Here is a 72,089-nt window from a genome sequence, read left to right as displayed (position 1 = left end):
AAAAAAGAAAGAGAAATGATGCTTAAAAATATTCTTGAATATGTTTGTGTAAATATGGACATTATAGTGGTGGATGATTTTAATTGTAATTTAAGCAAAAATAAAATCAATTGTAATGTCAAAATGGTTAAAGAAATTATGTGAAGTGGAAAGTTATGTTTACGGAAAATAATCATTAGACTTACAAATGAAATGAAATCAGGATAGAAATTGATAATTTTTTAATATCTGATAGTTTAAAAGTAAAAAAAAGAATGGTGTCCCGGGCTGGTGTCCCGGGCTGCGTCCTACATGAACTCCAAGAAGAGCTAAACCCAAACATAAAACTACTGTTCAATCTCAGCCTTACTACAGGATATGTGCCCAAAGAGTGGCGATACAGCAACAGTGGTCCCTCTCCATAAAGGTGGTGCCTCAACGGAACCTGGAAACTATCGCCCCATAAGCCTGACTAGCTTGGTCTGCAAAGCTATGGAAAGAATCATCATGGACCTCATAAATAAAGATATTGGGGACCTACAGACACTGGATCCTACCCAGTTCAGCTTTGTTAAGGGCAGATCCTGCCTCTTAAACCTGGTTGATTTCTTTGAAACAGTCACCAAGGCGATTGACGAGGGGAAGGTGGTCCACACAGCCTACCTGGACTTCGCAAAAGCCTTCGATACAATTCCCCACTCGGGCATTATAGATAAGCTCACCAGCTTAAATATAAACCCCTATGTCACTAGATGGATTGCAAACTGGCTCAAGGACAAAACCCACATGGTTAGAATTGCTGGAACCATGTCAGACTCCAAACCAGTGGTGTCCCACAAGGCTCAGCCCTGAGACCTCTCTTGTTTGGTATATATTTCTCGGAGGTACAGGCCAACATGGAAGGACTGTGGCTGACCAAGTTCGCAGATGACTGCAAACTGGGCGCCATAATCGACTCTCCAACTGACACAAGCATCCTCCAAAAGGGCCTCATAGAAATAGACAACTGGTGCCAGAGCCATGGCCTCAAGCTAAATGCCAAAAAGTGTATAGTCATCCCCTTTGGCAAAAACAAAGTGCCCACAAATTACCACATAGGTGGTAATCCATTAAGTACAGAAGAAGTAATTAGGGACCTGGGGACCCAAGTTGATAGCAATCTCTCATTTGACAACCACGTGGCCAAAGTGGTTAGAAAAACATTTTATATAGCCCACCTAATCATGAAGGGATTCACATCTAGATCAGGGGAGGTCATCGTGCCTCTTTACTCATCCCTCATCAGGCCCATAATTGAGTACAATGCCCCTTTTGGGATGTACCTTACCAGACACCTGCAGCAACTGGAAAGACCCCAAAAGTACCTCACCAAGAGGATCAAAGGGCTCAAACAGATGCCATATGCTGCCCGTTTAAAGAAACTCCAGCTCTACTCAGTGGCATACCGCCTGTTCAGAGGCGATCTGTGCCTGACGTATAAAGCCATGTTCAACCCGGAATTAATGGACATGCTGCACCTCAGAAAATCCAAATCCCATCGAGCTATGCACTCGAGACTTGAACCTCAGCACTGAAATAAATAGGACATGCTGGAGGGACAGATTCATAACCCAGAGGCTCCCTTCACTCTGGAATAAAATCCCAGTCCAGGTTAGGCAGAGTCCCTCATTGACTCTCTTCAAGAGGAATCTTGATGAGTGGATGGGAGATCGTAGGTTTACCCCGGGTATCACTTCTGTGTCACTGTTAGACAGAGGCACAGTATACTAACCTCGAAAAAGGGCATAGCAAAATAAATTTAAAATGGGTGGCGAAAGCCAAACACATTCTGGCTAGGCTTGTAAATGCCCTAGGGCAGATAGCCTAGTATGAACCTATGAACCTATGAACCTATAAGTATGTTGGATTTTCAAATCACGTGGAGTAAAAAAAAGAATTAAGTATGTTGGATTTTCAAATCACGTGGATATGTGGGTTAAAGTGCGAAAAATAGGACATTCATGGATGGACTGTAAAGTTACAGAAAATTATACATGGGAAACAAAGTTAGACAAAGATAAGGAGAGTGTTTTCATAGATAAAGCAGAGGAAACACAAAAAGAAAAACTAAATGTGAAAGATATAAAAATGGAAGTAAATTAATGTACGAGGAAAACAGAAGGAAAAGAAGGAGAGATAAAGGAAGAAGTAAGTAATTCAAGTGATAAAGTGGATGATAAATGTATAAGAGTTAAAAGTAAAAGAAGTTTTACTGGGAAAAGAGTGAAAGACCAAAATGCATATTTAAAAATACAGGTGTAGGAGGAAATAACAAAGGAAAAGGGTAAAAGCAACAGAAACCTTTCTACAAAGTGACAATCCCAGACATCAATGTGAATAGAATAAAGAGTGTTCAACAAAGGATGGGAGTGTTGGAAAGGTGTAGAATGTTAGATATGGACATTATAGTATTAAATTAAGATTAACAACAGAAGAAGAAAGAATACAAATTAACGGGTTATAGGAAGGCAAGATTATATGGAACTTAGGAGATGAAACATACTCAGGCATAGCAATTTTATGTAAAGAATATATAGAAATTCTAGATTATACATTAGCAGTATTAGGAAGAATAGTAAAATTAGATATAAGATGAAAGAACCAAATATATAGCGTGATTGTATGCTACGCATATACTTTACAAAAACAAAGATTATGTTTAGGAAAATACTTGATTATGTGAGTATAAATATGCAAGTGATAGTACTGGGAGACTTCAATGGTGATTTAAGACTCAGGCAAAAAGAAGGTACCAATGTAAAAGTTATTTCAGATATGATCAAAAGTGGTAAAATGTACTTATGGAAAAGCAAACACTGGACATACAAAAGGAGTAACCTGAGAACTGATATCAGATAGTCTAAGTATATTACATCAAGCAGTTAACATTGCAGAATTTTCAGACCATGTAGCAATCTGGATAGATGTTCAAAAAAAAGGTTGTATGAAAATAGGTAGAGGGATAAAAAGAATCAATGCATCAGAGTTAAATGAGTATGTAAAGCAAATAATACATCAGTTATGGCTGGATCATATAAACATGAGAGGATTTTATAAAGATTGGACAAGTTGGTGGATTGGTTTAAAAGAAAAATATAGAAAAGAAGTACTGGAATGGCAAAGGACAAAAAGAATACAAGATAGTGGCAATTATAAGGAAATCAGTAACCAAGTCTTTAAAAACATAATAGACAATAAAGGATAGTTTCTAGAAAAAAAGAGAATGATATATGAAATGAACCAAGAGAAAATTAAAAAAAAATGTTATTCAAAGATAATTTTTACAAGGTAGAAAAGAAGTAGCACCATGTCTAAGTAAAATGGTTAAAAAATAAGAATAATAAGAGAGTTAAGGAATGAGGATGGATGAATAGTGAATACACAAAAAGAAATTATACAGACAGTAAAAGGACTTATTCTGAAAAAAATTTGCCATATGTGACACTATAAGAAACAATAGGTGGAACTTAAAAAGATTAACTGAATAAGATGATAAGAGTATGGAAGAAAAGATTACAGTGATATAATTTAAAAATGTGTTGAAAAAAGTAAATGTAGAAGCAGCTACAGGTTTAGATGGACATGAATATCTGATGTATAAGGACATGTGAGAATGGCAAAAATAATATTTTTAGAGGTGTTGAATTCCTTCCAGTGGTTTGAAAAATGTGAAAATGATGAAAAAATATGTATGTGCACAATAACATTTATATGGAAAAAGAGAGAAAGAACAGGCATAACAAATGGAGACCACTAGTTTTAAACAATGTTGATTATAAGATTTTTATGAAAATAGTATTGCTAATAAGTTACTGACTGAACATTTTTGTAATAAAAAAAAGCAAGTCAAGAACTTTTAATGTTAATAAGAGAGTTGGTTGATGATGTAATAAATCATGAAACAGAATTGAAAATACTAGTAGGAGATGTAAGTAAAGCATTTGACAAGACCCAGCATGAGGCTTTGTGGGAAATCTTGAAAGAATATAATATAAGTGAGACTAGTGCTTAATGGTTGGTTAAGTGAGACAATAGAAATAAAAAGTGGTATCAAGCAAGGATGTCTAGCAAGTAGTACTCTATTTGCATGAATTATGAATGCAGTATTTAACAACATAAATTTGGCATTGAAGGAATCTAAATAGTGTTCACCAGAAGGAATTCAAATTCCAGTGATGTTCTCCTATGATGACAATTTAGTATTAGTAGTTAAAAATAAAGAATAGATGAGTATAGCGATTAAGACATTTGACAAAGAACTAAAGTTTTTAGGTTTAAGTGTTAAGAGGAAAAGAGTAAAGGACTGGGATTGTCTGGAAAAAATAAAAAATATCCAGTTTAATAAAGGATAAATAGAATTTTGGAAATAAGGTTTGGTACTGAGCAACAGAGAGTAACACAATGGAAGGATATGATACTTAAAATAAGGAGTATTTGCATATTCTGGAGAACATTTAAACTTACATATAGAAATAAAGCATGTTGAATTCATTCAGTAATATTAGGTAAGATGGCACATCTAGCAAGTGTATTTATGATATCACCAGAATGTGAAAAAGAACTATTGAATGTGTTATTTACATTTATTTGGAGATCTAGCTTGAACCCTATTAAAAGAGGAATTCTTTATGTTACCAAAAAGGAAGGAGGTTTGGATAAACCCATTTGTATATCATTAAATTTATTTAAAATACTCACAGGAATACAGGGAAAAAGAAAATTATTAATTAGAATTATAGAGGAAAAATATAGATCAATATGTGAAACGCTTAAATGTTTTAAAAGAAGTAAAGGCATCACTAGTATGGAAATGTAACTATATCAACAGAAAATATTATTTTGGAAGATTGATTTAAGAAACATAAAAAAGAACAGGAAAACATGGTATGAAATATAATGGGAGAATTTATTATATTTACCCTTGGAAGTATGTAGGAGATAAAAAAAGTGAAAGCTGTAAACGCAAGAATGAGGTGATACGACAAATATGTAGATTGTACAGATTTTTTTGTGGAGGTTGTCTATAAATAGGCTTCCAGTCATGGCAAATATGCCATATAAAACTATAAAAGATAGAGGGAGGATTCAATAAAGTCTACATGGTAGTTTTTGACCATGTGCATGTTGCAGCGTAATGCACACATGGCTGCAAATAGTTTTAGATTCAGTGCACTCCAAGTAGTGGTGCGGACTCACTTGCAAACAGAAAAACATCTGTGGCATGCAGACTACAGCATAAGTAGCTGAAATGTATGCTAATGAAGCAAATCAACAGAATGGAGCAATTCAACAAGCTATAAAACAGCTGTGTAGACTCCATGTTTGTGTTGCCCACGTATTCAAAGTTTTTTCAAATATAGCCACAGAAAGGAGTTTACACAGAAACAAGACCAAGTAAAAGTCGATAGATGTGTACAGAATTGACCATAACATGTAATCTCATACACATTACAACATTATCAGAAATGATGGATGCTAGAAAATTAGATTTACAATAGCAACAATTCCATTTTAAGTCCCATGACATAAATGCAGCTTTAGTCCCCATCCCCAAATAAAAAATGCACTTGTAGCTGACGTAGATAGCTAAAAGTGTAACCCCATGAAACATACTATTCATACTGACATGTAAGCATATGCAGTATGTATCTGATGGAATACAGTCAAATTGTTTTAAAACCTGCATTCCTATGTGCAGAGATATACCAAAATAATACTCCCTTGAGAGGACAACATTGGGCTCCCATTCAGTTTCCCTGCCTACATGGTTATCAATCATGTAGATTCCGAGCTGTCAGCACAACAAAGATGCAAATGAGGTCAAAACTCATTAGAATTGCTGAATCCTGAAAACTTGTAACTATGTAATGATGTTCACTTTGTGTAGGCACTCCACTGAGCTCATGTTCAATGCATGGCAACAGTGAATGATGACATCAGGGGTGGGTGTCAAGTTACACTTACAGAGGTATACATGTAGGTGTGTGAAGTGTAAAAGTGCATGTATGCAATGCACAATTCACATGTTCTGTTTCAACCTCTTTATTGTTTGTTAAAATGTATTGTCTCTGTCTGCTTTAAGTTAAAATTTCTTTTTTAATTTTTGTCATTGTTTGCATGATGTGGCACTTAGCACAACCATGGGAAATGGAGGAATGAATAGCAGGTTTCTTGGTGCTTGTCACATAACTATTCCTGTAGCAGAATGGGTATGTATAGGGTGAGATTATAGAAGGTTCTGGGCTCTAGTACAGGGTGTGCAACCTATCCTTTACTTTTTGAGATGCATGTTTGTGTGATATCATAGGAAGAGGGAAAAGTCATAACAAGATCACCTGTGTTTACCTTATTTCAGTGTTGGTGCATCTTTGAGCACCAACGGAGTTGATATATTCAGTAAAGCAGCAGATGTTTTTCATAAGTGCTAATTACAGCATAATCAGGTAATTTTTAGTATGATGGACCAATTCAACAAGCTATAAAGCATCCATGTAGCCTATATTCTGTTTTTTTTTCCTGAATAATTCAATACCATGGGAGTAGGGACAAGAAAATTTTAGGCCTGAAATAAAATTGTGTCATCTGCTGCATTTGCAAGGTAAGTCCTGAACCTAGAATGTATTCTTTAATAATATTATGGCACATTCTTGTATTTCTTAACTTGGTGCAGTGATGAAGTAAATAATGGTGGATTTGTGCATACAGTACCTTAACATGTGACAACAGACACTTATTTTACTTATATGTGTCCATTACTAAGTTCTTTTCTTATTCTTCTCATTTTAATTGCACTTTTTGTGTGATGCACTGCATAGCACAAAGAGTGGAAATGGGAAATGGCTATGTTCATCTGGTTTGCTTAAAGTATGGCGGACCACCTAGGAAGCAGACCGTCAAAAATAGAAAATGGATATATTCAATTAATGCCCTTGGCCATCATGAAAACCTGGCTTAGAGTACGGAAGGTACTGGATTCTAGTATAGAGTATACAGCAATGAAGTGCAACATCAATAACTATTTTATCAACATTCTTGTGGAAAAAGGTTTAAGTATAGGACTGCCATACACATGGTCCTGGGTTTGAATGCAGCAGATTCCATATAGTATTACTTTTGCTGATAGAGTAATCTATGTATTATTACATTTATGATCAAATGTATGACTGCACGTAGTCCTCTAAATTTATCCCTGCTGTCTTGACCAGCATGGCTTTAACCTTTGTGAAAAACACATAAACATCTGTCTATACATGACATTACTTGCCATTGTTATATTCTGCTTGACAGACTTAGCAATGTGGCTTGCATTTGCACAGTGCTTACCTACATGCAAACAGGTGTAACTTGCATATGTGTACACTTTGTTAGCCATCACACAATATGCTGCTCACTGTGCTATGTAACTGTATATATGAAACTTTCTTATTGATGTTTATTGTCCATTTCCTTTGTATGACATAAATGTACATGTGGAAACATTGCAAATTGAGGACACATTCTAAATATACATCATATATTCACAATACATACGTGTGTTGTCCCCCACCCCACCCCCCTCCAAGTAGAACAACACTGGAGTCTCAGTATATTTTACACACATATATCAGTCACGCTACAAAATTTAATATAAACTGCTGTGTGCTCCCACATGGACAAGGAAGTCAGTGGTGATGACTACCTTGCTGTGCTAAACTCAAGCATTTCGCTATACTCAATATGGGTACCTGTGTTTTTATACAGATAGGCTTCTACACACCCTAGTGCTGTTAGGCAGGCCTCTCAACCTTTTGTTCCCCATATGACCTGATGATGTAATCTACTATAAGTTCACATGCAACCACATAAAAGACAGACTTGTGCTGTGGTGCATGTATAAACTACTGAGTTCTGTATCCTATGTACTTATATAGGTAAAGGTTCTGTTCTCACTACATGCAACTATGTGTGTGTGTGTGTGTGTGTGTGTGTGTGTGTGTGTGTGTGTGTGTGTGTGTGTGTGTGTGTGTGAGTGTGTGTGTGTGCATGTATCTCTACTCAGTAGAGTACATGTGCTATCCTACAGTTACTTCTCCGATGGCATGGCTTGCTAGTATTTTGATACTTCCACCTGCATGCATATCCATTTCATGCAGGCTTCCCACATTCTTCTCTCCAACATGCACTGCTGATGTCATACACTATAAGTTGATCTGTATCCATTTAAATGTCAAACTTGTGCCGTAGTGTTTACATAGAGTACTGTATTCTGTATTCTATGTACTTAGATTGGTTTGGCTTTCTGTTCTCATTGCAGCCAACTGTGTGTGTGTGTGTGTGTGTGTGTGTGTGTGTGTGTGTGTGTGTGTGTGTGTGTGTGTGTGTGTGTGTGTGTGTGTGTGTGTGTCTAGCCAGAAGAGCGAGTATCCTGTAGTTACCAAACCAATTTCATAAATCAGCCGTATTTTGATACTTGCATCAGCCTACACATCCATTTCAGGCAGCCTCCCGACTTCTTCTCTCCATGCACTGCTGATGTAATCTAATATAAGTTGACCTGCAGCCACGTAAAATTCAGACTTGTGCCATGGTGCTTGCATGGAGTAGTATGGTCTGTAGTATGTGCACTTAAATAAGTAGGGATTCTGTTCTCACTGCAGTTATCGTGATGTGTGTGTGTGTGTGTGTGTGTGTGTGTGTGTGTGTGTGTGTGTGTGTGTGTGTGTGTGTGTGTGTGTGTGTGTGTGGGTGTGTATCTATACTCAGCACAATAGACATGCTATCCTTCAGTTTCTTCCTACCTTCTCCAATGGCATTACTTACCAGTATTTGAATACTTGCACAAACCCACACATCCATTTCATGCCTCTCTCCCAATCTCTTGTCTCCCACATGGTCTGCTGATGTAATCCACTATAAGTTGACCTGCAGTCATATAAAAATCAGACTTGTGCAGTGGCACTTGCGTAAAGTACTGTGCTTTGTAGTCTGCATATTTAGATAGTTAGGGGTTCTATTCTCACTGCAGTCAACTGAGTGTGCATGAGCTGTTACTTTAAATTACAAAGCATTTTTCACCAGCATATGGGACACGGTTATTACCATATGCTCAACAGACAATGCTGATGTCATCAGCTATATTGGATTATTACATATGCAGTCATCCCACCAGGGCATGATCATAAACTGGACTGGAGCCCAGGCAGATATCACCTCAGGTTCATAGGATGTTACTAGGCCATTTGCCCTAGGGCCTTTATAAGCCTTACCATGGTATACCCTTGTTCTCTTATTGACCAAGTTATATGATCTATATTTGCAGCATATGTCTATGATCTGCACCAACTACCCTTATCCAAGAGGGACGTAGGTGAACCCCCAGGGTAAATATATGGTCTCCCATCCAATTGTCTAAGTTACGGTTAAATAGGGTCATTAAGGAGCTCTGCTTTATGTGAATTGTGAGTTTGTTTCAGAGGAGTGGCAATCTCTGTGAAACATATCTGTCTCTCCAGCAAGTCCTGTTAATGTCACAGGATAGGTTAATGTGACCTGCAGATGTGCAACATTTCCATTAGGGCAGGGTCTGAATCTGCTCTGTAAGCCAGGCACAAGTCACCTCTCAGCAGCCTATAAGATGCAGATCACAGTGACAGAACCTTCAGTATGTCCATGTAGGTCATGTGTTGAAGGCCCTAAATTTTCTTGGTAAGAATTCTCTGAGGTCTATCCAGCTGCTGCAGGTATCTGGTGAGATACTGTACATACAGAAGGGAGCATTGTACTTTAGTAATGGTCTGATGAGGGATGAGTAGAGGGGAGTTATAACATCCATAGCTCTGGATGTGATGCCCTATGTATGAGATGTGCAACATAGAAGGCCTTCCCTATCATTGTGGACACATGGTGATCAAGGTTAAGGATGCTGTCTACCTGTGTTCCCAAATCTCTCATCACAGGGGTTGAGCTAGGGGTACTGTTAATATTGTAATTTTCTGGGACTTCCCCTTTGCTGAAAGGGATTATTTTGACTTTTTTGTGTTTAGTTTAAGTTTGTGACTTTGGCACCAGTCATTTGTCTGTATACGCCCTTTTTGTTGAATATCAACATCATTGGGGGACTCAATGATTGCACCCAGTTTGCATTCATCTTTTAACTTGGTAAGCCACAGGCCGTCTGTTTTTGCCTGTACTTCTTAGAAATAGATTTCAAGCAGTAGGGGGTCCAGCACAGCTCCTTTGTGGTACATCACTGGTAACTGGTCTGCTGATAGAGATGAAGGTAGAATCACCAACTTTGACTATATGCATTCTGTTGGTGAGCCAGTTGGCTACTCATCTAGTGACATATGGGTTAATTCCCAGTTGGATGAGTTTCTCAGTGATGACTGAGTGAAGAATTGTGTCAAAAGCCTTGGCTAAGTCAAGATAGGCAGTATGTACAGTTTTGCCTTCATCCAGGGCTTTGGTGACATTCCTGAAGTGCACCAGGTTTAATAAGCATGATCTACCCTTAATAAAGCCAATTTGGGTTGGGCCAGGAGTTTGAAGGTTACTTATGTCTTTATTGATAAGCTCCATAATGATTCTCTCCATGGGCTTGCAGATAAGGCTGGTTAGGATTATGGGTGTATAGTTCCCAGGGTTAGTTGATGGACCCACTTTGTGCAAGGAAATTACTGTTGCTGTTTTCCACTCTGCTGAGACAAAGCATGTACTTAGACTGTGGTTGAAGATAGTGCAAAGTGGTTCCACTAGGTCCCATTTTTGACCATTTAGTAGGCAGCATGGGATGTTATCCTGTCCCATAGAGACTGTGCTTTTGGTCATGAAGAATGTGGCTATGACCTGCTCTTTGGAGACACTAGGTAGAGTACTGGTGATAGGTATGCTTTGAGGTATGTTTGGTGGGGACAGGGGGATGATATTTGCACCATATCTGTCTTTTAGCAAGCTGGAGATGTCCTCAGGGATGTATGAGTGGTATCATCCACTACTAGTTTGGCACAAAGCTGAGCCTTCCCTTTTATATTTCTGACATAGCTAAAGAATGCCTTGTGATTATCTTTAGCTAAGGATGTTAGTTAGCTTTGTAATTGGCTTTAGAGGACTTTACAAGATATCTAATTTGTGTGTTCAAGCTGTGGAGGGTGTCCTTCCTCTGCTGAGTCAGTTCCCTCTTGTTCTTAGCCAATAGTTTCTTCCTCGTGTTGTATAATCAGTTTATGCTTGATGCCCTCTACGGTGGCTTGTTTTTTTTTTTTTTTTTTTTTTTTGTGACGACCTTGTTTTCATGTGTTCAGGTACAGCCGAGTCTATGCATTTGTACAGGTGTTTATACAGGGCATTTGTATGCACCTCTGTATAGCAGTCATTGTTGACAGTGATACAAGGGGGTGTGAAACTATTTATGCCATCATTTTGTAGTCTATAGTTTGCTTTGGAGCAGTTTTCATCCTTTTTGCTCTTTGGGGAAGGTCAGGTATGATCATTAATTCAAAAGAGACTGAATTATGATCAGACCTTACCAGGTAGAGCAGCACACATGGGGTAGTGCAGAGACCCCCTATGTTGGTGAGTACTAGGTCTAGGACATTTGACCCCCTTGTATGGGTGCAGACTATCTGTTCAAGAGCATTTGTATTAACAAAGGCCAGGAACCCTAGGACAAGTGCATTTGTGCTCATATATGACTCCTATTCAATGGAAGGATAGTTGAAATTACCCATGACCAAGGTGTTTGGCTGTATAGTGAGTGACTCAAGTAGGTCCAGGAAGGCAGAGTGGTTCTCTTGGTTAATGGTAGGGGATCTATAGCTAGCAATGATATGGAAAGGGATTTTACCCACAGTTAGCTGGACTTGGAGAAGCTTTAGGGAGGTATACTGTTTGACCAGTTTTGAGGTGTATTTGTGTTTAATAAGATGGATGCACCTCCAACTTTGGTCCTTTCATGTTCATTTTGCGGTCTGAATGTGTGAAGGTATTGTAGCCTTACATGGCTGGGGAAGCTCTCTGCAGCCTTCAACCATGTCTCTATGACTGCACAGAAATCAGTATCTTACAAGGTAAGGAGTGCTTCCCATGAGTGCAGTTTCTGATTTAGAATCCTTGCATTAAGCAGCATAAACTTGAGTTTGTCTCTAATGATTTTTTTATATCAGGAATTTTCTGGTTAACACATTGCCTATAAAAGTACTATGTGGGAGGCAAGTACCTTTGTCAGTGATGGAAAGCCAAGAGGTGACAGGTGACGACCATCTCTGGCAAAGCAGCATGGCATGTTGACCATATCTTCTCCGGCTGATGGATACTGGATCCCCTTAGACTGAAACCAGAAGCTAAGCCAATTGTTGAAGTCAATAATTTTTTGTTTATATTGAGACATCATTCTGGGTGAAGGTAGAATACTACTTAAGGCTAGGGCCATACCTGCTTGGGACATATAATCTGAGAGCTCTATCATGTCCCTCTTCATATAGTCCAGTGAGGTATGTCTCAAGTCATTCACTCCACTACAACATGGACTATGACAGAGTCATAACAGTACTTATTGAGAGACTTGAGTGCTTGTGTGATCTGACAGATCATGGCACCTGAAAGGCAGCTCACCGTGACCTACTCCTTATCCAGCCTGGTGAGGGGCACATTTGTGTGTCTCACTATGGAGTCATCTATGATCAAGATATTTGGTTTTGAAGTGTTTTCCCTTAGGGGTTTATTGGCTGAGACACTGTTGTGTGTATTATTATGTGCAGTGGATACTGTTGGGTCTGTAGTGTGTGCAGTAAGTTTACGCTTGGAAGGTCTCTGATCTTTAGATAGGCTTCTAGAGAGTACATCCTGATTGATATCTGGTTTGTTGTTATGTGAGAGAATTTATTCCAAATTCATAGTATAGATACAGATCTCACATGTTGTACTTGTTTGTTTTAGAGCTAACTGATTGTCAGTATATATGAGACAGTTGCTACATTACCTCAGGATACCCATGTCAATAAGGCTGGCTGGAAAAATGGTGGGAAACTGTCCATCCATTTTGGTAGGTATATACTGTAGTAACTAGTAAGGAGTGGGCTAGCTGGACCATGTTTTTCTGTAAGACTAACAAAAAGTGGCTGCTCTATGGAGGGCTAAAGGTAGAAAACTGAGTCAATGTTTAACAATGCATAACTGAGTTGCTCGCAGAGCAGCAGAACAGCGGCAGTAAACTGAGCGCAAACCCGCCCAAACATGACTGTGAAATACAAGCAAAGTTAAATGATTTTAAAAAAGTAAACAAAGGGAAAGCCCAAGACTGAGCCTTTTTCCATCAATCTCCAACTCAGATGGGTTGTTGGCTGCACACTTCTTCCATGTGGGTGCAGGGGGCCTTCTTAATGTAAGATGGCTGGTTTTAGTGCTTTTTAGTGCTCAAATGTTACCAGTCTAGATTCAGCAAGCCTGAATCTAGCCTCTGCTATAAAATGTTGAAGTACTAAGAATTCAAAGTGCTAAAAATCCCTATCACAACAGCAAACAAAAAAAAAAGTTTAAATAATGCATCAATTCAGTAGAATACTCCCATAGGAGTGTAGACCACAAATTTTACTAGTGTGAAGTAACTAGTCTGGAGCCAAGTGCTTAAACCAGAACAAAGACACTTAGAATAATAGGCACAATAAGGCTTCACCAGCAATTCCCAGCTTAGAAGGGTGTAGGCTGCATTCTAATGCCACAAGAGTCTAGACCACAAACCTTGCTAATGTAAAATACCTGGTTTGGAGTCCAAGCGTTTAAATCAGAACTAAGGCACTGTAAGTATAACAAACACAATAAGTGTCCCACCAGCAATGCCCAGCTTAGAGGGGTGTAGGCTATCCTCCCTTCTCCTACCACAAGAGTTTAGACCACAAATCTTCCCAATGTAAAATAACTGGTTTGGAACCAAAATGCTTAAACCAGAACAAAACACTTAGAACAACAAGTACAATATTCCTTCAACCAATAATTCCCAGCTCAGAAGGGCAGATGTTAACATATCCCACAAGAGTGCAGACTACAAACCTTCTTACTGAAAAACAATGGTCCTGAAGCACAAATGCTTAAACCAAAACTGAGAGGCTTAGAATAGCAGTTACAATGGAATCTGATACTACACAGATTGCAGTGACATGTCTTTTAATGTATCTGTGATGCCCCTGCACTGGCCCCATAATCAAGGAGCCTCAATCCTCACCACTGCCAGCAGTGAGGGATGTACACAATGGGAGGATGACAAGTACACACACAGTAAAGTTACATTTCTCTTAAGAGCACACAGAGATCACAGTCAGTCTGGGGGTGGTTTCTCTGTCTCTCTCCAGATCCCCAATAAGCAGAGCTATAGGGTTAAGATCTCAGCTGAGGGGTCAAGCCAAGACCTCCAGAACCCTCTCTGTCCAACCAGTGCTTCATGTCTTTGAAATTTGATTTATTTACAAACACACACACACACACACACACACACACACACACACACACACACACACACACACACACACACACACCTAGAGAAGGCTGGCACAGGTTTACTAACTATACCCCCATCTACCCAGACTATAAGGTAGTTGTCACTGCTGCCAACCTCTTCTTTTCAGCTACTGGAAGGTCCTTACAAAGGGTGACCAATCTTACTGTGTAATCTTACTATTATACAAATGGCAAGTGTAACCAATACTTGAAAGTCTATTTAGGAGTGGCCTGTACAGTGTCACCAAATACATGTACAAGTACTCCAAGAACTTAAATATGTCTCACAAATATCAACCACAAAGATAGGTTTAAATATATGTAATAATAAATAATAAAAGAACAAGACAATACTCAATCAACACAGTAACTACAGAGCTCAGAATCACAGGAAATGTTTTAAAACAACATTGCAGGACAGTTTCAAATAAATACAGAAAACATCAAACTAATCTTTACTATATTCCTGTCTATATCTAAGAGAGATACTATGCCCTAAGTCTTACTTACAGACAACATGCAGGCAGAAGAGCTGATGACAGACACCCCTTGGTGCATCACAGACAGCCTTCATTCCAATGTGTCAATCATCTGATCCAGTGAATCGGCAACATGGTGGAGGCAGTCACACATGTTAGCCTGTGCCACATCTACAACTCTGAACATTTGTCTGGAGTGCCTTTCTTAACATGCCTGTGCCTCCATGATGGCCCTAAACATATGTTGAATGATGGCATGGGAAGATACACCTGCACCAGGTGGAAGAGGGAGAGCAAGCTTCCTCCGAGCACCCCTATCAACCCTCTTGCATGGCACCTCACCCACACTTTGGCTATGACCATAATCAATAGGCAATGAAGCCACAATAGCCACCTTCCCTGATCAATGTCCTCATCCTCCACCTGTCCAATATTTGTGGGCTTAGTGGACTGGGTAGGTATCGGCCTACTGGCTCTGTCCGGGGAAAATGAAGGGGGTGGCTAGATGTCAACCTCTGTGTCAGATTCAACCTTTGCACCCCCTGACCGTGCCTCATGTTTGCCACCATCATCATCAGTGTCTGATGAGGCACTGACATCAGATGGCACAGGGCCTACACTCCCACTGTTGTGATCGCCTGTGATAAAAAGGAGGGAACACAGGCATACATTAATACCTGCACTACAATGGTACAGTATATGCTAAACAACTAACAGTGCTGCCACTATTACAGACAGTACAGCAATCCACACAGTAGATTTAAAATGACACATTATGATATTTCTTTAAATTGATCTGCAGTACTGACCTACATTTATTTGGCTTATCATCTGCAGGAGGCATACGTTTCTGGATTCCTGAATGCCCTGAAATATGTTAGGCAAGAGGTAAGGGCAACATCATCACATTTAACAGTAAGATGGGGGTACTACATGTACTCCTCTATATCTGCATTAACTGTACATTCAACATGTATGTAACTGACAACTCCAAACTCAACTTATCACTGTACCAGTCTTCAATCACCAACACCATAAAAAGACATGTGACACAGAAGTAACTTTTATTTTATTTTTATTTATTTATTTTATTTTACATTTATTGACCGGGCTAGTCTAGCTGGATAGATTTCCATTTTCAGTAGAGGCCCGGGGAGAAAAGCTCCACACAGATATACAAAGTATAAAATATTGTTGCATGGTGAAAAAAAGGATTAAAAATCAAAAAATAAAAACAGGTAGTTAATACATTCTTGAGATAAAAATACTGGAGAAATGTTAAAGTAAAACAGAGTAAAGTTTAAGAGAGCTAGAACAGATATAATACAGTAAGAGTTATGTACAATAGATAAAAACACTTGAGAAACAGTACAGAGAGCAGAAAACAGCTTAAGACAGCTCAAAAACAGAATAGTAAGAGTTATATACAATAGATCATATGAGATAGAATTATTTAAACACTAAGTTGATTAGAGTTTAGAAAGAGTCAGTCTTATTTACAAGTCAAAAGCATGTAGAAGTTTGGAAGTATGGAAAGAAGAGGAAGAAAGAGGGATGAAGAGGATGGTTAGTCAGGGTTACTACAAGGGCATAGCCAGTGCATTTGGAGGTGTTTTCTAAGTTTTTGTTTAAAGAGTGGCAAGGATGTAGTTAGAGTTAGTTCAGTGGGTAGTAGGTTCCAGAGTTTTCCTGTTGTGTTGGTAAAACAGAGAGTCACCAGCTGCATTATTAGACTTTGTTAAGCTGGCAAGAAGTTTGCTAGAAAAACGTAGGGAGTTCAGATTATTATATGGGACTATGAGTTTTGAGAGTATAGGGGTATTATTGGGTTGGTAAAATATCTTGTGGGCAATTGTGAGTTGGGGGATAATCAGATGGTTTTGGAATTCAAGCCAATTTAGTTGTTTAAGATTTGAACAGTGATGGGTTCTGAAGGGATTGCCAGTAGCAAATCTAGCAATGTTATTTTAGGAGGTTACTAATTTGTTAAGGTTGGTTTTCTTAAGGTTGGTAAATATAGGTGAAGCATATAGGAGGGTTGAGATGAGATGGGAATGAGCAATCTTGGCTCTGGCTGCCGAAGTTAAGAAGGGTTTTATTCTGCCTATTTTTCTGTTTACTGTTTTAATGGTATTGTTTATATGGTAATCAAATGAGAGATTATTATCAATGGTTATTCCTAGAAGTTTAGTGGTAGTGTCAGGGAGAATAACAGTACCATTATTTGAAGAGATAGAGAAGTCTAAGGGGGAAGACCTAGTAGTGGGTGTAAAGAGAAGGAGTTTTGTTTTTTTAGCATTAAGAAGGAGACAGTGTTTGGAAAACCATGTTTCTACAGTGTTGAAAACATCTTGAGTAAGAGAATATAGTTCAGATGGAGAGGTTGATGAGCATATTAGTGTGGAGTCATCTGCATATTGAATACAAGTGGCTTGTGGAATTGTTACATGGAGATCATTAATAAATAAGGAGAAGAGAAGTGGTCCAAGAATAGAGCCCTGAGGGACCCCAATAGTAACAGGTAAAAAGGATGAGACTTGATTTTCCCAGAGGACTGCTTGTTGTCTATTGCTGAGGTATGATGTGAACCATTTTAAGGCTAGAGAATCAAAGGATAGAGATTCCAGAATATTGATTAAGAGGGTATGGTTAACCATGTCGAAAGCTTTAGAGAGGTCAATGAAGAGTGCAGATGAGAGAAGGTTTTTGTTACGATTTCTATTGATGGTATTTGTGAAGGATAGAAGGGCAACTTTTATTTCAATTGTTTTACTATACAGCATTATTCAACTGGCCATATAACAAAGCCTACCTGTAAGATCCTCTTGGGACTCAAAATGAGTGGTGCCCACATCAAGGACATGTTCTGGTCCACTCTGCTGTGAGCTTTCATGTTGGAGGATATTCACCAGGAACTCTTCATTGGGGTGAGAGATGATTCTGTAAAAGGCACTCCCCTGGTTACCCTTTGGTCTTGGGAAACAGCAACTGCTTGCCTCTGTGCAGAGGTAATCATGTCAATGGCCATGTGGTGTACCTGTTCATACATCCAGCTGTGGCTGCCCACAGAATTGATATTGGCAAAAATCTGCTGCCATACTGATAGCCTTCCTTGCATATTGGGACAACCCATTTCCAACAGAAATGCCCCATGTTGATGGAGACTGTCAACAATGATATTCTCCACTTCACTGAAGGTGGGTCTCTGCCTCACTGAAATTTTGTGTCCTAAAAGACAACAGAGTGATAATAGACACAAGTATCACATAACTACAAAGTAACTGTTTCCACATAAAACAGTAAAGGTAGGCAGTCAGTAGTATCCACTAGAAAAATATAAAACAGTCTACAGATATTAAATACTAGCAACAGGCAGGATGCAAAACAAGGACAGTAGCAAGAGCAACCTATCCTTGTATGTGACTAGCAACAGGCAGGATGCAAAACAAGGACAGTAGCAAGAGCAACCTATCCTTGTATGTGCCATAGCAGTAACTCAACTGTGCTCCCCGCAAACGTACAGTCCATTCTAGTTTGTCACATAGCAATAACTTTTTTTTGCTACCCCCACACACAAAAGAACAGGCACAGGAGCCATTTTGCTAATAGAACATCTTTGAAATGCTAAAAGTGCTTTCAAAGGACCTGCCCCTGAAACATTTGTACATATGTATCACACAGTTTTTTTTTTCATGTATTGTCATTCGTGTATACCTGTGAAATGGCTTAACAAATATGGTCATGCCATCAGTACACTTCTAACTAATGCATATAGATAAAAGTGTAAAATCCTTTGCTTCAAAATATTCATTAATATATTACAGCATATGCATTATGTAGGTATCAAAATGGGAGCATACCTCCTGGAGTTCAATATTCCTCTTTAAAGATATTTTTGGAACAAATTTGCTTTTGTGAAGTCCTGCAAGCATGTAACAAGTGTCCTCACCATCAGTTTTTCTAGCTACATATTTGCCTTTTTATAATGGAGCACATTATTAATGGATTGCATTTGTCTTAGCCTGTGTTTCAGAGATGCTAATTACAGCATAAGCAGCTGAACTGTATGCTAATCAACAAATCTGGTGGAGCTATTCAACAAGTTATAAAGCAACCATGTAGACTCCATGCAGTTTTTTCCTGTGGATTTCAAAAGTAGTGGAGTACAGAGACAGGGAGTTGCTGTTGCTGCTTAACTCCATGTATGTGCTACAGGTTGCAGGCAATGCTGCTGCCAATAGACCTAGGCCAAGACAGAAAAGAGTTTGTTTTCAGGCCATATTTAATGTATTACAATATACACAACATGGACATTGTAGCATGCTACAGGGTAGACAGAGACACAATACAGGAACTCTACAACCTCCTGTGGCCTCAACTCAGAGCCAGAGCCTTTACCTCCCCAAGTATTGATTGTGTGCTGCTTGCATCACAGTCAGCCCTGAACTAACACTGTGGCAACTGCTGCATTTACAAGGTAAGTCCTGATTGTGTACTGTATTGTATATAATATTATGGCATGTCCTTGTATTTCATCACTTGGTACAGTAAACAAGTACAAAGTAGAAGATTTGTGCACAAATGAATGTAACATGTGACAGTAGAGAGTTAGTTGACTTGTATGTCTCCATTAGCAAGTAGTAGGCCTCAGGCATCAAAGATTCATGCTGTCATACCTCTCCAGAGTACTGATGATCAATATATGCCCTCAGTTTAGCACCATACATTTGTAAGGGCAAATAATAACAAAGAAAAGTTAGAAAGTAATGAGACACATTGCACAGGCAGGATGCAAAACAAGGAGAGTAACAAGAGCAACATATCCTTGTTTGTACTATAACAGTAGCTCAGCCTAGGGACACCCCCCCAAAAAATAACAATGTACCCCTGCATGTGCCATAACAAGAACTCACCTTTGCCCTACCAAAAAGAGCAACCTATGCTTATTTGCACCATCCAACCTGCCCTTCATTTGATGGCAACTGCAGATCACAGTATTCCCAGTTAATATCCTCACACATTTTAAGGTAAATGTTATACACTGGCTTACACACTGCATGTCACTGAGTACTGGTCAGATAACTGATGAATGACCAAGAAACACAGAAAGGTAAAACAAAGCTGTATATTTGCAAGGAATAATCACGACAGGTTGTGTGATCACCAAGTGCATTACATTCAAATATATTAAATATAATAACTTTACAAATAGCAGGTTATGCTTTGATATCAGTTGCACTTAGTTGTGTGAGGAATTACTGCATTTATTTACTGAAAGGCTGCTTATGTGGCAAAGTTGGATAAAGCACCCATCCTGTTTTCTGAAGGTGCATTGGAGTGAGAAATGGGATCCAGAAATATGTAGACGTATCTCATGTGCACTAACATTTTCTGCTGTGTATGGCATAGATTGATTTTCCTCATTTTGACTCTTTCACATGTTTTATTTTTTGGTGGTGCACTGTTTGTCTGATGTGCTGCTCAGCACACATGTGTTTGGCTTTTCTCATCTGGTTTGCACACAGAGCAGTAGTGCACAAACCAGTTGAATGGCTCACCAGGTAGCAGACCGGACTCTGACAGTCACAAACATAAACCAGATGCATTTAATTAAGACTGCTGGACATTGTGCAAACACATTGCCCAGCAGTGCTCACCCTCACCTACCATGTTTGCATGATGGTAAGTGATGTGAAATACTTTCAAATGTTGCAAAACCAAAATGTGTGCACTCTCAGTAACCACAATACCTGTAGTTGGTAGGAAAACATAATTCTACATTGGAAAACAAAAAAAAAAGAACTTCAGAAAACAAAAAAAAGATGATGATAGTTCCAACAAACACAATTTATTGTTAGTGCTTTCATCTACTACAATCAGTAAACTTCTTGAGGCATCTACCATTCATTCACACAAGTTTAAATAACATATGTAACCATGACGTCACTTCCTGACATTCTTAAAGCTGCATTCCACATAAAATTCACTTGGCAATGCAAATGTTATAAATGCATTTAAAATATGAGATAAAAAATTCAGTGTTCAGTGTGAATTTAAAAATATACATACAGTCACACACAAGACATTTATTATCTGTCTAGTGATTTTAACTTTAGTACACATTTCAAGGAACTGTATTCATTTAGACCCAGGGAAGCATGGGCATTCAATCTAAGTTGCCACAATAATTATCTCTCCATTGTTGGACTCCTAGTGAATGGACATGGGCCCAGGCTTTTGAAAAGGGACTATTGTGGCTCAGATTACAAGTCAGAGGCATGGAATAATCTTTCCTGGGCTTTGACCACTGCTACCAGTATCCTCTGCACTGATGAACAAAGAATCACTACAGGGACCTCCAGATGAAGAATAGGGATTTCCTTGACCATTGGATCAAGGAATGTAGGACTGGGTTCATCCCACAGATGTGTAAGTATCACTTACAGAGACTACTTGTAAGAGTTAAAAGCTGGATATAGTCAGGATTGATATTCATAATTGTATTCTGTTCTGTTTTATTTTTTCTTCAGCTTCCACAGACTGAGAACTGAATGCTTGAACCCATGTCACTAGACTGGCATGGATGGGAGAAGCATGTGGTATGTATGCATCCAAACAGTACTGTTATTTTAGCATTAAAAGTAAAGTCACCTTTATTGGTTTATAATACAGTTGTATCAAATTGAGCATTCATCTCTCAACTGCAACAGGAAAGTATGCATGCTTTAGTCTGGAGCCAAAACAACAGTTCAGTATTAGAAAGTAGTCAGAGGTTGTGGGTACAAAAAACACACTTCCCAAAGATACAATACCATTAAGTTTTCATTGATATTGCAATGTAATGTCAGAGCTCTAAAGCAGTGGCACCAATGCTCTGCTGTAAACTGTAAACAGCAAAATTGGAACACGCATATGTGCAATATATGCAGGCATCAAGGATTGCGTACTGCAATCTGTATTATAATGTGCAACTGTTATGAGCTGGGTAGTCTTAACAGTAAAAAATGTATGTGTTAGGAGTCGGTAGTCTTAAAAGAAAAGGTAACAGAAAAGAGTCAAATAATTGTATCAATACATGGTATGCCACATATGAAGTTGCTAATGTTCTCCTTGTTTTTCTGTCACCCCCAACCCTTATCTTCTCTCTTTTGTTTTTGTTCAATTTTTTTATTTTGTATTTTTTCCCATAGCACACTGGGGTAGGCCTGCTCCACAGGATGCACCTGCTCCCACTCCACTGGCTACATACCTCTCAACCTCTTACTGCAAAAAATCTGGACAAAACCTGACAAAATGGGGGGACAAAGGTCCAAAAACAGGGACACATTTTAAATATTTCTTATAAACTTAGAAAGTTGCTAGAATAACGTGATTGGTGTTACCATACATTTTCTGAAGGATATGAACTCTGAAACTCAAATGATTGTCATTATTTACTAACTTTAATCCTTAAATCATCCCAGCAATCTGTCAAAAAAACACAATTTTTAGGAGAAACAGACCAAAAATATGAGGCAAAAATCTGGACATTCTGCAAAAATCTGTACAGTTGAGAGGTATGACCAGCTATAGCATCAAGGCCCAGCATGTCTGAAAAGCAACCTGCTAGCACCCCTTCTGTTGCCCAAATGCTACTTGGCCCCTAAGGTAGTTCTGCCCCACAGAATAGGCCAGTGGTTCTCTTCAGAAGCAGTGACAGAGGAGGTGATTTTATCACCAGCAATGAACTGCAAGGGTTGGTATATAGGATTGTGTGCTATACAGCTAGTGCACGCCTACACCAGATAGACACACTGCACTCCATCATTGTACTAAATAACATGAGGAGATGCAGACATCAGACACTGCAGCCATCTGTGCAGTGAGGTGACAGTGATAACAGACCAGTGGGTGATGTCTCATTTCTCACTGTCACCCAGCTTGACATCCATGGGTTTGTGATGTCCCCACCCACACTCCAACCATGGTGTTCACCCACCTCTTGTATCTTTCACTGTCCCTGTGTCTTGTCTTGTATGTCCTGTCTGTCAGTGATTGCTACTCACCTACTGATGCTACCTGACCTAGACATACCTACATCCTTCCGCAACATTCCTCTCTCTATCAAAAAAAAAAAAAAAAAAACTGCACCTTTCCCAAAAACAAATGTTGCCCCATATGTAGATCTCTGTTTCGCACATATGTCATCTTGACACACTTGACTCGGTCCAGTTAGTGTTGTGGTCACCCCCTCTTTGGGGGTTGACAGTGCAAATTCAGCTAATGTTCTGCACATCTGAACATTTTTTTTACTGTAGAAGAAATGAATAGCTATGGTTGTGTCTTACTTCCCTCCTTTTACTCTGTTCTTCTCCCTACTTGCTACCCATTTCCCCACTTTCCTACCTTTCTTCCTATGCCCCTAGGCAAGGCAGGTATGGAGCTTGAGGTTGGCTGGCAGAAAACAAGCTTTTTACATCAGTAAATTATGGGCAGTAGCTGAGTCACAAAGGTTCCACTGTTTGAATGAAGCCACTAAGTCTTTAGGCAAGTCATGTATGGAGCTTGAGGATGGGTGGCAGAAAACAGGCTTATAACCTGTAAACAATGCAAATGTCCATTAAGGCAAAAATATATCTTAATCAGCTCTTGCACATCACCAGACATGTACTGGAGATCCTAGCTTAGGCAGAAAATAAAATATCAATATTTGGGATAATAAACATTGGATGGCATTGAATATCATATGTATAATAATATGGAAGAATGACAAAACTTATATTTTATGAAGGTGTTAAATGAATGGTTAGAGACAGGATTGGTAGATAAAGAAATATGTGCAGGAATTATGAAATTTATATTTAAAAAATAGAGAAAAAGATGATATAAAAAATTGGAGACCAATAGTGTTGAATAATACAGATTATAAGATATTTATGAGAATAATAGGTAAAAGATTAGTAAATAAAGTGGATAAATTACTTGAATACACAATATTTGGTAAAAAAGGAAAGGAAGTCGGGATTTATTATGGATAATAGAAGAAGTGATAGATGACATTATAAATACAAATGTGGAAACTAAAGTTATGATGGGATATTTGAGCAAATCATTTGACAGAATACAATATGAATGTTTATGGGATATATTAAGGGATGATAATATAAGTGAAAAGATGATAAAAATAATTATGTCAGTATATGAGAAAAATAATGCGTGAATACTATTAAATGGTTAAGTGAAGAAATAGAAATAGGATGTGGGATAAGGCAAGGATGTCCTGCAAGTAGCATCTTATTTGATTTAGCTATGAATGTATATAGCTGTCAATAAAATGAATAGAGTGTTAAACACTGTAGGTTATAAAATAGAAGAAATATGAATGCCAATAATATTTACATATGCAGATGATATAGTCTTAGTTATTAAAAATAAGAAAGGGATTGAAGAATGAATTTGAAAGTTAAATAATTAGTTTAAGTATAAATAAAGGGGAATTTAATAAAGCCTACATGTTTTTTTTCTGTGTAGGCATTGCACCAGGCTGCTGACATGGCCGTGAACATTTTTAGAATAAGTAAGTGCTGCTGAGCGGTGTACATGAGTGCACCAACATGGAAAATTCCATGACATGCAAATCACCTCATAAACAGCCAATATGTGTTTACCTTGGAGTGTCCTGTATGCAGTGAGTGGAAGTGGTGCTAGCCTGAATGTGGTCATATTTGTATGTGAGGCTGTTACAGCAGTATACATCATGTAATGGAGCCATAGGACATGTGAAATTAACTAGCATAATGGCCATACAGCCCTCACAATCAGTGACATCTGTATACCCCTTGTTACAGGACCAGCACATATTACCCAAGTCCAAGAGGGACTCAGAAAGATGATGTGTGTTGAGATGATGGCCGCCCAGCAAATCAAACAAATAGCACATGCTGACATGCACTGAGGTGCTCTGTGTACCATTAGGCAGAGTCTGTTTCAAGTGTGTGTTTATGTCTGCTAGACAAATGTCTCCCACAAGCATGTAGTACAAACATCACATAGTAGGTTAATGTCCTGACAGTGAGTTATCCATCTACTATACTCCCTACAGATAGGCAGCTTATGCTCTCTGGCAATGTCATACCTTGCCTTGTAGTAGACCTTATCACAAATTATGAAGGCATGAGTACGCTGACACCGCCATTGTCCTTGGTAGACTGTCATACAGATGTGAACCAATAAAGCCATGCATGTATACTGCTGTACCTTGCTGAAGTCATAGTTCTGCTTTGCTGCCATGCCATGCTGTGCTGCTTCACTGCCACCTTGTGTTCTTAGTTTATCCCCAGACTCCTGGAACAGAAATGTTCACAGGTCCATGAGACACCTGTCATTGTGTAACAATACCACCAGTACAACATCATACAACAGAAGGTCCACAAAAGTATGTTGTGTACACATGTCACATGCCAGCATACTGTGTATGTTGGTGACCACTACAAGTGGCAAAACAATACTGCATTACACAAGTTCACATCAAGTAATATAGTCATCCTGTGCATCATACACATAACTTCATTCCTCTGCATTAATAGGAAGGATGACAGGTATGTGTCACAGGTATCATCACTTGCACAGGATGATGTGTGTGGGAGATGGAGATTGCATGTGTGCAAGACAGGAAGGGGAGTGGGTTAGATGGAGCATGGAAAGGTGCTGTGTGTGTCTGTAGGTGACCCACATGTGACAGTGTTGTGTGAGTATGTGCATGTACACAGTCAAGCTCAGTGGTAGCCCTACATGAGTGTATGTTGGACAGCTGTGGACCATGCATGGTAGAGTTGACAACTTACCATCTGAGCATGGGAACTGGCTCTGGCAGTTGTTGCACTGGCACCACCATGCCCAAGGTCAGACACTGTGCTTGTACCTGATGGTGAGTGCTATCTGCTGGGACCGTGTCCCCCATGGGACTGCCCAGGACCACATGTCCATGGCCTGTCACATTATGTTGTGGAGAGCACACTCCCCTCTGTAGTGTCGGATGCACTGCTACTGCAGAAGCGTAACTGTGCATGGCCGCATGGACTCTCAGCAGATGTTGTTGCTGACCTACATACAGGAGTCTGACGCCCAACTCCAACCACACATGCCAGCAGAGACAATATGTGATCCAAGACAGACACTGTCTCAGTCCACCATCTGTCCACTGCATCAGTGTATGAATACAGGGTGTCCCTAATGTGGTAGAGGCAGTCATGGATGTCAGACTGTGCTGCTTCCATAATCTTAAGCATACATCTGGTGTTCCATTCAGAACATGCCTGTACCTCCATGATGGGCCAAAACATGTGCTAAGTGACCCATGATGTGATACTTGCAACAGGTGGCGGATGGACAGCAGTCCTTCTATAAGCACCACTGTCAAACTGTCTGTGTGGGACCTTGCCAGGTCTCTGGCTATGACCAATGTCTACACTCACTAAAGCCATAGTTGCCACACTGGCCTGTTCAATGTTTCCACCCTCTAGCTGTCCAGTATCTGAGGTCTGTGGGGACTGGGTATGTATGGGCATAGTGACTACTTGCCGTACAATGGAAGCAGAAGAGAGATGTCACCTCTGGGACAGATTCAGCCCCCAACAACCCCTCCTGTGCCTCACTGTGGCCACCATCATCATCATAGTCTGAAGAGACACTGTCATCAGGTTGTGTGGTGGAGAGTCCCCAACCCCCCCTGGTCACCTGCAGAAACCAAGACAAAAGCAGTACATTACTACCTGCACTATTATGTATGGAAAATCCACAATGAGGATCCACAACTGCATTGCCAGTCTCATATCTTCTCATCTCTGCTTTCATGCACAACAAACTTCCTCATAAGAAAATACACATTTGACTTAAGGCCTTTATAACATGCACATCAGGTCCATCACTTGACACTTAACCAGTACAATGCACCTTTAAGGTATGCAGTATGACACTATACCTAATAAAACAACACACAAAACCCAGTACACCTTGTGAAGACTGGTAGAGATGGGTGAAGGCTGCCAGCCTAACCAGATAGAATTTTATACATAATTCTATAATTTGTAAATATGAATGTGAATCACAGGCTTGTTGTCTTAAATGAAAAAAAATGCTGTTACAAAAATGTGGCAACAGTGCTCTCTACTGACTCAGTAAAAATATGTTGTGACCCTTTGATCTAAAGTCGGCTCCAGTCTGGCTTGATGAAGGCTCCCTGCCTATTGTTTTAAGACTAAAGTTAATGACAATAATTTACATGTGGAATGTCCTTTATTGCTCTAAGTGTAAAATAATGTAAATGCAGTTTCTGTGTGGCATAGGAACCAAGAAAGTGTGAAATGATGTAATGTTTTATCAGAACTGCAGTTTCAATTTAAACAGAGAAAATCAGAAGATATTAAGCAATTTTGTCTTGAACATCCAACTCAGCACTGCCTCATGCTCTCTCTATGTAAGTTATTTTAGAAGTGTGTTTTCTTGTAGAAATAGCTAGAAATTAGAAAAGATTGGACTGTGTTTTTCTGTGATGTCAGAACTGTAATACTGATTTTATTTTTATTTTTTATTTTTATTTTTTTAATTTCTTTGGAGCTTATCTCCCCAGGCCTCTACTGAAAATGGACATGTATCCAGTTAGATTAGCCCGGTTAACAAATGTAAAATAAAAATTGTAAAATAAAAATGGAAATTTGAACATCTGTGTTTTGACTTTTCCATCTGCTGGCATCTCAACTTGAGATTCTGACATTAAACCTTGCATCATAATAAAACGTAATAATAATCAACCACATTTTCCAAAATATAGTTGCTATAACAAAATATGTTATTATTAAATCATAATACAACATAACAATAATCCACCACATTTTTCCAAAATATAGTTAGTTTAACAAAATATATTAATATTAAATCATAATAATAAATAACAGTAATAAATAAATGAAAATAAGGGGTGGAGACAGAGAGGAAAACATTTCATTACTGACATTGCAGATTATATCCCGGAAAAGACTGATAAGAAATACTCTACAGGTGTCTAGCAGGTTTGAGTACAGTGACTAAAATTCTCCTATAACTGATTTAGCACATACATACCTCTCAAGCTGTTAGGATGGGTCAGTATGGGGCAAGTGATAACAAATGCAAGTACACCACTACACAGAACAGTTCACATAATGTGGACTTATAAATGGATTTGGTAATACATTGCATTCCAGGTAATAATTTATCTGCTAATCATGTGACAGACAGATTAGGCAGTTTTAATTACATTATGTGAAATTGTGACACTTGAGAAACATGTTTGTGTACAGTAAGTAAACTATACATTGTCATGCCGTAGCTGTCAGGCATGGGAGTAGAACCCAATAGCTGTGACTAAAGGGGACATCTGCAAATAATGTAATAATTGACTGCAGCAACTTAGCATAGACATGCAAGGGATACAGCCAAACTGGGATTACACAGCTTTTTATATGAATCAACAATGCTGATGAACACATTCTTGGTATTGATGTGAACATTTTATGAAATCTAAACACAATATCTGCTCATAATATTGGCTACCTCACCGTATATATGTTGTGTTCTTTTTGAGAGAGAAAATGTGAGTATTAAATGACTGATACTGAACATTTACTGTGACATACCACTGGATTTGAACCCAGGACTGTGTGTGGCAAAATGTACTGCATACAAAGCATTTAACAGAGTCACTGCTGACTATTGATGACTGACACTTGCTTGGAGATCACTCGGAACTACACTATGATTTGAGCAATGCCAGTTACAGGACATTCCTCTGGCATTCTAGTACTATTACAGTGTTATACAAGACTGCAGTAACAATAGAACAAACATGCATGGAATCATAGCTCTCAACTTTCCATCTCTAAAATGAGGAACACTAACAGTCATAAAGTGGAACAAATGTAATGGCTTACTAACAACTTCAACTAGGAAGGTCATAGGAAGGTTAAAATATGATGGTTTTACTTATAAAGAATATCTTTTAATGAAATAATATGATTAATTTCTATTTACAATGGATTTCATTAAAAAAAAATCCTAACACTGAATGTGTGACAGTCTTTCAATGTGAAACTTTGAGGAACTTTGAGGAACGTGAACTTTTTAAGACCCCAAATGAGGTACATTCCTTGTAATGAGGTACACTTGAGAGGTATGCATGGAATACAACCATACTGCATATATATAAAAAAAAGCTGTAGTTTAGAATCAACAATGCTAATGAACGCATTTTATTGTTATTGGTTTAAAATATCTGTGAAATCCACACACAATATCTGCACATGGACTGGGCTACCTCACTCATACCTTTATTACCTGATGTCTGAGGAAGAGAGAGCATTATGTGACTGATACTGGCCTGGAGACAGCCTTGGACAGTACGGTGAGTTAAGAAATACTGTTTTCAGGCCATTAGATTTGCTGGCTACAGCTATTACAGTGTTACACTTGACTGCAGCAAACTTACCATAGACAATCAATGCATGCAGCTCTACTGTAATGGTTTTGCCAACACAATCCTGCTGAACAACATTTTGCTTACTGTTATCGGTATTGTTATTTCTTTATTGAAATACAGTTCTTATTGTTCATTTATTGCACTACAGATCTATAGCTCTAATTGTCCATTTATTGAACTACAGTTTTACATGCCCATTTATTACACTACAGGTGTTTTGCGTATACTTTATTGCAGTAAATGATTTACTCTTTCTTGCTTATTGCACTACAGTTGGCATACTAAATCTGTAATTACCATGCTCATGGTGCAACTTGGTTGGGTGCCCGGGACGGGACTTGACATTGTGAACTCTCTCAGCTGCAGCTGTTGGGAGAAAAGCATACCATTATGCATACCAGTTTTGCAGACATTCAGCTTGCATTTTGGTTAGACAGAGGAAGACATACTTACATACTTATGGGGCATTCCCATCTCAAGCATTCTGCACCCAGGTGTCCAGGGTTCCCCTCTTTCTCCTTTTCAGGTCATCAAAATGGTGATGACACTGCTCACCTGTGCAGGGGAATACCAGTACCACTGGTGAATTCTCTGGCCAAATCATTCCAGGCCTCTGCCTTGCACTCTGAGCCCTGGAATCTGCCCTACATCAGCCAGGGTTCATGTTTTTTAACAAGGAGCTCAACCATGACACTGGATTCTTGAATGCCCCATCTCTGTGCCCAAAAGCACACACTTTTGCCAACACTGCCAGCCATACCAACAGTTGACTGAACTCCGATGACTGTTGCAGAATTCACACCTATTGGGCTTAATAAAGGCCACATCACTTAGCAGCTCGCAAGCAAACTAAGTGAAGCCAAGCAGTGAGAAAACTCATATATCCATGGTTTTAATGTGGCTTAGCATCTTGCAAACATTGGTAGCCATTAGCATGTTTATGTACTGCTTACCGTGAATGAGCAGTGCTTAGCAGAGTGCAGCAGTGCCAAAATTCACAATAGTTTCATAAAATTAAAAATATATATATTACATTAATTTACAGTCATATTCTGCCTGTTATGGACTTGAACCCAGGACCTACTACACATAAGAACGTAACTCTGCCCATGTAGCTGGTTGCATGTTATAAAAACGACTATACCTTCACACAAATTACTAGGATGCCTGTTAGCATTGATGAGCACAGCACCATGCCATGCAAACACACTTAAACACACCTATAAATAAATAATTAATTGCATCTGGTCTCTATTTTTAGATGTCTGGCAAGTGTCGGTCATGTATGTATGAGCTCTGCTCTGCTACAATATGTGCTGCACAAATGTAAATTTAAAAAAAATAATAATTATGATAATTAATCACATCTGGTTTCTATTTTTAGATGCCTGCCAGGTGTTAGCTGCCTATAAGTGAGCACAGCTTGGTATTGCTGCACTCTATGCCACACTGCACAAACATGCAGTTAAAAAAATTTTAAAAAAACTCCATAAAACAGCATAAAAGTGACATATTATATGTTTAACACAATTCACAACATTACAACAGTGGTGGGGAACATTGAAAGGAGCCTCGCACTCATCATGGGTAGCCGCTACACTTCTACCTACATTGATTCAAAATCCATATTCCTCAGCTCTCCCTTGGCAGCATGCCATCATTAATATGCATGGCACTCTGCCAACAGGAAACTGTGGCCGTGCACATGGATACATTTTGTGTAGGCTCTACACTGTGCCTACATGGATTTTATTAAATCCTGGGGAAAGACAAAAGTAAAGGGTTTAGATTTGCAGGCAGTATAGAAGGTATTTGGTTTAACAATGAGATTATAGATATATTTGGAATATTATCTAGGTTGAGTGATCATAGAGAAAAACAGTGGGGGGAAATTGTTCAGGAATTAAGAGATATGTGTATATTCTGGAAATCTTATAAATTACTGCATAAGAAAAAAGTGTATTTAATAAATTCAATTTTTTTAGGTAAATTGGCATATTTAGGAAGTGTATACATATTCCCATCTAGGTATGAAAAAGTGATAATGTCCACTGTATTTTCTTTTATATGAGGATCAAGGTTAAATCTAGTTAAATCTAGTGTATGTTAAGGAAGAGGAAGGGGATTAGTGTTAATTAATACAATTATTCATGCATCCCCTTTGGATCTTTATAGAGTGTTGGTAGGTTTAAAAAAGAGAATAGAATTGTAATTGCAGATATATTGTATGTAAAATATACACTGTGTTGGGAAAATACAGATTTATGGAAAATATGGAAAAGTTATGTGAATGAAGATATAAAAGAGTACTAAAATATTTTTTATGGAAATTGGATATAAATAATGCTGAAACTATAGGAAAGAATGATATTTGAATATTAGGAGAGAACATCGGTACATTTGTTAATGGAAGCATTTAGAAAAAGAAAACAAATTGCTATTAGATTAAGATTTGCATGGTGTAAGAAAATATATGAATGTAAAGATTTTTTGTGGAGACTGATGATAGGTAAATTGCCTGCTAAAGCTAATATGCCTTACAAAAGAATACAAGAAAGAGTGAGTAATCATTGTGGGGAGGTTGAAACAATGGAACATGTGTTTTTGAAATGTTCTAGAGTAAGGAAGTTAAAGGAAGAAATATGTAAAAGCAATGATCAAATGTTTTAAAAAGTTGAAGAATTAAATTTGAATATGTTTGAATATAGGTATTATGGTAATAAAAAACAAAAAGAGGTTAAGAAAATTGATAAAAAAATATTTGATATTTTATGGACAATATGGAGACTTAATGAAGTGAAGTTTTATAGAAAATGGATATTATCAGAGATTTTGAATAAGATACATTTTTGGTTATGGATAAAAGGGTAGAGGGAATGATTAAAGCATGTGAGACTGTATTGTGTAATACATAAAAGTGTAAATAATTATAAATAATGTAAACTGAATAACTATTTCAAATAATGTAAAGAAGTTGAGAAAATCAGTAAAGAACCCTTTCCTCTTTCATCTTGCTGCTTTGCATCACAATCAATAGGAGGTGCCAGAGGATGTTGCTGACTTGGTTAAGAGAAATCCAAGATGGTGGATGCCATGAGAGCTAGATCAGTGTGTGTTTTTGAAGAAGCAAACCAACAGGTTTCTGAAATGACTGGAACTGAAGACATTATTATAATAGAATTAGAAAAAAGCAGATTACTAACACAGGATGTATTGAATTTTATGGAGCTAAGTAAACCAGGAAATGGAGTTGAAGCAAGCCGGAGTGAAGTCGCTGTTCACATTATGGAGGCAGAAGAAATGACAGTTTCAACAAGAAAAGCAGTGGGTTTTTGAAATAAAGGGGAGCCAAAAAGCAAAGGTGTGTGTTTGGCTAGTGGTGACTAGTTGTAAAGGCACACATCAGCAAGAGGGTATGAGGTTATAAAATGTTATGTTGATGCTGTAAGAATGGGAAGACAAATAGCTTTGACAATAGAAAAAAGCAGTAAGTAAGCAACTCAGGACTAAGAAGTATGTGATAAGAATTAAAACAAAAACTGACTTTTGTTTAAACAAATATGATGTCTTGGACAATATAATTTTTCCTTTAGGCTTTAGTATAAAAGGCATAAAAGCATTAATACATTTGGGCACTGAGGACATCTGTGATGTGACTTTTGAAACATCTGATTCATGTCCGATGTAGGAAGACAAGAGTCTGCACCATGGAAGGACTACACACACACACACACACACACACACACACACACACACACACACACACACACACACACACACACACACATATACATATTGAATTTTGGACAGCAACTTAAGAAGAAACTGCACGTACTATTCAGAACTGCTGATACTGAAATTATTGAAAGTATTTTTTCTTCTCTGTTTGTAATGAAGTACATGCCATAAAATGTATTTGATGAGAAAATGAGTGGACTTGGGGGTGGCAAGTGTTAGTAACATTAAATATGATAGAAGAAAGGACACAGCATGTTGAAAATGTAGTAAATATTAATGGAAAGACAGGGACTGTGAAATACTGGGGCCAGTCAAAGCTTTATTTTTTGTACAGATAAAAGGAATTTAGTACAGGACTGTGTCAAAGGAAGATGCAGGCAATACAGACAGAAGGAACATATGGATAAAAATTGTGAACCAAAGTGTAGTAAATGTAATGTCCAGGGGCATTTTTGGTTTGATTGTCCTATGTTACAAGACAGAGGAATAACTGAAGAAAATACTAAAAATAATAACAAATAAGATGAGGGAGAGAATTTTGTGGAAGAAAATAAAAAAGAAGGACATATAATAAATTCAGAAGGAATGTTAAATATTGGGGGGGAAAGATGTGTTTATTCAGGAATCGAAGAGGTATGAACTACTAAGAGGTGAAGGAGGATAGGAGGGGGATTTTGACTCAGAAGAGCAACAACAAAATAATTAAAATTTTATAGGGAGAAGGGTACAAAGAAGGAAAAAAGAATAAAAAAAGGAAAGGGATGATGAAAATATATTAAGTATTAGTGTGAACAGCATTAGAAATTATATTGGGGTTAAAACTAATGGGATGGTTTATGAAGGTAAACACAGAAATTATATATTTCTTAGGTACAAGCTGTGCTAAAAAAAAGAGAAAAGGGACAAAGCTGAAACCTTGTGGGGAAATAAGTTTATAGGGTCTGCAGGAAATTAAAAAAGTGCTTAGGTATAGGGATTTTGATAAGAAATGAATAAATTAAATACCAGGTAGGATGGTGATGCATGATATAAGAAAATGAGAACAATGTGTAAGATTATTTGCAATTATGCATACACAAATGTGATAGACAGGAAAATATGTCTAAGATGTCAAAAATATTTTTTGGTTAATATGTTTGTTATCATAGTAGGAGACTTTAATTATATTTTAAAGAAAAATACATTTGCTACTGTTATATTAAAAAATACACTTTATGCATCACTGCTTAGCTAGGGTTAAACTATTCCTGGCGCCATAAAGTCTGCTGTTCAAATTTTCCCTTAGAACTAGCCTTTTTTTTAATTTAGCACCCAAATCTGTTTCTTTGAGCTCAGCACTTGTTCAGAACTCATTGTAAGCACTAAATAAGCTACAAATTAGTACAACACACAATTTTCCTCACTTGTCTAGAGGTAAACAGCTTTTAGTACTTAATAAGCAAGCACCTATCCAGGCATGTCTAAGGGTCAGCTCCCGGTGTTTTCTCCTGTCTACCTGATGAATCTGGGCATCTTGGGGCAATGCAGCAATTGCCTCATGTACACAGACAACCCTCTCCTCCTAGCACCCAACACTACAACCTGTGAGAGATGCAGTTTTATAGCCAAATTGGAAGCAAAGCTTTCTTCACCCAAGACTGGACTAGACACTCAAGAGGAGAAGGTAAACACTTGCACCACACCACACTTATCACATAGTGCCTCAAAACCTATACCATCAAAACATACACATAGCAACACAAAAAACACACCTATATTCGAGGAGGCTCTCAATAAAAATATGCTCAAGCAACAGATACCTCCAAAGCAAAAACGCATGCAACCTCCACCCCACAACACAATCCAAATGACACATAGCCCACAAACTCAGTGTGCCACTCAACCACAGACCATAAGGCATAACAACGTACCCAACACTCTAGTAATAGGTGACTCTATAGTCAGGCACACTGATGTTCCACTCACCAGGCTAAACAAGGAGAAAGTTGCTGTCAGCTGCCTGTCAGGTGCCAGGATCCGCCACATAATGCATGCACTACGTTCACTCCACAACAAGTACAAAGATGATTCTGTCATTGTCCATGTTGGTGTGAATGACTTGAGACATACCTCCCTGGCTACATAAAAAGAGACATGGAGAAGCTCTCCGATCTTGAAGCCCAGGCAGGTATGACCCTAGCCCTGAGTAGCATCCTGCCATCACCCAGAATGATACCAGGACAAAATGATTGACTTCAACAATTGGCTAAGCTTCTGGTGTCATTCTAAGGGGATCCAGTATCTGTCTGCCTGGGATGACATAATGAACAGAGCACTATGCTTTGCCAGAAATGACCTGCTCCTGTCACCCTTGGGATTCTGGATACTGGCTAAGGCTCTTGCCACCCCTATAGTGCCTTTCATAGGCAAGGTTTAAATGACAAATTCACCACAGTAACAGGTACAAGCAAGCAAAATCTGAGGGTAATGCTACTCAGTGCTAGAAGTCTAAATCTCAAAATGCATTCACTCGTGGCACTCCTTAAAATGGAGAACATCAACATCTGTGCAGTGACAGAGGCCTGGCTCAAGGCTCTATAGAGCACCCTTGCATTACCAGGCTATAATTCATACCACACCTTTCGGACACCTAATCTGGACCAAAACACTAAAGGTGTAGGTGTGTCCATATTCATTAAGGATATCCACACCTCCAGGCTAGTTGCTCAGCATAATGCATTCGAGATTATCCAAGTGCAACTAACTCTGGGAAAGACTACAATCCAAATTGTAACTTGCTAAAGATCTCCCACTGTGCCCCAGGATTCCCACTCCTCATTTCTTGATACACTGGAAAATATTAGGGTGCAACCCAACACCCTAATAATGGTTGATTTCAACTACCCCACCATTAACTGGGAAAATTACTCATGTACCGACTCTTTTGCTCAATGTTTTCTGGAATTCATAAATTCCAACGCCTTGGATCAACTTATCCACACCCCCACCAAAAGCAACAATATTCTAGACCTGGTTATTACTAACATGGGCGACTGGTGTTCCAAACCAGAAGTCAATTCCTTGTTGGTCAGATCCAACCACAAGCTAATCAGCCTAGAAATCCACATCCCACCCCCACTCCCCATTAGGGAAACCACAGTAAAAAAAAATTCTCCCAAGCCAACTTCATGCTTCTTAAGACAGAAATGTCAAACTTCATGACACCCATGCAGAAGGACAATAGATGTACAACTGCTGAATCCTACACAAATGCACTTTATAAGCACTAACACAAGTGCATGAATTGTGCTATCCCTAACAGAACCAAGATGCTATCCTCCAAAAAAGGAAGCCGATCTAGTGGTCCCCTGCCATAAACAAACTCTACAACAGAAGAAAGAAACTTGCAAAAAAGTAAAATCCCATGACTGGAAGAACTCCCTGGTCAGCCTCAGTAAGAAGCTGAGATCCCTCATAAAATCATCCAAAGCTAGTTATGAAAACAAAATCACCACTGATTCTAAAGACAACCACAAAGCATTCTATAACTATGTCAAGAATTTCAAAGGCAACACTCAGATCTGCTCTGAGTTACAACACAATGGCAATAAATATACAGAACAAACTGATATTGCCAACATCCTGGAAGATAGGTTCAGTGCTAACTTTCCCCCCCTCTCACCCCCCTAAAGGGCCCATCTCTATACTGCAAGAATGCAAAGTTCCTGTAATCACGACTGCACAGGTAAAATAACATACTCTCCAAAGCCAAGAACACAGCATTCATGGGACTTGACAACATCCCAGGCTACTTTCTACATAAACTACACAATGAACTGGCACCCCAGTTAAGCACCATGTTCAATCATAGCCTCACCTCAGGCTTTTTGCCCAGTAAATGGCCCACAGCAATGGTTATCCCACTCCACAAAGGGAGAGCCACCACAGACCCTGGGAACTACCTAACGAGCCTGGTCTGCAAGGCCATGGAACGTATCATCATAGAACTTATAAACAAAGACATTGGTAATCTCCAAACTCTGGACCCCACCCAGTTCAGGTTTGTAAAAAACAGATCATGTCTCCTAAACCTTACTGACTTCTTTGAAGCAGTCACCAAGCCGTAGATGAGGGTAAGGTGGTTCACACAGCATATCTAGATCTCAACAAGGCTTTTGACATCATCCCTAACTCTGGAATTATAGATAAACTCACTAAACTAGGTATAAATCCCTATGTCACAAGATGGGTTGCCAACTGGCTCACTGATAGAACCCATACTGTGAAAGTAGCAGACTCCAAATCCGACTTCAGACCAGTGACAAGTGGAGTACCACAGGGTTCAGTCCTGGGTCCTCTCCTGTTTGGTATCTACTTTTCTGAAGTACAGGCTAACAAAGTTTGCAGATGACTGCAAACTAGGGCCATAATTGAAACTCCTAATGATGTGGACATCCTACAAAAGGGTCTCACTGAGACATATGGCTGATGTCAAAGCCATGGCCTCAAGCTCAGTGCCAAAAAGTGCATTGTCATCCCCTTTGGTAAAAACTCTGTACCCATGAGCTGCCATATATGTGGTAGTTTACTTAACACAGAAAGTATGATATGAGACCTTGGGACACAGGTGGACAGTAGTCTCTCCTTTGATAATCACATCACCACAGTAGTCAGGAAATCCTTCTACATGGCACACCTCATCAGAAAAGGTTTCTTTTCCAGGAAAAAAGAGGTCATTGTTCCCCTCTACTCATCACACATTAGACCCATTATAGAGTACAATGCCCCTTTTGGTATGTACTTCACAAGACATCTACAACAACTGGAAATGCCGCAGAAATACCTCACAAAGAGGATTACCGGCCTCAAACAAATACCCTATGCAGACTGTCTCAAATAACTCCAGCTTTACTCTGTTGCATATCGCCTACTCAGAGGCGATCTCTGCCTAACATACAAAGCTATGTCAAACCCAGAGCTGTTGGACATGCTACACTTAAAGAAATCCCAATCCCTCTGAGCTACACGCTCTAGGGACCTAAAACTTGTCACCACAATAAATAAAATATGCTGGAAGGATAGATTCCTGTCCCAGACACTTCCCACACTCTGGAACAAACTACCTATCTATATCAAACAAAGCTCATCATTAGCACTCTTCAAGAAAAATCTTGATTGGATGGGAATTAGGAAATTCACCCCGGGGATCACCTCTGTGGCTCTGTTCAACAGGGGCACAGGAAAATAATTTTCTTGGGTGGCGAAAGCCAGGGTATTTTTTTGGCTAGGCTTGTATAGGCCCTACCTATGAACATATGAAATAGAAGGGGCAGGTATTGCAAGTTATGAACATATTGAAGGAAGTTATAAAATGTAGAGGACTAAATATAAGAGAAAAAGAGGATGGGCTTATCAAAGAGAGATATTAAAAACAGAGATAGATTATATAATATATTCTAATGGAATGGAATAAATAGAAGGAGGTGTAGAAATTCCTGAGTTTTCTAACCACAGAGCTGCATGGACAAGAACAGGTAAAAATGAAGATATAATAAAGGAAGGAAGTGGAATAAAACTGTAAAGTTGCAAAGTTAATAAAACAAAAGCAATGAAGCTGGAGAGTAAGAAATTATGGGAAGAAAATATGACAGTGAGGGAAACAGGAATAGTGTGTTAAAAATTATTTGAAGGTATTAAGGTACAACTGGAAATGGAGATTACAGTGGAAGACATGGGAGTTATTCAATGAGTGAGATTAGACTAAGTTATGAGTTTTACAAGCAAATAGAGATGGAAGAAAATGTGGTTTTCTGTAAAGTATTTAATAAATGGTTAGATAAAGGGGTAGTGCAGAAAGAAATATGCAGTGGGTTGATAAAATATATGTATAAAAAAGCTGAAAGGAAGAATATAAGAAACTGGAATTCTAATACTGATTATAAAAGTGTATGAGAATGATTCAGAAAGGGTGCAGAAAGTATTGACTGAAATAATAGGAAATGGTGTGTTTGGTGTAAAAGGTAGAGAAGTTAAAGAAATAGTAAGTATGATGTTGGCAGAAAAAATAGGTAAGATTGGTTCCTTGTGATGTAGAGAAGGCATTTGATAAGATAATTCATGAGATGGTCATTACAAATTTGGAGGCATATGGAAAAGTAAAAATGGTGGAAGTTATAAAAAATTATTATGAAAAATCATTGGTGTAAGCAAATGGATTTATGGAAAAAGAGATTAAGGTAAGAAAGGGAGTTAAGCAGTGAGTTCCTTTAATTATGTGCATTTTTGTTCTAGAAATGAATACAATTATTCAAACATTTATGTCAGAAATGGATTACATTTGTTGAAAGATAGGTAAGGAATATGATATACCACCATATATATCTTCTACAAATGATTTGGCTATTGCAGCAAACAACAGAGGATAGATGAATGAAAATGCTATATGTATTGAAAAGTTGCTTAAAATGCAGGTTAAGATTAAACAAAGAAAAAGTAAGGGGATTGGTAAAATAAAGACGATTAATGGAATTTATTATAATGGGTAGGAAATTAATATGCTATGGGAATAAAAATAACTTGTATGATAGAAAAGTTTTAATTTATCATATAATAAAAGGTGTAGATGTTAAATGCATGCATATCATGGAAATTTGCTTATATGATATGTTTTGAGGAACACTTGATTAGGTTATTAATAGTGTCAAAAACAGAGAGGATAAATGGTGGGAAAACTGTTATATGAGAGGTAAAAAGAGACATGGAAACAATTTTAAAGGAAAAGACAAGATAAAAAATATTATAGAAAAAAGAAATATATAAATAAGGTAAAAGTGAAAGTAAAAAAATGATGGATGTATTGAGAAATGTATGAAATGTATGAAAAATGCATTGATCTGGAGGTTTCCTCATGGAGGAACTGAGAATTGTAATATAGTAAGAGGAGCCAGCCAGTTATTCAGTAGTTTTGTGAAGAGAGATGCTAAAGAAAGTTCAGCTGTAGATGTATTCAGGGAGATTGGTAATCATCTGGAGATGTGTTCTGGGAGAGTGTTAACCAGCTGGAGATATGTGTAGGGGAGAGTGGTAATCAGCTTGAGATGTGTGCAGTGAGAGTGGTAGTAAGCTGGAGATATCTGCAGAGGGGAGTGGTAATCAGCTGGAGAAGTGCAGGGTAGAGTGGGACTCAGATGGAGATGTGTGCAAGGGAGAGTGGTAGTCAGTGGGAGATGTGTGCAGGGAGAGTGGTAATTAGCTGGAGATATCCACTGGGGAGAGTGATAATCAGCTGGAGACATGAGCAGGGTAGAGTGGGAATCAGATGGAGATGTGTGCAGGGGAGCATGGTAACCAGCTGGAGATGTGTGCAGGGGCAGTGGTAATCAGCTGGAGATGTGTGCAGGGCAAAGTGGCAAGCAGATTGAAATGGGTCAGTTGGCGTATGTTACAGAAGATGTTCCTTTGAATTTAAGTCTTGCAACTGTCAACAAAAGGTCTTATGCCTCTCTTCTGTCAGACACTGCAACTCATGGGGCATCTGAAATAAGGCCTATGATGAGGATTAAATTATAAACCATAACATATAGGACAATGTTGTTTTACCTCTTGATGTGAATGCACAAGATATAAGGGGTTTTATTCTATTGGAAAAAGAGCTCCTTTGTGACTGAATCTTTTAGACTTTATCACAGTTGGACAAATTTATAAAGGCATGAGGGGAAAAAATGAATGATTACCCATGGAAAAAATTTTCTTTACATACTTCAGCTTTGCATTTAAAAAGGAAATTGATTGTTCAGTTCAGAACTGACATTAAAAAGCATGAGCTGGTTACTTATTTTAGGACTATTGGTTTATGGACTCAAGCATGAGAATGTTATGTGACTTAATTATTTGAAAATGAAAATGTTTATCATGTGCCATGTATTATAAATGTGAATTGAAAAACAAGCAGTATACATTATTGGGGGTAACATGAAATGTGTAATTTTTGTGGTTCAGAAAACTATTTAGTTAGTTATTTAGTTAATGAGTGTCCTGAAAGGAGGTATTGTCAATGTGAGAAAGCTGATTGCTACAGCTGTCATAAAAAATCAGTTTTGCATGGATTGTGTGGAGATTACCAAATTAACAAGAGAACGGGGTGATAGCAAAGAAAAAGTTATTGAAAAAGATAATAAAAGGGAGGATATTTCTAAAGAAGATGGGTCAGAAGAAGAATAAGAGACAGAGGAAGAAAAGTATAGTCTTAGGTAATGTACAAAATTTAACAGATATGGATATAGGTCAGCAGGATGTAGTACATCGTAAGAAAGTGAAGATGAAGATAGGGAAAACTGTCAAAAAGTAAGGGGAGAATCATCAATAGGAACATGATTAAGAAATAGGAAGGGAAGATATAAACATCAGATGTAAGAGATAAAAGAAAGAGAAAGGAAATTTAAATATAATTTTAGTGAATGTGAATAATATTGTTAATGATGTAAACCAACTGCATGCTTTACATCGGTGTGAAAGAGTAAAAGCAGAACTTATTTGTCCTTTAGAGGTGAAGATTACAGTTGCATTTATGATAGAGCAAACTGAGGGTTTATGGGAAGAAATATAGTACAGAATTTAGGGCTTGATAAATGTTCAGGGCTTGCTATATTATTTAAGGATCAAGAAATTGTAATATTGGATCAGATTATAATAAAGTAGGGAGAGTTTCTGTGTTAGATGTCAGAAAAAGAAATACAATATTGAAAATGATAATATTGTATGCTTATATGGCTACAAGTAAAGGAAGGAATGGTGTGGACATACAGTAGTTAACAGGGTGGGGGTGGGGAGCTAGCACAGAGGGTTAGAACTTCTGACTCTGTAGGAGTTGTTATCATCTGTTGGGCCCGAGGCAATTAGAAGAAGAGACTAGGTAGGCTTGTTGTCTTTCTGCTATTAGGCAGATTTAATGAAATGTGATACAAGCTACCTGATGTTGTCATTCTTAATATTTTTTGTTGTTGGTTGGTGAGCGTTTTTTTCCCTTACCATTGTCAGTTTACTTCAGCATCCTTTGTTAAAACCATGGTGGGAAATTTTCAAATTAAAAAAAAAAAAAGCACACGTGTTGTTGTGCATTGTGAATGTTGCTGTGGGTCCTGTGGGATGCTGTTTGATGCAGTAGGTTGCTTATTTTATGGTGTTTATTGACACAATGGCTTTACAAGAAAATGATAGGAGCAGGCAGACATTGAATGGAGAGTGTTTTTTTTTCCTTTTCTTTCTATCTTACTGTTTCTTTTGTTACAGATGGCGAGCATGCAGAGGTTATGCCAATGGTGGGAGGCCATTGTGGTGCAGGCAGAAGAGTTTTTCCAAGAGGTGCCTAATGCTGACCCCAGGATGGCAGATGATGCGAGGCAATTCAGGCAAAAGAGACAACATTCTGTGGTGAAGACCAGGTCGTTGACTCATGGAAAAAGAGCATAGCTGTGAAGAGAGGTGCTTGCAGTTAATTCTCCAGTGGATGGAGTGGCTCATGATGGAGCATCAGGTAGTGATACTATGCTGGGTGTTCAATTAGGCATGGCAGTTCTGAAGTGTGTGGGGAATGATTGTGGGATATCACAAGATGAGGTTTTTCAGGGGTTGGGTGAAGCTGGGAGGTCTATGGGGTATGCTGGGATGTCATAAGTCAGGTTGGGGAAAAGCAATTAGTTGGGAGGATAGCATAGGGTTGTCTGTGAGGAGTTTGGGGTCATCATTTTTGGAACTGGGATCTGATTTTGACATATGGCCAGGTAATTGGTTAGCTATGCAGGCTTTGGGGCAAGGAGCAGGGGCATTTTTTCTGACTTTTCATATTCCATCCTCAGTTAAGGAGAAGATTTGGAGGGGACAGTATGTTGATGTCTTTGAATTAATTGATGCAGAAGAAGTACAGAGATTAGTGGAATCAGAGTTGACAAATAGTAAGGACCTTTTGACAGTGTTAGCAGCATTGGGGATGAAGGAGAGTAGGTAGGTTGCAACCTAGTACATGAGTAATTGGGTAGTAGGTTTCATTTACTATATGGAAGTTTGACTGGACTGGAGAAGGATGCTTCTTTAGTGTTGCCCTTTTGGGTTACTTTCTTACAATCTGGGAGGCTCAGTGCTTGTGGCCAGGGACTGCTTAGTTATGGTATGAGCAGAGATTTTGGAAGTGGAAAACAGTTGATCACTCATCTGGGAGATTAGGCAATGGGATGCTTGGCTGTGCTACTTTTGAGAAATTCAGTACTGTACTTCATTAAGCGTGGCAGCAGCAGGTGGATATGCAGAGGGAAGTGCATTACTTGGATGACGTCTTGTTAGTAGGGGAGGGATTTGAGGGAGTGTTTGAAGATTTGAGAGAATTTATGGGGATGTGTGATGAGTTGGGGGTCCCATTGTCTAGGCATAAGTTGGAAAGCCAAGCAAAGGTTTTATATTTTATGGGTTTATTGGTGGATGCAGAACGTGAGTTGTTTTGCTTGCCTACTGATAAGATAGTCAGACTGAAGGAGTAGATCGGGTGTGTCATGTATAAGGATAATGTGTAGATTAGAACAGTTATGGAGCTCTCAGTGCTTCTGAGTTTTGCATGTTGGGCAGTTCATCCTGGGAGTACTTTTTGTAGGTCAATTGCATTTTTGTTAAAAGGAGGGAAGAGAAAACATCATTGGGTCAGGATTAGCAAGTCGGTATGGGCTGACTTGTCTCTTTGTTATCATTTTTGGAACAGTTTATTGGGGCCTATTTTTCGCAGACAGATTGGGTTGGTCAGGAGGAACTGCAGTTGTTTACAGATGCAGTTGAAGGTATTGGAATGGGTGCAATTTTTGTTGGAGAATGGTTTGTGGGTTGTTGGCCAGGGGATTGGAAGGATGTGTGGAAAAGGGATATTGCATTTCTGGAGATAACACCAGTCTGGGTGGTGTTGGTAGTTTGGAAGGAGCAATTCAGGGGAAAGAGGGTATTTTTTCATTTAGATAATATGGCAGTGTTGTGCTATTTGCAAATAAAGACTGCTATATGGGTCCTTATTAATGACTTGAACTTTTTAAAGTTCCAGTGTCTTATGGTCAACACCATATGGTCAAACTTTAAAAGGTTCAAAGGTGAAAAGCAACTGCTCTGTACAGCACAGAATGGGACAACTTCCCTTTTCTGCACTGAAGTGCGATCTCGGAGTTGGTATATTTAAGTAGTGGGGGTTTGGGGGGTGCAGGGGGGTTGCTCCCCTGCTCAGAGCATTGAGGTAAGTTTTTTTTTTTAATTTTTATTATATTTTTGATGTTTCAAAATTCGCTCATATGTTGTCGAACGTATGAGACTTGAAGTTGTGAAACTTCAACTATATAATATAGACCCTGCTATATTTGAATTGTTGTTGTTAGTTTTACATAAGTTAGTTTTGCAGAGTCTGTTAATGCATTTTTCATTCACAGGAGTGCATGTGGCAGGGGTTGTTTCAGTTTCAGTTTTCTAGATTCTGATAGTTGGTTCTGGGGGTTGAAGAGGTACCTGTGGTGTTGCCAGACCAGGTGTGGCATCTTCGGTTGACTTAACCAGAAGCTTGGTACAGCAATTGTGGTCGGTGTCTATGAGGAGGGTGTATGGTAGTACACTTTGTGATTTTGATAAATTTATTTTGCAATTGCCTGAGGACAAAGGGATTTGGTTGGAGGAATTATTGTTGCAATACTTAGCTCAAACTTGAGGGCAAGGTAAGCCATTGCAATTGGTTAAGGTGGATTTGGCAGCAATTAGTATATTTGTACAGGTGTCTGGGTTGCATGATTTCACAAAGTCCTGGATGGATGTTGACAGGATGGGGTAGAGTGGCTGGAGTGAATATGGATATCTGTTGGCTGTTGACGAGGCAGATTTTGAAAGTTTTATTGAAGGGTTTAGCTTTAGTCATGGATGAGTCAGTGGATTATGTTTTGGGGGTTACTTTTTGTTTATAGATGCATTTTGGGGCATTTTGGGTGTCAGAGCTGCTAGGGTCATTAGTTTGGAGAGATGTTATAGTTTTTCCAGGGTCAGTGCACATTGGATTACACAGATCTAAAACAGATCAGTTGGGGAAGGGTGCACAGATAGTTCTTAGAAAAGATAGGAATTAAGGGCTTTTTCTGGTGGGTTGAGCTGCAGAATTGATGTGTCCTCATGTGGGAAGTCCTCATGATTTAGTGTTTTGGTTAAGAGAGGGTAAGATGGTAACAGGTATGTGGTTTGTACATGTAATAAGAAGGGTGCTCCATTGTATGGGTTTTACAGGTGAGAAGTTTTCCACTCATCCTTTTTGTATTGCTAGGACTTTGGATTTGGCAAGGGAAGGTAGATCTATTGAGGTTATTCAGAGAGTGGGAAAGTGGTCTACAATGCTTTTTTATCTTATGTTAGATAATGGATTCAATTGATAAATAATGTTTATTTATTTATTTATTTTTTTTTTTGCCTTTCAGGAAATCAGATTGCCATTTTGGGCCATTTGTATATCCATTGGGTGGAGAAGGTGGCAGCAGTTAGGATGGATGGAAAGAACATAGGTTTGCATTGATTGGGGGGACAGTTAGTTGGCATGGGGTTTGAAGTTTTAGGTGGACTCAGTTTATGGATGAATTTGAAGTGATAAGGTTACAGATAGGTCTTCCTTGAATATTGGTGATAGATTTAAGTGGTAATGATTTAGGAATAATTCCTAAGAAACAGCTGGTGGATAAGGCAAAGGAGGATTTGTTTATCTTACAAACATTATATCCAGGCATATGTAGAGTATGGTCAGAGATAGTGCTGCATTTGTGTTGGAGGAATACTGCTAGTTTTAAGGTTTTGGAGCATGCGCAAAAGTTTGTTAACTATAGGTTGGCATGGCAGTTGGGGGCTATGGGCATGTATATGATAGATCATAGGGATTTTGATGACAGGGATTCTTTCTGGTTTAGATCTAATGGGCTACATTTAAATGAGTTTGGTTTATATTTATTTAATGTACATTTAAGTTTATTTTTAGAAGGTTTAGTAAAAGTTCTTCTGTAGGAGAGGGGGAACAGCTTGTGGTCAGGATGGTTGGCGGAGAAGAGGGGCAGGCTTGTTCCTCTTCTGTTCCTCCTCTTGGTGGTGGTGTTGATGTTATGTGCTTTTGGGGATGCAAATGAGCTGTAGGATGCTGCTTGATAAGAATAAGTGAGTGGAGGATAGACTCTGCTTATTTGGACAGGGTGAGGGGGGGGGGTTATGCTGCCCTGATGGATGTTATGAGGATTTTCTTGTTGCAGTTAAAGTTATTCCTCTTACAATCAATTTAAATAAATTAATAATATTATGTGTGAATTTAGTAAAGGTTTTCAAATGTATTTTGGTGTCATTGTGTATTATTGAAGGGACTGGGACAATCACATATGTATGCTTCTCATCATGCTAACAGGAATACAAACACATTTCCATGGCCAGCAACAGTGTTGGCAGCCAGGAAATAGTGTTGAGCAACATGAGCACACACATTAAATAAAAGGCTTATCTATGGCAAACCTGTTAAGTGAGAGCATGAAGAGCTATATAAGGAAAGTAATGTATGCTGCACACAGGCAGGAAAAATGTACTGAGTGTACTGTGCATACAAATGAAGCATATGACTACAGTAATAAGTAAGAAGTGATGTGAGGCAATAAGGGCCACTACAATACATGGGTTACCATGCAAGAAAAGTGTATTTAGGATAATGTTTACAGAAATCAAAGAGATGTATACAGAAATGTATAAGAGAGGAGGGTGAATATTCAAATTCTAGTACAATAATTGATGTGAAGGTGTTTATGCCACAAAGACACATTTGCAATAAATAAACTTTGCAACAGGTATGTCAAAATAAATAATAGTGGTCACAATTCCTGAACAAATGTAGATAAATAGAAGCAGACATGATGTTATAGGATGTGACATTACACAAAGTCAGATTGTAACAGAGGAGAATTACACGACATATGAATCTTATTGACATGCTGAGCTGAGATGACAGTTTGCAAGAACAGTCCATACATAATGGAATATTTGCCCAGTATGCTTTTGTAAATATAACATATTGCAAAATAGGAATGGCTCAGAAGCCACAATCTACTTTTACAAGAAACAAATCCATGCCATCAATATCAGCACTGACCTGTGTATTAACTGTGTATACCACAGAAATAGGCCTAACACATGTATGAGTAGGATCATCCTTGAAGGGCATTATACACCTCAATACTCTAATAATTATGCATCCTATATGTAGGTGTGTGTGGTGTTACAAATGTGGGAGCAGAGTGTGGCGTGCGTACTACCCTTGCATAAGGCACTCCTGCCTGACACAGTTATTGTGCCGACAGATAAGAACAGATGGAAACCCCACACCATGATGCAATGTATTTCCCCAGAGCTGTACATTGTTAGCATCTGCCACAGGAGGTAACAATGGGCATTGTGACAAACAAATGAAATTAATGTGTCAGTTAAGAAAGGATCCCTGAGAATGAATGTCAAATCTGCATGTCGACTTATGGCAATTACATGAGTATGCTCATGTGCACACCCTTGTGATCTGTTCTATATCAATGTTCGTGGAAAAGGGCACTTTCTCTGTATGTCTGTAAATGTCTCACCCAAGAACTGGAGCACACTCATGTACAAAACAGCACTCAATGCATGTGCCAGGATAGCAAGTCACCATTACATTATTAGAACAAATGTGTACTTTCAGAAAACGCAAAGCTATGTTCACATGTGTTCTTGTAACATATCACAGGATAAGACTGACTTGATGAAATGGTTGTTTTCTCCTGAGTGTGATTTTTTACAAGAACTAACTACTTCACATTAACTGTGACCACTCCCACTCCCCCTCCTCCAATATTATCCCAGCAGAGTTTTTTTAAACCCCTGGAGCCATCTTGGCTTACTCACAGCAGCTGCCCATTCCCTTCAGCTCGTGGTATATCTCACTGTAAGTGTTTGAGCTTTACTTTTTATATTGCAGCTAAGGTCTCTACAAACTCAGTTGTTTTATTGCTTTGTTACTGTCAGCATTGCTACTGTTGCAGAGCTGATCTCCTATTTATACAAGTTGTAGACAAAGTGTTACAATGTATCATTTTCCAGTCTGACTCGGTGCTTAGCGTGCTTTGTGCTGCTAGCACTTACAGATGCTATAGTATCAAACTGGGTTGCTACTCCTCATCACTTTTGTTTAGTACTTAATTGTTATTTAAAATAGATGGTAAGCAGTCTGACTGAGAGTTCTGTGATTCAGTTTGAAGGAAAGCATAAGTTAAATACAGAACACCATATTACAGCTGAAAGTACTGTTTTGCTGCCAAGTCAGACCAATCCTTAGTTGTTTTAACTGCTGTATCTTGAGTAATATTATAGCAATGTAGATATGTAAATGTCTGCGTTGCGATATTTAAGTACTGGTATATACAATTGCTGTGATAGTTTATACTGCTATATCTGTGATAGAACTGTCTCTTTAAATTCATAGGCTACCTGAATTATCTGGTACATAACATTAAGTAAGGTTTTTTTTTTTTTTATGTCAAGACTATATGCGAATGCATAACAGTTGCCTGAGCCTTTTTACTAGACACTTTGTACCTGTGTAAATAGTATAACATGCTGCTACTCTTGAACCCAATACCCTTCCTGCCTGGGTGATCATTTATTATTTCAGTTACTTTTTACAGCACTCCTCTCATTCCTCTTTCAGAGACCTTAACATAATAGTTCTTTTTGTCTTCATCTTTTCATTTAGTGACCACTGTCCCTGAGAATGGGTTCTCTCTCAGTCCCCCACTTGCTGAATCCTTGGCCACACACACACACACACACACACACACACACACACACACACACACACGCGGACTGCTGTGAGATTAGAACACTCTACCTATCTATTGACACAATTTTGAAGACCCAGTACTTAACACAAGCATCCCTGCAGAAATCTGACCTCATTGTCTGACAGTGCAGTGTAGATAGGATTAATGTCTCATTCTGTGTCAAAGAAGATGCTGTGATGTTGAAAGTTTTGCACCAATCCATATTTGTTGATATGATGGAGTAAGGTCAATGTTATGATCAATAATACATACATACTGCTGAATTATGTCAGCTATACTGTCATTAATGCATACTGCAGAACTGAAAGTGAAATGTGCCTACCTGTCTTGTGTATAAGAGAGACACACACAGTTGTGAAACATAGGGTGGACAATAAATTATTCATGAATCATCAGGTTATGAGATGGTATGAAAACCTTAATGAATGATACTGATATTAGCAAAGGTATGTGGTCATCTATTGTCAGTGTGGACTGCCAATACTAAGCAATGCAGTAGGGATAAAAATTATTATTTCTATGCAGCCAGGCTGTATGTTGTTTTTTAACATTTGTGTCAGTGCTACAGTGCAGATCCAATTTTCCAGAATGAAGTGGTCAATTAACCACACAGTTCACTGCATTTCACATGAGTACATTACATAGATTCCAGGTAATGAAGTCACATCAGCCAGTAGCAATACTTATTTTTGTTCATAATCACTTCCTAGTGCACAATGCTGAGAAACATTGTGCAGATGTTGGCAATGTGTTTTCACATGCTTATGCAGATACCAATGTGTTGGACTTGGACTGTGAAGTATCAGTATTTAGTGGTGCTCAGTGGTGCTCCCTGGCAACATTTGCACAAATGTGAATCACAGAGGAACTGCTGTGATTCTTTTGACATTTACAATGGATCGGTTTTATTTTACATGTTGCATACATATGCTCCTCATGTTTTGTTATACCTTTCAGTGTTAGCTCCAAAGCTCAAATAACAAAAAATGTATTGTGTTTTGCCTTCCCTATTTGTGTGACAGTACACTGTGAGCAAAGAGAGTACTCTGGTGAAGGAAACCGTAGAACACTACATATGGTGTGCCTTCTACAGCGCAAACAGGCTTAGCAGTGATGCACTGCCATCATCACTCCCGACAGTACTTGGTGGAGAAAATCCACTTGTTAACGTACCTTTCTATGTGACACAAGGTATAAAATCTTTGAGCTAAATGAAAAAGCAGAGTTGAAGCAGAACTGACTCCAGCATTCAGATGATTTTGCAAAAAAGTGTTAGCATGTAATTATTATATTAACTTTGTATCATGACTTTATGAATACCTAAGAATGACTACTATGAATATATTGCCTGGTAAAATTGTGTTAGTAATACCTACTGAAATAATCTTTTATACCTACTCACATGAGACATGCATTGCAGAAAACCACAAGTTAACTAGGTGTACAATGAGGTATAAGACAAACACTAACCACATTATGCAATAATACCTGAAATGCCATTTAGCCTGACATACTACAGTTGCTCCTTGACAGACTTCATGCAACTTCTAAGCACTACAACTGATTAAACAGATCATAGACATAAAACATTACAGTAAGAAATAATGCATACATGTGACATACATCTGGACTTGAACCCTTGATGCTATGGCCAAAAAGCTTACTTCAGACAAGTGACTTACATAAGTACTCCACAGAGGAAGTTGCCCTTTGTTATACTGTTATATCCAGTAGTCAAAGAACTGTTGGAGTAAAATGTCAATTGACCAATGTGGAAATCATAACTTGGGAAGAAAAAATGCACAATTTCAGTAAAGATGATTATTTGTCAGTGTGGCAGAAGAACTCCTTTTCATTTATGTGTGTTACAGATAAACTGAATTCAAAATCCATGGAGATTTGCTTCACATGAAAAAAAAAAATACTGTTTGTGAATGTATGTCAGATGGATAGACTTTCAGGAGTTTATTAATATAGGCTGGGGTATGATACATACATACTTCACTAGACATACTGTCCTAAGCACAGAGTTGGCCTATGTGAAGACAGAAGATAATTTTGACTCAGGTATTCTGCCCATCATAGATATGCAAGTACATTTTTATTCCATTGTCAAAAATATCCTGCTTAAACAATTACACACATTCAATTGTGTTTCATAACTAAATCAGTAATGACATATGCTACTTACAATATTTCATTTTTCAAAGCATTAATAAGACACATTGCAATAAACATAATTATGATAGCCATTTGTATGTAGTGTTACCTTCCTAATCAAAGTGTTGTTAGAAATTGCATTATGATTTGCAAAAAGAGGTGTTAGGTGGATTTGAACCCTGGGTCACCTGTTTTCTCTCTCTAAAGTCAGGGCACTTGCATCTCATACCAGAGAGCCAGTTATACAGCAGGTGGATGTCCTCCGCTCATTACTGTCCAGAGTGATGGCATTCACACATTGCTGTTATACTTGTTTGTACAGAAGGCTGCCCAAATACCAGTTTTCACATTTTCCTTAAGCAGTTAAGCTTGACTCCATGCTCCACAGCAGTGAGCAAATGCATAAGGCAAAAAAAAAAAAAAAAAAAAAAAAAAAAACAGGAAAAAAGCATATGAAGTTATGATGAAGGAGATTCCTACATCTGGAGTAATAATTTCTGCAGTCCTTTCACACTGTATGAATTTGAACACCAGAGAAACTGTGTTAAGGGACCAAAGTTACTTATATACAGCTTCTGCCACAGAAGCAGGTATACAAACTGTGCACTTTACTCACTCATTAGAAATACTGTGTCTCAATGCCAAACATGTTTGTGCTAAGGAAGGTTACAGAAATTAAACTTGAGTTTCCTTCAACTGTGGGACCTGTTTGCAGTCTGCTAAGCAGTACTGAAATTACACACGAAAAAAGCATAGGTATCAATTTATATTTCACACAACAAATCAGAAGCTGCATTTTCATATTTGCTGTGAACATTCCAAGCATCATGTGGATTTAAACCTTGCATCGTCTTTTATATTTAGGTTCATAGATTAGTACTAGGCTAACTGCCCTTGTGAGCCATTTTAAGCCTAGCCAATCACCCCATGTGAGAATCAAACCCTGCACCTTGTATGTATAAGGTAAACACCTTAACCATTATGCCAACCTCCCACCCTCATACATCTCTGCATATTACATGCAATTGAGTCACAACCACTACTAAATGATTTTTTTTTTTTTTTTTTTTTTTTTATTGCATATATTGCAGATTGAAGTGGAGTCTGAGGGTGGATTTAACAGTTAGAGGTGGCGTATGATTTACATGTGTATAGTAATTGTGAAGAAATGAAAAGTAAGGTCAATCGTAGGTTAGTACCAAGCTAACTGCCCTTGCGAGCCATTTTAAGCCTAGCCAATTATCCCTTGTGAGACTCAAACACTGCACGTTGTGCTTGCAAGGCAAACACCTTAACCATTAGACCACTCTCCCTTCTTTAATATCATTTCATTTAACTCATATGCTACAATGATACTTAGATGTAATGTAGAATTTCTTTTACTCCTGTTCAGAGTGCTGTAACAAAGTACATCTGTGTCAATGTGAAATGTGCTACTGATGACAAAACAAGTTAAATTTCTTAATTTGTACCTTGGCCAGTGGACTGTCTTTCACTGCCTCAAAATGATGCCAGTCAATAGTGCGCTCTGGCAAAACACATGCAAATGAGGAACACAGAAAAGAAAAACAAAAATAATAGACAATTGTCAGTAGTAATGCATATAGGGTAATAAATATGAAAGGTTAGGATTGTGAAGTTTCCTAGATTTGTGTGTAGTACAACCTGATCATATGATAAGAAAAATGTATTAACTCTATCAGATAGTCCACTATCTGGAATTGAACCTTCAACTCAGTCCAGTAATAATACACACTCAATTGTATTTCTTATCCCTCTTTGCAAAACAGTGTACGAAACGTCTCTGTGTGGAAGATTTTCTATCCATATATATCTAGTTAATCACTGTATATTAATCAGATCAGACAATGGTAATAGAAGTAGCGACCTTAAACTCGTCTGAGTTCAAAGACCTTTGTCATCATGGATGACATAAAAAGAGCATATGATTTATGGAACACTAATCTCGCCACATTATGGGAAGAAAAACTTATTACCGAAAATCTTTATAATTATTTATGGAGCCCATGTCCACGTTTACCTTACTTTTTTGGAACACCAAAACCACACAAAAACAGAGAAGACCAACCTTATAGACCGGTGGTAGCAAGCGGAGGTTCCCTTTTTGAAGCCACAGCCATTTACCTTGATCACTTGCTGAAACCTTTAGCAGAAAAGAATAAGTCATACATAAGAGATTCTATGGATTTTTTGAGGAAAATAAAAAAAAAAATGTTACAGTGGAAGCGGACAGTATTTTATTAACTATCAATGTGGAATCCTTGTACACAGTTCTCCCTCACAATTACTATATAACAGAAGCTATGGAATCTTTTAAGAAACATAATCAAAGTACACAGGCACAACTGCAAAAGTTAAGCAAGCTCATTAATCTTGAACTGGACTATAATTTCAAACACTACAAACAAAAATCTGGTATAGCAATGGGGGCTGGCATGGCTCCCAGCATAGCTAACATAGCCCTAGGCAAGGAGAAGGAGGGCTTTGTGTTAAACAACACAGACTACATGCAGCATATCACATGCTATTTATGTTTTATTGATGATATCTTTATTGTGAGGGAAGGTGAAACCTTGCAGCTTGGAGATTTTATCACTTACCTCAATCAAACAGGCCCCTTCCTGAAGTTTACCTCTTCCCATAGCTCTACTTCAACCACTTTCTTAGATATGCAGATTTCCAATAACACCACTGATCTATTCAGAAAATCAATGAGGGTTAACTTATTATCTAACTCTACATCCTACAAAAAAACAAGTATAATGTAGTGAAGTCCCAGGGCTATAGATTATCTAGAAATACCACCAAGATGGAACCAATTTTGAGAAACCTGAACAACTTAGAGAACGATTTCCTAGTGAGAGGCTAGGAAAGTCAGATGTTAAAAAAAACATCCTGGAACCCATTATAGAACTGAAAAGGACTGAAGCACCTTCACTCAACCTCCCCAGTAAAAGAATGTTAAGAAATTCCACAGAGAATACCAAATGCAAAAAATAGCTGCATCCTGACATACACTTTGAATTATCACAGTATCAAAAATGTTATTGAAGAAAACTGGTCCATTGTCACATGAAATCCTTTTCTGATTAACATCTTAGGTGAAGCCCCAACCTTTATTTACATGAAGGCCAGGAACATTAGTAGTTTTGTTGAATTTAAGCCTAGACAATATGAGAGAAACGCCAAAAGATGTGAAGCTAATTGTACATTTTGTATATTTATACAGCAAGGTGATATTTTTTATTACCCTTTTTAAAAAAAATCCTTAATACCAGTGCAGGGGGTAACTGTAATACTACAAAAGTAATTTACAGGGCACAGTGCAATGAATGTAATGCATTTTATATTGGCAAGACTGTAAATAAACTTAAGAGTAGGATTTCATGTCATCTGTCAGAAGTCCGCTCTGGATGTAAAAATAATGCACTAGCCAAGGGTCTGTATTATAACATCAAAGTCTAAAAACTTCAAATGTTTTAATATCGAACCCATTCAATCGAAACACCAGAAAACCAATCAGTCAGAATAGAGAATTTTTTTTCCAGGGAAAAAAATTTGCTGTTCCGACAAACATACACACAACACAAGCACACCAAAATAAATAATCCACACACATACACTTCACAAAACCCTACACTAAACCAGACATACGCCACTTGCTATCTACTTACCTTAACCCAACCCTAACCTAAGGTCCCTAACTATCACAGAGTCACCTTACCCGCTCCCTAACCCTAACTCACCTACCCCACCCTAGCCCTCACATCCACACAATCGCACATTTACCTGACCTAACCCTAACCCACCTAACCCACGCCCAATCGCACACTCACCTTCATTCGCACACTTACCTTAACCCGGTCCGTAACCTTCGCTCTACAGTTGAGGAAATAGCGAAGCTGCAGAAACGGCCCACTGAATACTTTCCCTAGGAAAGTATTCGGTGATTTGCAGTTTTGCTATTTCAAGCGTTCGCTCTACTGGGTTTGATATTATAACATTCAAAGTTTTTAGACTTCAATGTTATAATATAGACCCACTAGTCAAACACCTTTCTCTTCTTAAAAAACACACAGATTTTAAGTTCCAGATATTGGATCGCATAGACATGGGTGATCCTGAAGGAGACATCCCAAATATTCTGGAGAAACATGAATTCATGTGTCAAAGTTGAATTCTTTTAGGAAGCCTGGACTAAACTACTGCTGTTCACTTAAAGTGCATTAGAACTTAGAAAATTGACACATTGTTTACATGACTAATTTTATTTTATTTTATTCTTCCAGTTGGTTTTAAATGCCATTTATTTATTTTATTTGTTTATTTATTTTACATTTGTTGACCGGGATAGTCCGACTGGATACATGTCCATTTTCAGCGGAGGCCCAGGAGAAAATATCTAAGGTAGAATCTACAGTGAAAATCACAAAATGATTACAAGTTACACACAGTTTACAGACTCCAGCTGAGCAAGCAGGTAATATAATCATGCATTTTTAAAACAGTGTTGACAAATTGACTAGGTCATGTAACATGATGACAGACTATAGAGGAGGATCTAGTCAGGTTTTGAACAAGGACGTAGCCAGTGAGTTTTAAAGTATAGCTAGTGGCTTTTTTGAACTGAGTAAGAGAGGGTTCAAGAGTAAGATCAGCAGGAAGAGAGTTCCAAGTTTTGCCAGCAGTTAGCAAACAGAGAGTCCCTAGCAGAGTTTTTGATTTTGGATGTTTAAACCAGTAGTTTATTAGAAGAGCAAAGTGACCTCAGGTTGCTATTAGGGCTGATGATATTTTTAAGTGCAGGCGTATTATCAGTGTGGTTGAGAACTTTATGGACAATTATAAACTGATTGTACTGAAGTAGGCTAGGCCATTCTACCCACCCCAGAAGATTTAGGTTGTGACAGTGGTGGATCCTATAGGCTGTGCCTATTGCAAATCTAGCAATATGGTTATAACAGCTGGAGAGTTTAAGAGTGGATTTGTTCAAATTAGTGAGCATAGGAGAGGCATAGAGAAGAGTGGTGAGTAGATGGGAATGAGAAGTAGTAGTCCTAGCAAATGGAGTAAGGAAAGGTTTGATCTTATAGAGGGAGCCAAGTGTTTTGTTAATGGTTTTGATAGTTTGACTGACATGGATATCAAATTTGAGGGTGTTGTCTATTGTGATGCTTAAGAGTTTGGTTTGCGCATCTGGGGAGATAATGGTACCATTATTAGATTTTATGGTAAAGAGTGGTGAGGAAGACTTACAAGTGTGGGAGAAAATAAGCAACTTTGTTTTTTTTTAGGGTTAAATATCAGCTGACAGTTAGAGAGCCAGTTTGCAATTATATTGAAAGTATTCTGGGTTAATGTCATTAGATCTGTCAGGGAGGTGGCTGAACAAATCAAGGTGGAGTCATCCGCATATTGGATACAGGTAGCATTTAGGATGACAGTGGGAAGGTCATTAATAAAGAGAGAGAAAAGAAGGGGTCCTAGTATGGAGCCCTTGGGGACACCTAGGGTGATGGGTAGATGGGTTGATAGTTTGTCCTGCCATAGTATGGCTTGTTGTCTACCACACAGATAAAATTGGAACCATTGAAGTGCATGGCTATTTAGTGAGAATGCCTTAAGGGTGTGCATGAGTATTTGGTGGTTGACCATATCAAAGGCCTTGTAGAGATCTAAAAAGATGGCTGAGGAAAGCTTGCTATTATTTTGGTTATGGTTTATGGTGTTAGAGAAGGATAGAAGGGCTGAGTTGGTACTGTGGTGTGGACTAAAACCATGCTGAGAGTTAGCTAACAACTTATTCTGGGTAAGATAATGTATAAGACACACTTCTCCATAATTTTAGCCAATGGTGACAAAATAGTTATGGGTCTAAAGTTTGACAGTTCAAAGGAGTTGCCCCCTTTATGGAGTAGTATTAAATGAGATATTTTTCAAATGGAGGAGATGGTGGCTTCAGATAAAGTTCTGTTGATTATGATGGAGATGGGGCATGTTATGGCATCTTCTGCTGCTTTTTGCAGATACTCTAGTGGGAGGAGAGCAGCTGCTAGAGTAATTGGTTTTAATTTCTTAACTAGAGATCCGATAAGTGATGTAGAAACAGGCTGAAAGTTAAGGAGAGTGGGGTATTGGCTGTGGCAGAATTTGGGTTGGAGCAGCTGGTGCCAGTTGGCTGGCTATGGATTGGGTAGTCTCTGTGAAAAAACTATTGAAGGTATTTGCAAAATCCTTCGGGGATTTACGGTTGGAAGTTGACAGTGTATGAGTGGAGGACTGTCCTGGGTGAAGAAATTTGTTTATTCCTGCCCAAAACATTTGAGGTTTGTCGTGATATTTTTGTTGAAGATGGTAGTAGAAGCTATTTTTTGTCTAGTATAATAGATTTTTTTTTGTGTGATTCCTTAGTGGGTCTTTTGTGGCACATTTGTCCCATGCCTTATTTCTAGCTATGATTTTAGATTTGGTCTCTTTTGAGAGCCATGGGGCAGTTTTTGTTATGGTTCTAATGATGCGAGCAGGAGTGTAAGAATAGTAAGGAATATGGAATTAAAGTATGCTACTGAATTGTCCAGTGAGAGGTGCTTTAGGCTTGACCAATTGCAAGCTTTAAGTTCATTTTGAAAATTGGTGGGGTTGAAGTTCTTATTATTTCTGATGGCTTTAAAGGTGGTCTGCTGAGGGTTGTCCACTTTGTGCTTGATAATGTTCATAAGTAAGTAGTCACTTAGGTCATCTGGGAGGGTCCCTGACTTGTACATATGGGTTTGACTGTTGATAAGTATCCAATCTAGGATACTGTCCTTGTTATTGGGTTTGCTATCCTGGTGGGAGAGGATATCAGCTGCATAAAACCATGTAGGTTGACATGGGTTGTAGGAGATTCTGAGGAACAGGTGCTCCAATCAATGTTAAAATCTCCAAAGCACCATAGTTTCTTGGGCTTAGGTACTGGATAACCAGTGGAGGATGTCCTCTAGGGTGTTTGTGTTATTACCTGGGGGAATGTAAAAGCAAACAATGTTTATGCATTTGGTATTGTTAGTCTATAGTTTGGTAATAAGAATTTCTGCATTATTAAACTGGGGTGGTTGTAGGGAGACTCTATTAATATCTGGTGTATTTTTATAGAGTAGAGCTACCCCACCACCCGTCCTAGTAGTACAATCTAATCTAAGTATGTCGTAGCCTGGTGGTATTACCTCATTGTCTTTAGTTATCAGTTTTAGCCAGGTCTTCATAAGACATAATACATCGGGGGATTAAACTGCTAAGAGGGCATGCAGATTATGGACTTTATTGTTTATGCTTCTGATATTTAGTTGGCAGTTCAGGAGATAATTAGGGGGCCTATTAGCCAGTGTTATGTTAGAAGGAATATTAGTTTGGGAACTGGAATCAGCAGGTGGGGATGGGCCAAGGGTTTGGGTGGATGTCTCCATCCATTGTCAGGCTGTAATGTAAGCTAACTATGAGTTTCATAATTTTGTTTATAAAATTTAGTTTTGGGGCTGATATACCTGAGTCTAGTCGGATGGTAGTTTTTAGGAATGGTGGGGTTAGGTATGTGGGGAATTATGAAGTGGCCAATATTGTTTGATATTGACGTGGTGATGGTTTGGGATTTTGGGTATTGGAAACCTAGGTAGGGCTTATTTTCATAGGTGCTGAGAAGATATGGAATGAGTAACAGAGGTAACAGTGAAAATCATAGCAATATTTAAAGGGATAACATAGTGCTTGGCTGGGGCATTATGTTGGAACTGTATTTGGAGCAGGAGTGAATTAAGAAGACTAGGAAGGTCAGTGGCAGGTGGGGGGATGGTTTGTTCTAGGAGGTTATCTTTGATAGGTTATAGTGGAGGGGGGTGTTTTTTAGAGCTTTAAATTTAGCACCACTAGGGGCGGTTGGAATTTGGGGGCACAGTGGGGCATGGAGCAAACCCGAGCACAGCGAGGGTGAGTGGAGCGGAGCCAAACCGAACTGTGAGGTACCGGATTTCTGTGCATGCAAGTTAAGTAATTGTAAAATGTTATATTATATTTCTCTAGTTTTATACTGCAGATGTTATATTTTATTTCTCTAGTTTTATACAGTAGATTGATAGTACACATTTCGGGAGGTAAAGAAGATTATATTTGCCACTTGTAGCTCTTTATGTAGCAACCAAATAATTAGCTAAAAACAACACTAAGAAATTCCTGAGGTCTAATGGCTTACCAGTGAGCAGAATTCAACTGCTGATGAGCACTTGTGTCCTGATGGGGGACTAGTCATTTAAAGATGGCTCCATAAACAGCAAACAGCAGGAAATGCTTTAACCATGTGAAATACCATGTTAAATCAGTTTTAATTTAAGTGGATATTTTGTTTCCATCATCATAAATTTTTTTCTTTTTCTTTTTTCCACTTTATTCAAAATGATGTGTAATAACTAACTAATTATACAGTGATATATTTATAGATAGTTTTTATGGTTCTTGTATACAGACCTGAAGACGTCTAGAAGGACAAAAGTGATCTTTGCTAACAATAGGTTATGAAAATAGAATATGATTTTTACACTGGCTTTTTTACATGCAAAGTGTATATGTATATATTTATATACATTTTTTGATTGCCAAATGGTCTAAGGTTTTTATATATTGCCAGCCATGTAGTATATTATCTTGGATAAAATCACGGACTTAATAATCTACTTAATAATTTGGTTAAAAATGTGGTACCACATCATTATTAATTTTATTTAAAGTACATAAGGGTTATATTATTATGACAGGTAATAAGTAGAGCAGAACCAGCTTGAATGTCACACTGATGAGGGAAGGGATGTGAATTTAACATGTATACCAAAAACACTTTGTTTCACAGTACAATAAACCACTCCCTTGCTTGATAAAAAATCTATTGTATATATATATATATATATATATATATATATATATATATATAGTTAGAAAGCTTGTGAGGAAACTACTTGGATCGCTTGTCTGTGTACTTAATAAAGGATTTTCAACTTTTCAGCTGGAAAAAGACTGCCTACCCTGCTTGGATTACTTTCAAATACTTAGTTATTCTGTACAATATTTTAATTATATATTTTTTTTTATTATTTTTTGACATGACAAGTTTAAGTTCACTACTTCTGCTACCATTGTTGTTCTGATTAATATACAGTGATTAACTAGCTATATATGGATTGAAAATCTTCCACACAGAGAAGTTTCTTACACTGTTTTGCTTTTGGACCCATTATACTTGTTTAGTGGGTTGTTTGAGACTTCAGGGATACCATGGAGATTACTTGTTTTTTTCTTATCACTCTTTGCCATCAACACAGAACAAGAAACTGTTACTTTTTCATTTGCTTGAACATGTCTAGGTCAATGTCATCTTGCCCAATACTTTGCAGTAATAACAATCCACACCATTTTAATGCCAGGTTGCCATAACTGCCAGCTACTTCTTCTCTTTATTTTCTGACCAACTTCCCCTCCTCACAGCTTAACCACAGAAATGCAATGTCATGGCCCTTTATTTGCATCTTTCTTTCAATGTGTAATATGTCTGATCAGCATTTCAGATAGATTTTAATCAGAAGATGGTTAGTGTGCCCTTAGTACAAGGATGTCAATATTGTTAAGGTTGTTCTTATAGCTCTCAAGGTGCTTACACCTTTTAATTGTAAGTCTACTCTGCATGATACAAACACTTCAGAGAGAACAGTCATTTTATGATTGCTTGTTTTTGCTGTTGTCAGAGTAATCAGAAAGAGTTGCAAGATATTAGCAGCTAATAATTTTCACTGCTCCTCACTGCAGTCCTAGGGTATGTGCATGCAATTGTATAGCTACCTACACAATGTTTACATCCCCTACACCAAGAAATGTTTTTGGTATTCGGGAATGTTAATGATTTTGCAGCTCATTTGCATCTTTGCAGTGCTCAGAGGGCTGAATCTACACAATAAAAAGGTAATGGTGTAGCCATGGAAGTGGAAGGAGGGAATACTGACCAGATACAGAGAATTGCTGCTTGTTACTTGGATGAAACTGGTCTACAATTCACTGCACTAATTCATATAAGTTATGTTTGTCCTTTTCACAAACTGCTTGCATGTTCATATTTTGAATGCATTTCAATATGCAATTGAAAAAATAATTTTGCGATATATGAATTTAAAAGTTTTACTGCTGCTATACTACACATATGACAGCTCTTGCTGTGCTATCATTGTTAGCATGATTACCTCACAGTATTGCGTTATCATCTGCTATTCCATGACTGCTTGAACCGTGTGGGTGACTCATTGGATAGGATGAGTGACACACCAGAATAGGCATTGTCTGTGATGGTAAGTCTGTTGGGTGAGGACTGTCATCCATGAGTGTTTATGTGTCCCCATTGGCCTACTGCACCCTGCACCCTGTGAGAATGATGATGACTGTACCACGGGCTTTGTTCATTTGGGTTTGACTTAGGATTGCATATGTGTCTGATGCACAGATTGGATAGGTATGAAACTGACAGTATACAGGCCATTTATCTTCTTACATATTTTTTCATATGCTACAGGTTCCACACTTACCTTGACATTACTGCACTTATTAGTCATATGCTTTGGGGCTGTGTCTGTCTGACACTATACGTACACAGACATTACATGGAAAAGTAACTTTTGTGAATATTGGATGGCATCACTTTTAATATTTGTATGTGCTTAGGTTATCATATGTGCTACTTCGATGTTGAGTGTGTGTGCTATCATCTGGCTCATAGTTGGATGTGTGCACTAACCTTTGAGCCTCAGGTGGTGAGTCTGTGTACTATCCATTGCTTCTTAGACAGACCAAGGGCATATTGTGCACACCTACATCTGCTGGCTACCTCTGCAGATGGAGTTTCTCCCTCAGAATCCTTGTCTGTATGTGTGAGAGGTGTTGTCCCTGCCTGTGGTCCATAAATGTGTGGTCCTGGCCATTGTTTTCTCTGTTGAAGCTCTTTCTTCAGGATGGTATTGTGCAACATGGCACAGACTGCGAGAATTCCTGCACAGATGCCTGGATCATAACCAAAGTATAAAGTATTACAGAGGAAAAGTATAGATGAAAATAACTTACAAGAAATTATTGATATTTTATGGTAGAATCATATGGTAATGTTGCCTTTTTATTTGAACAGAATGGTGGATTCATTTTAAAGATAAATATAGAGAAGAATATTTTAGACTAGAAAAAAATCGAAAGAATAATGAATTGAATTGGCCTTAAGAAAAAAAAAAATTTTTTCTCAAGGAAATGGAAATATATGAAGAAAATAGAATGAGGTTGCCTAACTTACTTGTGAAAGAAGGATATCAGTTGAAAGGAAGAAGGAAGAGGTTATGCCATTCCTTGAAATAAAAGTTAAAATAAAGGAAATGTGTGTCTGTGGTATTAGAAATATGGAGTAGGAATATATGCTGGAAGGAAAACAAACTGTGAACGTGGTAAAAAGCTATGTGACTGCTATGTATACAAAATTAAAGAAAGAATATTTGAATATAGCCAAATGCTAAAGATTAATGAAATGACAGTCAGGAATTAAAGAGAAAAATAACCATTTTAATTTGGAAGAATGTTTAACAAAAGTTCAAGAAGAAGCTGTCCCAAGATTAGATGGAATAGACTATATATTTTATAAAACACTGAGTGCAGAACTGAAAAAACATATTAATATATGTGTTGAATGAATGGAAAAAAAAAGGCCTTTAGATACAAGAAAATATTTGAAGGAAGAATTATATTTATATGTAAAAAGGGGATATGTTACATAGAAAGAATTGGAGGCCAATAACTTTAGGCAATATGGATTATAAAATCATTATGAGAATCATATAGGTTCATAAGTTCATAGGTTCATAGGTAGATACTAGGCTATCGGCCCTAGGGCCTATACAACACTAACCATAACAATTCCCTGGCTATTGCTTCTCACAGATATTTACTTTGCTGGACCTCTGTCTAGCAGGGCTATAGATGTGATCCCCAGGGTGAATTTCCTATCTCCCATCCAATCGTCAAGGTTCCTTTTGAAAAGGCCATTGAGGCGCTTTGCTTGACATGTATGGGCAGCCTATTACAGAGTATGGGGAGTCTCTGGATTAGGAACCAATCCCTCCAGCATGTTCTATTCATCATGATGACAAGGTTAAGATCCCTGGAGCGTGTGGCTCAGAGGGATTGGGATTTCTTTAAGTGTAGCATGTCCAACAACTCTGGGTTTGACATGGCCTTGTATGTTAGGCAGAGATTGCCTCTGAGTAGACGATATGTGACAGAGTATAGTATAGCTGGAGTTTCTTTAGGTGGTCAGCATAAGGCATCTGGTTTAGGCCTGTGATTCTTTTTGTGAGGTATTTCTGCAGCCTTTCTAATTGTTGCAGATGTCTTGTGAGGTACATACCAAACAGGGCATTGTATTCTATAATGGGTCTAATGAGGAATGAGTACAGAGGGACAATGACCTCCTTTTTTCTGGATGAAAAGCCCTTAGTGATGAGGTGTGCCACGCAGAAGGATTTTCTAACTGTTGTGGCTATGTGGTTATCAAAGGTGAGACCACTGTCCACCTGTGCCCCTAGGTCTTTTATCACACTTTCAGTGTTTAGTGTACTGCCACCTATATGGTAGTTCACAGATACATGTTTTTTTCCCAAAGGGGGCAACTATACATTTTTTGGCATTTAGCTTGAGCCCATGGTTCTGGTACCAGGCATCTGTTTTAGTAAGGCCCTTTTGTAGTATATCCATATCATTTAGGGATTCAATAATGGCTCCCAGCTTGCAGTCATCTGCGAACTTTGTAAGCCAGAGTCCCTTACTGTTGGCCTGTACTTCAGAGAAGTAGATGCCAAACAAGACTGGTCCCAGGACAGAACCCTGTGGTACACAACTTGTCACTTGTATAGAGTTGGATTTGGAGTCGGCTACTTTTACAGTATGTATTCTGTTAGTAAGCCAGTTTGCAACCCATCGAGTGATGTAGGGATTAATGCCCAGCTTAGTAAGTTTACCTATGATTCCAGAGTGGGTGATAGTGTTGAAAGCCTTGGCGAGGTCCAAGTAGGCTGTGTGAACCACCTTACCCTTGTTTATGGCTCTGGAGATTGATTTTAAAAAGTTAGTCAGGTTCAGGAGACAAGATCGGCCCTTCACAAACTCAAACTGGGAGGGGTCCATTGTTTGAAGGTTGCAAGTGTCTTTGTTTATAAGTTCCATGATAATACGTTCCATGGCCTTGCAGATCAGGCTTATCAGACTGATGGGACGGTAGTTCCCGGGATCCAAAGTGGATCCCCACTTGTGGAGTGGGATGACTGTAGCTGTGTGCCACTCTGTGGACATGATAGCTGAGGTGGGGCTATGATAAAACATGACACATAGATGAGGTGCCAGTTCATTTTATAGTTCATGCAGTACACAGCCCGGGATGTCGTCTGGTCCCATGGATGTTGTATTCTTGGCTTTGGAGAGTGCGTTTTTTACCTGAGTGGCCATGCTTACCAGAATTTGGCATTATTTCAGTATTGATATGCGCCCTTTAGGGGGTGAATTTGGCACTGAATCTATCTGCTAGGACATTGACAATATCCTTGGGATCAGTATATCTAGTGCTATTCTGCTGCCATTTAGGTTCTTGACATAGCTATAGAATGCCTTGTGGTTGTCTTTGGAATCTTTGGCAATTTTGTTTTCATAACTAGCTTTGGAAGATTTTATGAGGGATCTCAGCTTTCTACTGAGGCTGGTGAGGAAGTTTTTTTGAATCCTGGGTTCTTCCTCTTTTCTGCAACAGTTTCTTCCTTCTGTTGTACAGCTTGTTTATGGCAGCAGACCACCAGATTGGCTTCCTTTTTTCAGAGGACAGCATCTTGGTTCATGAAAATGCACATGCAGGTGTGAGAGTTTATGTGTATGTATGTATATATATATATATATATATATATATATATATATATATATATATATGCAGGGATGAGTGTCCATGCCAATAATGCCACAAATATGGCCCCATGGAAGTGTGCAATCATGTGTGTGTGTGTGTGTGTGTGTGTGTGTGTGTGTGTGTGTGTGTGTGTGTGTGTGTGTGTGTGCGTGTGTCTGTATTTTTTTCATGGCTTGCATGAGGGATGACTGTTTCCTTGAGTGTCAGCAAGTATATAAGTAATGACTTGTTTGTGGCTACTGCGTGTGTGTGTGTGTGTGTGTGTGTGTGTGTGTGTGTGTGTGTGTGTGAGAGTGTGTTGGGGTTGCCTATGTTACCGCGTTGCATGAGCTGGTAAGAACAATAGTACATTCAGGTCTAACAGTGCAGTGCTCAATTCCAAGACAGGGCAATAAGCTACTAATGAGGTGTTTCTCTGTGTGGCTTTACCTTGTTTTTGAAATGGAGATTCTTGTCATCATGCTAATTGACCAACCACATTAGCCAATTAGCTCTTTAGATGTGACTCTGTCTGAATTCCAGGGTACAATTCATAAAGTGTAATTTCCCCTAGAACTACCATTTCATGCTGAAGTATCACATTGTATCAAACCATCTTAAACAAGATGTCAGTGTTGCAGACACCTTTCAAACTCAATGTTTCCTCACTCTCATCATTCACTTTTCCATATGTATTAGTTCAAAACTTAATCTTTTGCCATTTGCTCCATTTTTGACTGCATCAGTCTCAATGGCAGCTGTTTTGCTTTCTGACTTGTTTCATTAAAATTGCTAGATATTAACAGTTTTCCTTCCTAGAACACCTTCAGTGTTGCAGAGAATGGTAACTTAAATTTCAATCCATTATGCTCATTGCATCAACAAATCAAATATGGCTCCTGAAACCACCTCTGAGTTGTCTAGTTTCACAAACACTGTTCTCTCAAAGACTGCTAATTTACTTTATTAGCTGGTTGAATGACCAGATATCACATATTCAGCAGCATTTGCTCTGTCTCATATATGTCTAAAACTATAATGCCTGGAGCTTTCTATGCCCACTCTCCTTTTCTAGCAGCTGCAAGCAATCCAATTATGCAATACCAAAATAAACTTTAGTAAAACTAGTTCATCTTGACATTTTTCCTGTCACATAGTCCAGAACTCTTGTTTTCCTTCGCTTCCAAATTGCCATGTAACATTAGATGCAATTTTCTTTCTTTATCTACCGCTCCAGGGGAATGTATCCTAATATGATCAAGTCTCCTAATTGTCAGTTTATCTTTTCCTAGATCTTTGCCATTTGCTACCTAACTAGCTCTATACCAACACTGAGCCTTTTCATATACACATCAAACATTTCCATCAGATTTCATATCTCAATTTGTATTGCCTCCAGGCATTGGTCACTTCACTCACATTCATTCTCAACACTTTTTTAATCTCTTTGGGTGAAGAATGCTCAACACTGTGGCAACTTGACCCCAATTTGTAATCTAATTCCTTCTTCAAATATTCTTCTTCCACTATACAATCCATATCCTTCATAGCTAATCACTGAGCAATGTGTTCATCTTCCTCTTGACCAAAAATTTCTTGGAATTAACCAAGTTTGATACTTATATTAAGACGTTTAAACTGACATATGAGCAGTATCAAAGGGAACTCTTCCAACATTAAGCAACCTTGTGATCACTAGCAATATTATTTTATTGTTCAAATGCCTGGGACATAAGCACTTTAGTAAGGACGAAGTTGAAGTAGGAAGAACTGATGTTGCAATATGTCCAGAGCAGTTATGGGAAGCCAGTTCAGGGCCACAAGTGTTTTATCCATCCTGGAATAATTAGTGAAAGAATTTAAAAAACAAAATAGAACCTACTTATATTATACAGATAATGAATTGAAGAGGCTACCTTGGGCGATTATTGCTAGAAGCATAAGAAGTAAATAAATAAACATGGGTATAAAAAGAAAGAAGTGGAGATTAAGAATAAAAAAATGAATGAAGGAATTGCTTTTTTTACATGAAGATAAAAACAAAGTGTATGTGTCTTTCCTGATACTGAACTAGTGTACTGTGTGAAAGACAATGCCATAATATTAGTAAAATCGATTCATTCAGTAGTGTAGGGAATTCATGACAGAGGTAGATAAAGTTGAAAGCATTATTAATATGTGAAATGAAATGTGAGATAAATTCTAAAAGATGGCACAGAAGGCATTGAAAATAAATTGCTCTGGGAGGACTTTAAAATGTGAAAGAAACAACTGAGAATAGTTCATCTAGTTTGGTTGGATTATGTTATTTATTTACAAAACTCTAAGACAGTGGTCTCAAACTTAAATGAATTAAAGGCCAAATGAGAATGATTCATTGAGCTGATGGTGGCCAAAAACAAAGAAAATGAAAAAAAGCCAACCAAGCATTCTGAAAATAAATGACATAGAAACAAATACAGAGTCAAACACAGTCACACACACACACACACACACACACACACACACACGCACACACGCACACACGCACACACGCACACACACACACACACACACACACACACACACACACACACACACACACACACACACACACAATACATGCTGCACTACAGCAATGAAATTAATCATTCTTGCACAATTTGTATTGATTGTTTCATGTTTGTATGTAGTTTATGTGTATTTTACTTACCAGGTAATTTGCAACTCATAAAGAGAGGTGCAAATCACATGACAGAGGAAGCACACTGCTTCTTGTTTTTCATACAAAGTGATTCACAACTCATATAGAGAGTATAGTATATAAAATATGCAGCAGAGAGTATGGTATATAAAATATGCAGCAGTAGAAATACTAAATAGAAATTATGTAACAGCAGCCACCAGCCCAGGTGTCTAGATGTGCCTCGCCTCTGCTGGGCAGCCACAATTATTATACCACTTACTTAAGTAAAAAAAAAAGATAGTAGAAGCACTTAGAATCTAAGAACTTCTGATCCTGGTCTGTTTTGAGCTCCATGCAGTGTTTCTTTCTAGGTCTGTTTCTCACTAGCTCCACAGACTACTCAATGTGATAGGGAGAGAGAGAGAGAGCAGGAGATAGGAGCTGTGGCACCACAAGGACAAGTATTTGTCAATGTGGTTCAGATTGCAAACTGGACTTTTATAATTTTTTTCTTCATAAGCTAGCTGGATGTCAGTAAGGCTTCTCACTCTGTGCTAAAAATATTATTGGGGCATGAGTTTGAGACTACGTCACTAAATGTATGGAGGAAAATATTGCCTACTTTGTTTATTTACTTCACTAAAGGTATGGCAGGGAAGAAAAAAAAAAAAAAAAAAAAAAATATATATATATATATATATATATATATAGCTATATACATATCTATCTATCTATATAATCTATATATAGACAGATATGAGGATGTGTGCACCCATTTAAAAGGAGGTCATTTCAGCCTCTTGCTTATTGCTTCTAATGTTATTGTCAGATACATTATAAAGCATGGTGGTTGGAAAATTAAAGAAATAAAAGTAAACATAGCACTAGTATTGCCTTGTGCTAATAATTTGAATTGTAGTATCAAAAGGCCTTTTTTGTGAAAATGTATTATGTGGAGGAAGGATCAGCATAGTTGGGAGGATAAGCATAGTTGGAAATGAGTTTAAACAACAGAAAAAAAATAAGAAATGTTGACATTCTTCAGAAAAGGCAGGAATTACTTTCCAATAAAAAGGTAAAATGTGGTTGTAAAGACGTTGGCTAGGATTCAGAAACATTTTTGGTGTCATTGTAAATGACTTTGCACAAAAAGCAGCCAGGCACAAATGGGGGACCATTCAGCAACATGCTGAACACAAGTAGAGAAACAGGTATAATTTTGCAACCTGCTTAATACACAGATAGAGGTATAAAGACATGACCAACAGTAGTAAAAGGAGGGACTCAATGGATATAAATGAGGGTAAACAATATAGCAGAATAATTCAGAAGTGTATATGTTTCACATTGAGAGTTGCTGACCATAACTGAAACACGGAGTTACAAGAGACAGACTGTAGAAACATGTCTGCTGCACAAGTAAACCTGTACTTTCAAGAATCTGTCACCACTGATATTCACAATGTTGCTAATCATCCCCATCTGTGTTGCTGAGTCACTACTCATACCTGAACTATCATACCCTCCACATCACTGACATTGTGGAGCACTACTGTGTGAGCAGGGGTACTATGCAGGAGCTGGTGGAGATGTGTCACCTTCACAAGCACTCTGGAAGGATCTGTGAATAATCTATATCTGTATATACAAAGTATATGTATGGCTTTGAGAATCCTAGCTAGGGGGATCTTTTAGTAACCAACTGGGGAGACAGTGGGTGTATCTCAATTATCTGTCTCAGGGATACTTCACTAGCTCCTCAATGCCATGCCACAGTGTGTAGGGGAACATATGTGGTTTCCACATACTGCAGAGGTGAGACCCAATACCATGTAGGCTTTTTATGAAATAGTCCATTTTCCTTAGGTACTGGAGGTCATGAACTGTGCTGACATTTCAGGGTGGAAGCAGGGAAGAAGATGATATATTAACAGATAGGGGTTGAGTGATTTGGGACGGACGAGTACCAGTAAGAGTGAAAGAGAAGGTCTACAAGAGGGTAGTGAGACCAGCTATGTTATATGGATTGGAGACAGTGGCATTGACAAAAAGGCAGGAGTCAGAGCTTGACGTGGCAGAGTTGAAGCTGTTAAGATTTGCACTGGGTGTGACGAGGATAGACAGGATTAGGAATAAGTATATTAGAGGGTCAGCCCAGGTTGGAAGGTTTGGAGACAAAACCAGAGAGGCAAGATTACATTGGTTTGGACATGTGCTGAGGAGGGATGCAGAGTATTATTGGGAAAAAGATGCTAAGGATGAAGCTGCCAGGTAGCAGGAAAAGAGGAAGGCCTAAGATAAGGTTTATGGATGTGGTGAGAGAGGACATGCAGGTGGTTGGTGTGACAGAGCAAGATGCAGAGGACAGGAAGAAATGGAAACAGTTCATCTGCTGTGGCGACCCCTAATGGGAGCAGCCGAAAGAAGAAGAAGGGGTTGAGCTGTAGCAAATGCCAAGTGGTCTGTAATGCACAGGGTATGATATACAATGTTTCTGCAGGTCATCCAGGCAGTGCCCATGAGTCTGACTTATGGCATACATGAAACCTTTATTAGAGGTTTGTGTGGGATGATTTTACCTATAGATATCTTATTGATGATACTGAATATGCCCTGGATCCATAGTTGATGACACCTATAACAATGGTCATTCACAGACCTGTGTAATTGCAAGTGTATGTTTCGCCAATGGAAAACCCATTTCCTCTATCTAAATGTATTTGATAGTGCACTGTAGTATGACACTGACACATGCATTAAAACTGTTGCAAGCAATACGATATCACAAAACATCATTATACACAAGCTTTTAAAGCAGGGCAGAGGCCTTTATGAGGAGAAAGTTCCAGACTCAGCAGTAGAAGAGGGGCTGTGTGAGGAACCTGCCTTGGGGAGGCCTATATCAGACAACATCGCTTTAGCCCTGGTCATAGTTCCCAGCCAGTACTGCTCTGGTTCAAATCATCAACTTCTTTGTTATGTATGCTTTGGTACAGGCTTAGAGGCAGCTTCTGGTTTGAAAAATGGGCCAGAATAAAGTATTATACAGAATATTAACAATGATGTATATAGACTTGTTTGAGGGTGTGTGATGGTGAGCAATGCAGATGTCTCTGTCAATCTGTGCTGAAACACAGCCCCAACAAATGTTGCAGAATTGTGCTGGGATCTATTGGACAGGTCTGTGGAGCCCACAGGAGATGTGCTATATGTGTAGACCATGCACATCCCCATCCATGGGAATACTTCCTGCAACAATCACAGGCTTGATTCATACAACACTGAGATGACAGAAAAGACCCAAGAGACATAAAATATTACATCTACTATGGTTGATGTTTTGTAGTGTACATATAAACATAAGGTACATTATTGAAACAGTGAGGATAGCTTTTTGGAGAACAGTGAGTCACACAGACAATAATGTGGGTATAACAACAAAACATAAAATAACAAGCGTGTGTACCAGAAAAAGTCATAATCAAGAAAAACAGCACACAAAAACTCCTGTAACATTAATGAAAAGAGCCAAAATAAGAGGCAATACCGTTTAGTGGTCCAATGTACCAGTTAAAAAATATTAAAACTGTCAATTCAACAGTTAAGTGCTTTTGTTCCTTACACTTAACTGGAACTTTATCATAAATAGGTTTGATTTCTTCTTTCATTCATCACTGCCCTACTGTGTGTCCTTACGTAAGTTCCTTGATCAAACACCATTTCACAGTTCTTTACACACTATCATTCAAGTAAGTCCTCAACACTACATGCATACCTTTTGTTGAATAGAGAAGCTACATCCCTTTCCAGGGGGTATGTACCCCTGCTTTGTATATAATCAGCTCCAGTGTTACTATACGAAAAGAGTAAGGAGAAACTACCCTGTCCAACTATCCGTTGCTGGGAATTGGGTTTTCAAGAAGCCATCCTTTTTCTAAAGCAAAATGTTGCTGATTTCCCCAGTTTGCCTTGGAACTGTTACATTGGCAGATATATTTCTTAGTAATTATTAACTTATATGTTTCTTTGACAATCAGATAAGTGGTCTGGCCATCAGGGTCATAGATTAGTACTAGGCTAACTGCCCCCATGGGCCATTTCAAGCTTAGGTAATTACCTCATCTGATAATCAAACCTTATACCTTTTGTCTGTAAAGTAAACACCTTAATCATTATGCCCACCTCCCAAATCAGCTCCTTGTTAGCTACGCTGCAGGCC

The sequence above is a fragment of the Protopterus annectens genome, chromosome 12.part0, assembly GCF_019279795.1.
Source record: "Protopterus annectens isolate FY-2018-M chromosome 12.part0, PAN1.0, whole genome shotgun sequence".
NCBI classification, from domain to species: Eukaryota; Metazoa; Chordata; order Ceratodontiformes; family Protopteridae; genus Protopterus; species Protopterus annectens.
Note: the sequence above shows the minus strand (reverse complement) of the source record.